General features: G+C 36.7%; 3 protein-coding genes across 3 annotated transcripts; 2 read left to right on the top strand and 1 right to left on the bottom strand.

Annotated features, from left to right (window-relative positions):
• Positions 1-20746: 20746 nt before the first annotated feature.
• On the bottom strand, positions 20747-25747 carry LOC127115432 (cytochrome P450 85A). Its single transcript, XM_051046982.1, has 9 exons — positions 25468-25747; positions 23476-23797; positions 23175-23327; positions 22736-22981; positions 22558-22644; positions 22383-22461; positions 21476-21582; positions 21254-21378; positions 20747-21167 (listed from the first exon to the last, which is right to left on the bottom strand). The coding sequence occupies exons 1-9, from the start codon at positions 25653-25655 to the stop codon at positions 21080-21082; spliced, it is 1395 nt and encodes a 464-aa protein (XP_050902939.1). The 5' UTR covers positions 25656-25747; the 3' UTR covers positions 20747-21079.
• Positions 25748-30155: 4408 nt separating this feature from the next.
• Positions 30156-33363, top strand: LOC127091364 (cycloartenol synthase). The gene is made up of 13 exons (XM_051029990.1): positions 30156-30196; positions 30657-30690; positions 30834-30896; positions 31161-31445; positions 31495-31674; positions 31764-31886; positions 31973-32071; positions 32228-32284; positions 32362-32408; positions 32487-32630; positions 32721-32982; positions 33058-33141; positions 33226-33363. Exons 1-13 carry the CDS (start codon positions 30156-30158, stop codon positions 33361-33363), a joined length of 1557 nt encoding a protein of 518 aa, XP_050885947.1.
• Positions 33364-57849: 24486 nt separating this feature from the next.
• LOC127091356 (inorganic pyrophosphatase 2-like) lies at positions 57850-58227 on the top strand. The gene has a single exon (XM_051029978.1). The coding sequence runs from the start codon at positions 57850-57852 to the stop codon at positions 58225-58227; it is 378 nt and encodes a 125-aa protein (XP_050885935.1).
• Positions 58228-72089: the final 13862 nt, after the last annotated feature.

The raw sequence follows: 72089 nt of genomic DNA, 5'->3' as shown, positions 1-72089 counted from the left end.
ACAATAGTGTTAAATTGGGAATGTTGAAGTTAACGAGTGGTATCCTGGATGAGATTAGAGAGGGTCAGAAATCCGATGTGCTTTTGGTTGATAAGTTGACTCTAGTGAATCAAGGTCAAGGTGGTGAATTCAGAGTTGATGAGAATGGTGTTTTGAAATTTGGTAATCGGGTGTGTATTCCGGATGTTACCGAACTTAAGAAGAGTATTCTTGAGGAAGGACATCGTAGTGGCCTGAGTATTCATCCTGGGGCTACGAAGATGTATCATGATTTGAAAAAGTTATTTTGGTGGCTGGGAATGAAAAGAGAAATTGCGAGTTTTGTTTATTCCTGTTTGACTTGTCAGAAGTCAAAGATTGAGCATCAGAAGCCGTCTGGGCTAATGCAACCGTTGGCTATTCCAGAGTGGAAGTGGGATAGTATCAGTATGGATTTTGTTTCTGGTTTACCGAGGACAATTAAGAATTTTGAAGCTATTTGGGTGATTGTTGACAGATTGACAAAATCGGCTCATTTCATTCCGATCAGAATGGATTATCCGTTAGAGAGATTAGCTGAGTTGTATATTGAGAAAATTGTAAGTTTGCATGGTATTCCGTCGAGTATTGTTTCGGACAGAGATCCTAGATTTACATCGAAGTTCTGGGAAGGTTTGCAGAGGGCTTTGGGAACTAAGCTGAGATTGAGTTCTGCATATCATCCGCAGACTGATGGTCAGACTGAGAGGACGATTCAGTCACTGGAGATTCTTTTGAGGGCTTGTGTTTTGGAAAAGGGAGGTGCTTGGGATTGTTAATTACCTTTGATTGAGTTTACCTACAACAATAGTTTTCATTCGAGCATTGGTATGGCACCGTTTGAAGCTTTGTATGGTAGGAGATGTCGGACACCTTTATGTTGGTATGAGTCCGGTGAGAGTGTTGTGGTTGGACCGGAGATTGTTCAACAAACTACGGAAAAGATTAAGATGATTCAGCAGAAGATGAGGATTGCTCAGAGTCGTCAGAAGAGTTATCACGACAAGAGGAGGAAGTCACTTGAGTTTCAAGAGGGAGATCATGTGTTTCTTCGTGTTACTCCGATAACTGGGGTTGGTCGAGCTTTGAAGTCGAAGAAGTTGACACCTCGATTTATTGGTCCTTATCAGATTTTGGAGAGGATAGGGGAGGTAGCCTATCGTATCGCTTTACCGCCGTCACTTGCGAATTTGCATGAGGTTTTTCATGTGTCTCAGTTGAGGAGGTACATTCCTGATCCGTCGCATGTGGTCCAAGTAGATGATGTATAGGTGAGTGATAACCTGACTGTTGAAACATCACCTATTAGGATCGAGGATCGAGAGTTAAAGCAGTTGCGGGGTAAAGAGATTTCTTTGGTAAAGGTAGCTTGGGGAGGACCAGCAGGTGGCAATGTGACTTGGGAACTTGAGAGTCAGATGAAGGAGTCTTATCCAGAGTTATTCGCTTGAGGTATGTTTTCGAGGACGAAAACTCTTTTAGTGGGGGAGAGTTGTAACACCCCGATAAAATATGATAATTATTTAATTTAAGTTAATAGAATATTTATTAATTTAATTAAATAATTGGAATATTATTTGGAATTATTATTATTATTGGAATAATAAGTTGGAATATATATAAAGAGTTTCCTTTGGTAAAAAGGGTTTTTTCACGTGAGAACCAGAGAAGCGATAGAAAGTGAGAAAAGGGCAAGGAGGAAGAGCAAGAGAACGAGGTTGAAGAAGGGAAAAGCTTGAAGCTAAAGGATTTGCCGGATTAACTCAGGTAAGGGGGTTTATCGTCGTTTAATGGGTATTATGGGTTAACATGTAATGGGTAGTAATAAGTCGTTGAATTGACCCTAATTGGGATGATGAGTGCTGAAAAATTGTGAAGATAAGTTATGTTAAAACTGTGATTGAATCTATATTGGATGAGTTGTGATTTTCCGAACGTGTAGCTTTTTACGGAATTGGAATCGGAGGTCCGGAAGTCCTCCAACGGCGGAAAATGCGGAGAATTCTGCATTCTGCTTCGTGTTAGCGCAGGAACAACAGCTTTCTGTCTTGCGTTAACCGGTTAACCCAGGGTGTTAACCGGTTAACACTGTTATGAATTGTGAAATATTGTTGTCTGTCTTGCGTTAACCGGTTAACCCAGGGTGTTAACCGGTTAACACTGTTGAAATGTGCCAGGAAGCGTGTTCTGTGTTGCGTTAACCGGTTAATCCAGGGCGTTAACCGGTTAACACTGTTGGAAAAGTGGAAATTTGATATTTAAATATTGTGGACATATTTGATGATTGGACTATATTGGTGTATGATATAGTAGGGATCATTTCCCGTTATTTTGAGCAGTATAGGTATTAGTAGAGTGTGCTAATACTGTGATTTATTATTTTGCATGACATGATATGCTTCTGTGATAAATATGCTGATGATGTATGTTGGTATGCATAATGCTGTGAATATATCTATTATGTATGCAATTGTGGATGGACTGTTTATGGCTTAGAGTGTGAGCATATGTCCATTGTGGATTGTTGTTGATGTTGCATGCTAGGTGATTTAGCGTGCATAGTATGGCCTTTATGGTGGTAGCTAATTCCCATGGTGAGGAATTAGTGATGAGTTATTGTGGATTGTTGTTGATGTTTGCATGCTAGGTGATTTAGCGTGCATAGCATAGCCCTTGGGGTGGTAGCTAATTCCCATGGTGAGGAATTAGTGATGTGAGTCACTAGGTCTCAAATGAGTGGGACTAGTGAGCTTGGTAGCCGTATCTGGATTTGATCGGTGAGGTTGAACTATATGTTCACGAATAGTCGGTACCGCATGCATGGAGTCTCATTGCATAATGTATGTATGGCGTATAATATGAATGGATGTATTCCAATATTATACGTGTGTTCTGTGTTGGGTGAGTATGATTATGATTTTGAGTTGATGTTGCCGTTGCTGAATGTGTGATCTAATTTGGGTGATGAAATGTGTTAAATTACTTAGCATTACATGATATTTTATAATGCTTATTATATCGATTGAGGAACTCACCCTTACAACTATGTTTCAGGTAACGAGCAGTGATTGAGTAGAAGCTAGTGCTTGGAGTATAGTGTAGTTCCTTAGTGGGTCATGCTCTGGTAGATGTAACATCGGGATGGGATGTTTTACCTTGTTTCATTTGTTGGTTGTTGAACAGTTTTACATGTAATGTGTTACATGGTTTGCATACTGTTAGATCTTCTATCCGCTGCGAATTGTGCAATGTCTTAATTTGATTTATAAATGAGCATGACAAGCTATTTTGATGAATGGTGTGAAGTGTCAAGTGTGACACCCTTAATTGCATATTTACTCTGATTTATATTTGTTATTTTATTATTATTGGGTATTTTAGAAGGGTGTTTATGGAGTATATGAATAGGATTTTCCATCCGTACCTAGACAAGTTTGTTATGGTGTTTATTGACGATATTTTGGTGTATTCGACATCTGAAGAAGAGCATGCTGAACATTTGAGAGTGGTTTTAGGAGTTCTACGAGAAAAGAAGTTATTTGCTAAACTGTCCAAGTGTGAATTTTGGTTAGAAGAGGTTAGTTTTCTTGGTCATGTGGTTTCAAGAGGTGGTGTTGCTGTTGATCCTTCTAAGATAGAAGCGGTATCTAAGTGGGAAGCTCCGAAGTCAGTTTCTGAGATAAGGAGTTTTCTTGGACTTGCAGATTATTATAGGAAATTCATTGAAGGATTTTCTAAGTTGGCGTTACCGTTGACGATGTTGACTAGAAAGGGGCAAGCGTTTGTTTGGGACTCAAAGTGTGAAGAAGGTTTCCAAGAGTTAAAGAGAAGGTTAACTACTGCTCCTATTCTGATATTACCGAGTCCGTCAGAACCATTTGAGGTTTACTGTGATGCTTCATTGTTGGGTTTGGGTGGTGTTTTGATGCAGAGTAAGCAGGTTGTAGCTTATGCTTCGAGACAACTAAAGGTTCATGAGAGGAACTATCCGACGCACGATTTAGAGTTGGCAGCTGTGGTATTTGTTCTGAAGTTATGGAGGCATTACTTGTACGGGTCAAGATTTGAGGTTTTCAGTGACCATAAGAGTTTAAAGTATTTGTTTGATCAGAAAGAGCTGAATATGAGACAGAGGAGATGGTTAGAGTTTCTGAAGGATTATGACTTTGGTTTGAATTACCATCCGGGTAAAGCAAACATAGTGGCTGATGCATTGAGTCGGAAATCATTGCATATGTCTATGTTAATGGTTAAGGAATTGGATTTAATTGAGCAGTTTAAAGACTTGAGTTTGGTGTGTGAGAGTACTCACAATAGTGTTAAATTGGGAATGTTGAAGTTAACGAGTGGTATCCTGGATGAGATTAGAGAGGGTCAGAAATCCGATGTGCTTTTGGTTGATAAGTTGACTCTAGTGAATCAAGGTCAAGGTGGTGAATTCAGAGTTGATGAGAATGGGTTTTTGAAATTTGGTAATCGGGTGTGTATTCCGGATGTTACCGAACTTAAGAAGAGTATTCTTGAGGAAGGACATCGTAGTGGCCTGAGTATTCATCCTGGGGCTACGAAGATGTATCATGATTTGAAAAAGTTATTATGGTGGCTGGGAATGAAAAGAGAAATTGCGAGTTTTGTTTATTCCTTTTGACTTGTCAGAAGTCAAAGATTGAGCATCAGAAGCCGTCTGGGCTAATGCAACCGTTGGCTATTCCAGAGTGGAAGTGGGATAGTATCAGTATGGATTTTGTTTCTGGTTTACCGAGGACAATTAAGAATTTTGAAGCTATTTGGGTGATTGTTGACAGATTGACAAAATCGGCTCATTTCATTCCGATCAGAATGGATTATCCGTTAGAGAGATTAGCTGAGTTGTATATTGAGAAAATTGTAAGTTTGCATGGTATTCCGTCGAGTATTGTTTCGGACAGAGATCCTAGATTTACATCGAAGTTCTGGGAAGGCTTGCAGAGGGCTTTGGGAACTAAGCTGAGATTGAGTTCTGCATATCATCCGCAGACTGATGGTAAGACTGAGAGGACGATTCAGTCACTGGAGGATCTTTTGAGGGCTTGTGTTTTGGAAAAGGGAGGTGCTTGGGATTGTTATTTACCTTTGATTGAGTTTACCTACAACAATAGTTTTCATTCGAGCATTGGTATGGCACCGTTTGAAGCTTTGTATGGTAGGAGATGTCGGACACCTTTATGTTGGTATGAGTCCGGTGAGAGTGCTGTGGTTGGACCGGAGATTGTTCAACAAACTACGGAAAAGATTAAGATGATTCAGGAGAAGATGAGGATTGCTCAGAGTCGTCAGAAGAGTTATCACGACAAGAGGAGGAAGTCACTTGAGTTTCAAGAGGGAGATCATGTGTTTCTTCGTGTTACTCCGATAACTGGGGTTGGTCAAGCTTTGAAGTCGAAGAAGTTGACACCTCGATTTATTGGTCCTTATCAGATTTTGGAGAGGATAGGGGAGGTAGCCTATCGTATCGCTTTACCTCCGTCACTTGCGAATTTGCATGAGGTTTTTCATGTGTCTCAGTTGAGGAGGTACATTCCTGATCCGTCGCATGTGGTCCAAGTAGATGATGTACAGGTGAGAGATAACCTGACTGTTGAAACATCACCTATGAGGATCGAGGATCGAGAGTTAAAGCAGTTGCGGGGTAAAGAGATTTCTTTGGTAAAGGTAGCTTGGGGAGGACCAGCAGGTGGCAATGTGACTTGGGAACTTGAGAGTCAGATGAAGGAGTCTTATCCAGAGTTATTCGCTTGAGGTATGTTTTCGAGGACGAAAACTCTTTTAGTGGGGGAGAGTTGTAACACCCCGATAAAATATGATAATTATTTAATTTAAGTTAATAGAATATTTATTAATTTAATTAAATAATTGGAATATTATTTGGAATTATTATTATTATTGGAATAATAAGTTGGAATATATATAAAGAGTTCCATTTGGTAAAAAGGATTTTTTCACGTGAGAACCAGAGAAGCGATAGAAAGTGAGAAAAGGGCAAGGAGGAAGAGCAAGAGAACGAGGGTTGAAGAAGGGAAAAGCTTGAAGCTAAAGGATTTGCCGGATTAACTCAGGTAAGGGGGTTTATCGTCGTTTAATGGGTATTATGGGTTAACATGTAATGGGTAGTAATAAGCCGTTGAATTGACCCTAATTGGGATGATGAGTGCTGAAAAATTGTGATGAATAAGTTATGTTAAAACTGTGATTGAATCTATATTTGGATGAGTTGTGATTTTCCGAACGTGTAGCTTTTTACGGAATTGGAATCGGAGGTCCGGAAGTCCTCCAACGGCGGAAAATGCGGAGAATTCTGCATTCTGCTTCGTGTTAGCGCAGGAACAGCTTTCTGTCTTGCGTTAACCGGTTAACCCAGGGTGTTAACCGGTTAACACTGTTATGAATTGTGAAATATTGCTGTCTGTCTTGCGTTAACCGGTTAACCCAGGGTGTTAACCGGTTAACACTGTTGTAATGTGCCAGGAAGCGTGTTCTGTGTTGCGTTAACCGGTTAACCCAGGGCGTTAACCGTTAACACTGTTGGAAAAGTGGAAATTTGATATTTAAATATTGTGGACATATTTGATGATTGGACTATATTGGTGTATGATATAGTAGGGATCATTTCCCGTTATTTTGAGCAGTATAGGTATTAGTAGAGTGTGCTAATACTGTGATTTATTATTTTGCATGACATGATATGCTTCTGTGATAAATATGCTGATGATGTATGTTGGTATGCATAATGCTGTGAATATATCTATTATGTATGCAATTGTGGATGGACTGTTTATGGCTTAGAGTGTGAGCATATGTCCATTGTGGATTGTTGTTGATGTTGCATGCTAGGTGATTTAGCGTGCATAGTATGGCCTTTATGGTGGTAGCTAATTCCCATGGTGAGGAATTAGTGATGAGTTATTGTGGATTGTTGTTGATGTTTGCATGCTAGGTGATTTAGCGTGCATAGCATAGCCCTTGGGGTGGTAGCTAATTCCCATGGTGTGGAATTAGTGATGTGAGTCACTAGGTCTCAAATGAGTGGGACTAGTGAGCTTGGTAGCCGTATCTGGATTTGATCGGTGAGGTTGAACTATATGTTCACGAATAGTCGGTACCGCATGCATGGAGTCTCATTGCATAATGTATGTATGGCGTATAATATGAATGGATGTATTCCAATATTATACGTGTGTTCTGTGTTGGGTGAGTATGATTATGATTTTGAGTTGATGTTGTCGTTGCTGAATGTGTGATCTAATTTGGGTGATGAAATGTGTTAAATTACTTAGCATTACATGATATTTTATAATGCTTATTATATCGATTGAGGAACTCACCCTTCCAACTATGTTTCAGGTAACGAGCAGTGATTGAGTAGAAGCTAGTGCTTGGAGTATAGTGTAGTTCCTTAGTGGGTCATGCTCTGGTAGATGTAACATCGGGATGGGATGTTTTACCTTGTTTCATTTGTTGGTTGTTGAACAGTTTTACATGTAATGTGTTACATGGTTTGCATACTGTTAGATCTTCTATCCGCTGCGAATTGTGCAATGTCTTAATTTGATTTATAAATGAGCATGACAAGCTATTTTGATGAATGGTGTGAAGTGTCAAGTGTGACACCCTTAATTGCATATTTACTCTGATTTATATTTGTTATTTTAATTATTATTGGGGTATTTTAGAAGGGTGTTTATGGAGTATATGAATAGGATTTTCCATCCGTACCTAGACAAGTTTGTTATGGTGTTTATTGACGATATTTTGGTGTATTCGACATCTGAAGAAGAGCATGCTGAACATTTGAGAGTGGTTTTAGGAGTTCTACGAGAAAAGAAGTTATTTGCTAAACTGTCCAAGTGTGAATTTTGGTTAGAAGAGGTTAGTTTTCTTGGTCATGTGGTTTCAAGAGGTGGTGTTGCTGTTGATCCTTCTAAGATAGAAGCGGTATCTAAGTGGGAAGCTCCGAAGTCAGTTTCTGAGATAAGGAGTTTTCTTGGACTTGCAGATTATTATAGGAAATTCATTGAAGGATTTTCTAAGTTGGCGTTACCGTTGACGATGTTGACTAGAAAGGGGCAAGCGTTTGTTTGGGACTCAAAGTGTGAAGAAGGTTTCCAAGAGTTAAAGAGAAGGTTAACTACTGCTCCTATTCTGATATTACCGAGTCCGTCAGAACCATTTGAGGTTTACTGTGATGCTTCATTGTTGGGTTTGGGTGGTGTTTTGATGCAGAGTAAGCAGGTTGTAGCTTATGCTTCGAGACAACTAAAGGTTCATGAGAGGAACTATCCGACGCACGATTTAGAGTTGGCAGCTGTGGTATTTGTTCTGAAGTTATGGAGGCATTACTTGTACGGGTCAAGATTTGAGGTTTTCAGTGACCATAAGAGTTTAAAGTATTTGTTTGATCAGAAAGAGCTGAATATGAGACAGAGGAGATGGTTAGAGTTTCTGAAGGATTATGACTTTGGTTTGAATTACCATCCGGGTAAAGCAAACATAGTGGCTGATGCATTGAGTCGGAAATCATTGCATATGTCTATGTTAATGGTTAAGGAATTGGATTTAATTGAGCAGTTTAAAGACTTGAGTTTGGTGTGTGAGAGTACTCACAATAGTGTTAAATTGGGAATGTTGAAGTTAACGAGTGGTATCCTGGATGAGATTAGAGAGGGTCAGAAATCCGATGTGCTTTTGGTTGATAAGTTGACTCTAGTGAATCAAGGTCAAGGTGGTGAATTCAGAGTTGATGAGAATGGTGTTTTGAAATTTGGTAATCGGGTGTGTATTCCGGATGTTACCGAACTTAAGAAGAGTATTCTTGAGGAAGGACATCGTAGTGGCCTGAGTATTCATCCTGGGGCTACGAAGATGTATCATGATTTGAAAAAGTTATTATGGTGGCTGGGAATGAAAAGAGAAATTGCGAGTTTTGTTTATTCCTGTTTGACTTGTCAGAAGTCAAAGATTGAGCATCAGAAGCCGTCTGGGCTAATGCAACCGTTGGCTATTCCAGAGTGGAAGTGGGATAGTATCAGTATGGATTTTGTTTCTGGTTTACCGAGGACAATTAAGAATTTTGAAGCTATTTGGGTGATTGTTGACAGATTGACAAAATCGGCTCATTTCATTCCGATCAGAATGGATTATCCGTTAGAGAGATTAGCTGAGTTGTATATTGAGAAAATTGTAAGTTTGCATGGTATTCCGTCGAGTATTGTTTCGGACAGAGATCCTAGATTTACATCGAAGTTCTGGGAAGGCTTGCAGAGGGCTTTGGGAACTAAGCTGAGATTGAGTTCTGCATATCATCCGCAGACTGATGGTAAGACTGAGAGGACGATTCAGTCACTGGAGGATCTTTTGAGGGCTTGTGTTTTGGAAAAGGGAGGTGCTTGGGATTGTTATTTACCTTTGATTGAGTTTACCTACAACAATAGTTTTCATTCGAGCATTGGTATGGCACCGTTTGAAGCTTTGTATGGTAGGAGATGTCGGACACCTTTATGTTGGTATGAGTCCGGTGAGAGTGCTGTGGTTGGACCGGAGATTGTTCAACAAACTACGGAAAAGATTAAGATGATTCAGGAGAAGATGAGGATTGCTCAGAGTCGTCAGAAGAGTTATCACGACAAGAGGAGGAAGTCACTTGAGTTTCAAGAGGGAGATCATGTGTTTCTTCGTGTTACTCCGATAACTGGGGTTGGTCAAGCTTTGAAGTCGAAGAAGTTGACACCTCGATTTATTGGTCCTTATCAGATTTTGGAGAGGATAGGGGAGGTAGCCTATCGTATCGCTTTACCTCCGTCACTTGCGAATTTGCATGAGGTTTTCATGTGTCTCAGTTGAGGAGGTACATTCCTGATCCGTCGCATGTGGTCCAAGTAGATGATGTACAGGTGAGAGATAACCTGACTGTTGAAACATCACCTATGAGGATCGAGGATCGAGAGTTAAAGCAGTTGCGGGGTAAAGAGATTTCTTTGGTAAAGGTAGCTTGGGGAGGACCAGCAGGTGGCAATGTGACTTGGGAACTTGAGAGTCAGATGAAGGAGTCTTATCCAGAGTTATTCGCTTGAGGTATGTTTTCGAGGACGAAAACTCTTTTAGTGGGGGAGAGTTGTAACACCCCGATAAAATATGATAATTATTTAATTTAAGTTAATAGAATATTTATTAATTTAATTAAATAATTGGAATATTATTTGGAATTATTATTATTATTGGAATAATAAGTTGGAATATATATAAAGAGTTCCATTTGGTAAAAAGGATTTTTTCACGTGAGAACCAGAGAAGCGATAGAAAGTGAGAAAAGGGCAAGGAGGAAGAGCAAGAGAACGAGGGTTGAAGAAGGGAAAAGCTTGAAGCTAAAGGATTTGCCGGATTAACTCAGGTAAGGGGGTTTATCGTCGTTTAATGGGTATTATGGGTTAACATGTAATGGGTAGTAATAAGCCGTTGAATTGACCCTAATTGGGATGATGAGTGCTGAAAAATTGTGATGAATAAGTTATGTTAAAACTGTGATTGAATCTATATTTGGATGAGTTGTGATTTTCCGAACGTGTAGCTTTTTACGGAATTGGAATCGGAGGTCCGGAAGTCCTCCAACGGCGGAAAATGCGGAGAATTCTGCATTCTGCTTCGTGTTAGCGCAGGAACAGCTTTCTGTCTTGCGTTAACCGGTTAACCCAGGGTGTTAACCGGTTAACACTGTTATGAATTGTGAAATATTGCTGTCTGTCTTGCGTTAACCGGTTAACCCAGGGTGTTAACCGGTTAACACTGTTGTAATGTGCCAGGAAGCGTGTTCTGTGTTGCGTTAACCGGTTAACCCAGGGCGTTAACCGGTTAACACTGTTGGAAAAGTGGAAATTTGATATTTAAATATTGTGGACATATTTGATGATTGGACTATATTGGTGTATGATATAGTAGGGATCATTTCCCGTTATTTTGAGCAGTATAGGTATTAGTAGAGTGTGCTAATACTGTGATTTATTATTTTGCATGACATGATATGCTTCTGTGATAAATATGCTGATGATGTATGTTGGTATGCATAATGCTGTGAATATATCTATTATGTATGCAATTGTGGATGGACTGTTTATGGCTTAGAGTGTGAGCATATGTCCATTGTGGATTGTTGTTGATGTTGCATGCTAGGTGATTTAGCGTGCATAGTATGGCCTTTATGGTGGTAGCTAATTCCCATGGTGAGGAATTAGTGATGAGTTATTGTGGATTGTTGTTGATGTTTGCATGCTAGGTGATTTAGCGTGCATAGCATAGCCCTTGGGGTGGTAGCTAATTCCCATGGTGTGGAATTAGTGATGTGAGTCACTAGGTCTCAAATGAGTGGGACTAGTGAGCTTGGTAGCCGTATCTGGATTTGATCGGTGAGGTTGAACTATATGTTCACGAATAGTCGGTACCGCATGCATGGAGTCTCATTGCATAATGTATGTATGGCGTATAATATGAATGGATGTATTCCAATATTATACGTGTGTTCTGTGTTGGGTGAGTATGATTATGATTTTGAGTTGATGTTGCCGTTGCTGAATGTGTGATCTAATTTGGGTGATGAAATGTGTTAAATTACTTAGCATTACATGATATTTTATAATGCTTATTATATCGATTGAGGAACTCACCCTTACAACTATGTTTCAGGTAACGAGCAGTGATTGAGTAGAAGCTAGTGCTTGGAGTATAGTGTAGTTCCTTAGTGGGTCATGCTCTGGTAGATGTAACATCGGGATGGGATGTTTTACCTTGTTTCATTTGTTGGTTGTTGAACAGTTTTACATGTAATGTGTTACATGGTTTGCATACTGTTAGATCTTCTATCCGCTGCGAATTGTGCAATGTCTTAATTTGATTTATAAATGAGCATGACAAGCTATTTTGATGAATGGTGTGAAGTGTCAAGTGTGACACCCTTAATTGCATATTTACTCTGATTTATATTTGTTATTTTAATTATTATTGGGGTATTTTAGAAGGGTGTTTATGGAGTATATGAATAGGATTTTCCATCCGTACCTAGACAAGTTTGTTATGGTGTTTATTGACGATATTTTGGTGTATTCGACATCTGAAGAAGAGCATGCTGAACATTTGAGAGTGGTTTTAGGAGTTCTACGAGAAAAGAAGTTATTTGCTAAACTGTCCAAGTGTGAATTTTGGTTAGAAGAGGTTAGTTTTCTTGGTCATGTGGTTTCAAGAGGTGGTGTTGCTGTTGATCCTTCTAAGATAGAAGCGGTATCTAAGTGGGAAGCTCCGAAGTCAGTTTCTGAGATAAGGAGTTTTCTTGGACTTGCAGATTATTATAGGAAATTCATTGAAGGATTTTCTAAGTTGGCGTTACCGTTGACGATGTTGACTAGAAAGGGGCAAGCGTTTGTTTGGGACTCAAAGTGTGAAGAAGGTTTCCAAGAGTTAAAGAGAAGGTTAACTACTGCTCCTATTCTGATATTACCGAGTCCGTCAGAACCATTTGAGGTTTACTGTGATGCTTCATTTTTGGGTTTGGGTGGTGTTTTGATGCAGAGTAAGCAGGTTGTAGCTTATGCTTCGAGACAACTAAAGGTTCATGAGAGGAACTATCCGACGCACGATTTAGAGTTGGCAGCTGTGGTATTTGTTCTGAAGTTATGGAGGCATTACTTGTACGGGTCAAGATTTGAGGTTTTCAGTGACCATAAGAGTTTAAAGTATTTGTTTGATCAGAAAGAGCTGAATATGAGACAGAGGAGATGGTTAGAGTTTCTGAAGGATTATGACTTTGGTTTGAATTACCATCCGGGTAAAACAAACATAGTGGCTGATGCATTGAGTCGGAAATCATTGCATATGTCTATGTTAATGGTTAAGGAATTGGATTTAATTGAGCAGTTTAGAGACTTGAGTTTGGTGTGTGAGAGTACTCACAATAGTGTTAAATTGGGAATGTTGAAGTTAACGAGTGGTATCCTGGATGAGATTAGAGAGGGTCAGAAATCCGATGTGCTTTTGGTTGATAAGTTGACTCTAGTGAAAGAAGGTCAAGGTGGTGAATTCAGAGTTGATGAGAATGGTGTTTTGAAATTTGGTAATCGGGTGTGTATTCCGGATGTTACCGAACTTAAGAAGAGTATTCTTGAGGAAGGACATCGTAGTGGCCTGAGTATTCATCCTGGGGCTACGAAGATGTATCATGATTTGAAAAAGTTATTTTGGTGGCTGGGAATGAAAAGAGAAATTGCGAGTTTTGTTTATTCCTGTTTGACTTGTCAGAAGTCAAAGATTGAGCATCAGAAGCCGTCTGGGCTAATGCAACCGTTGGCTATTCCAGAGTGGAAGTGGGATAGTATCAGTATGGATTTTGTTTCTGGTTTATCGAGGACAATTAAGAATTTTGAAGCTATTTGGGTGATTGTTGACAGATTGACAAAATCGGCTTATTTCATTCCGATCAGAATGGATTATCCGTTAGAGAGATTAGCTGAGTTGTATATTGAGAAAATTGTAAGTTTGCATGGTATTCCGTCGAGTATTGTTTCGGACAGAGATCCTAGATTTACATCGAAGTTCTGGGAAGGTTTGCAGAGGGCTTTGGGAACTAAGCTGAGATTGAGTTCTGCATATCATCCGCAGACTGATGGTCAGACTGAGAGAACGATTCAGTCACTGGAGGATCTTTTGAAGGCTTGTGTTTTGGAAAAGGGAGGTGCTTGGGATTGTTATTTACCTTTGATTGAGTTTACCTACAACAATAGTTTTCATTCGAGCATTGGTATGGCACCGTTTGAAGCTTTGTATGGTAGGAGATGTCGGACACCTTTATGTTGGTATGAGTCCGGTGAGAGTGATGTGGTTGGACCAGAGATTGTTCAACAAACTACGGAAAAGATTAAGATGATTCAGGAGAAGATGAGGATTGCTCAGAGTCGTCAGAAGAGTTATCACGACAAGAGGAGGAAGTCACTTGAGTTTCAAGAGGGAGATCATGTGTTTCTTCGTGTTACTCCGATAACTGGGGTTGGTCAAGCTTTGAAGTCGAAGAAGTTGACACCTCGATTTATTGGTCCTTATCAGATTTTGGAGAGGATAAGGGAGGTAGCCTATCGTATCGCTTTACCGCCGTCACTTGCGAATTTGCATGAGGTTTTTCATGTGTCTCAGTTGAGGAGGTACATTCCTGATCCGTCGTATGTGGTCCAAGTAGATGATGTACAGGTGAGAGATAACCTGACTGTTGAAACATCACCTATGAGGATCGAGGATCGAGAGTTAAAGCAGTTGCGGGGTAAAGAGATTTCTTTGGTAAAGGTAGCTTGGGGAGGACCAGCAGGTGGCAATGTGACTTGGGAACTTGAGAGTCAGATGAAGGAGTCTTATCCAGAGTTATTCGCTTGAGGTATGTTTTCGAGGACGAAAACTCTTTTAGTGGGGGAGAGTTGTAACACCCCGATAAATATATGATAATTATTTAATTTAAGTTAATAGAATATTTATTAATTTAATTAAATAATTGGAATATTATTTGGAATTATTATTATTATTGGAATAATAAGTTGGAATATATATAAAGAGTTCCATTTGGTAAAAAGGGTTTTTTCATGTGAGAACCAGAGAAGCGACAGAAAGTGAGAAAAGGGCAAGGAGGAAGAGCAAGAGAACGAGGGTTGAAGAAGGGAAAAGCTTGAAGCTAAAGGATTTGCCGGATTAACTCGGGTAAGGGGGTTTATCGTCGTTTAATGGGTATTATGGGTTAACATGTAATGGATAGTAATAAGCCGTTGAATTGACCCTAATTGGGATGATGAGTGCTGAAAAATTGTGATGAATAAGTTATGTTAAAACTGTGATTGAATCTATATTTGGATGAGTTGTGATTTTCCGAACGTGTAGCTTTTTACGGAATTGGAATCGGAGGTCCGGAAGTCCTCCAACGGCGGAAAATGCGGAGAATTCTGCATTCTGCTTCGTGTTAGCGCAGGAACAGCTTTCTGTCTTGCGTTAACCGGTTAACCCAGGGTGTTAACCGGTTAACACTGTTATGAATTGTGAAATATTGTTGTCTGTCTTGCGTTAACCGGTTAACCCAGGGTGTTAACCGGTTAACACTGTTGAAATGTGCCAGGAAGCGTGTTCTGTGTTGCGTTAACCGGTTAACCCAGGGCGTTAACCGGTTAACACTGTTGGAAAAGTGGAAATTTGATATTTAAATATTGTGGACATATTTGATGATTGGACTATATTGGTGTATGATATAGTAGGGATCATTTCCCGTTATTTTGAGCAGTATAGGTATTAGTAGAGTGTGCTAATACTGTGATTTATTATTTGGCATGACATGATATGCTTCTGTGATAAATATGCTGATGATGTATGTTGGTATGCATAATGCTGTGAATATATCTATTATGTATGCAATTGTGGATGGACTGTTTATGGCTTAGAGTGTGAGCATATGTCCATTGTGGATTGTTGTTGATGTTGCATGCTAGGTGATTTAGCGTGCATAGTATGGCCTTTATGGTGGTAGCTAATTCCCATGGTGAGGAATTAGTGATGAGTTATTGTGGATTGTTGTTGATGTTTGCATGCTAGGTGATTTAGCGTGCATAGCATAGCCCTTGGGGTGGTAGCTAATTCCCATGGTGAGGAATTAGTGATGTGAGTCCCTAGGTCTCAAATGAGTGGAACTAGTGAGCTTGGTAGCCGTATCTGGATTTGATCGGTGAGGTTGAACTATATGTTCACGAATAGTCGGTACCGCATGCATGGAGTCTCATTGCATAATGTATGTATGGCGTATAATATGAATGGATGTATTCCAATATTATATGTGTGTTCTGTGTTGGGTGAGTATGATTATGATTTTGAGTTGATGTTGCCGTTGCTGAATGTGTGATCTGATTTGGGTGATGAAATGTGTTAAATTACTTAGCATTACATGATATTTTATAATGCTTATTATATCGATTGAGGAACTCACCCTTACAACTATGTTTCAGGTAACGAGCAGTGATTGAGTAGAAGCTAGTGCTTGGAGTATAGTGTAGTTCCTTAGTGGGTCATGCTCTGGTAGATGTAACATCGGGATGGGATGTTTTACCTTGTTTCATTTGTTGGTTGTTGAACAGTTTTACATGTAATGTGTTACATGGTTTGCATACTGTTAGATCTTCTATCCGCTGCGAATTGTGCAATGTCTTAATTTGATTTATAAATGAGCATGACAAGGTATTTTGATGAATGGTGTGAAGTGTCAAGTGTGACACCCTTAATTGCATATTTACTCTGATTTGTATTTGTTGTTTTAATTATTATTGGGGTATTTTAGAAGGGTGTTACAGGTTAACTGTTGCCTACTTGTATGATGATTGAGGCATATATTCTTTTTGATTGTTAACTGTTGCCTACTTGTATGATGATTGAGGCCTATATTCTTATTGTTTGGGTTTCCATGAACCATCCCCATTCATAACAAATGTACCCCTATCCCATAAAGTGTATAACATTTATTCTTTCATTCTTTATTCATCTGTTAATACAAGAATTAAAACGAACATCCGATAATCATTTCAAACCTTTGTGCATTAATCATTATTAATTTATATTCAAACCATTTTCATAACTAAAATCTGAAGAAAAATATTATCCTGGATGGAATATCCAGTCATAGTCCCGAATATTAGGCTCAAGCTGTAAGAGCTTGCAAGCCATAAATATTCGTCTTCTCTTCAAAACACTCCAATATTTAAATCATTTTCATAAGTAAGAAAAAGATTACCTGGATGGAATATCCAGTCGTAATCCCGAATGCTAGGCCCAAGTTGTAAGAGTTTGTAAGCCCTATGTATTTGTCTTCTCTCCAAAACACTTGTAAATATTCAAACCATTTCCTTAAGTAAATTTGGAAGAAAAAGATTACCTGGGTGAAATATCCAAACGTAGTCCCGAGTATTAGACCCAACCTGTAAGAGCTTGCAAGTCATAAGTACTCGTCTTTCAAACTCCAAAATACTTAATTCCTATCTTAACCCCTTTCAATAAAGATGGAAATGGAACGTGGTGGATACCACGCACTCCTGAGACTAGGATTCGAGATGGATATCTCGCTCATCCAAGTTCTCGCCATCACTCAAAATACATCCAACCAATCAAACTCCTTTTTTTCGCCGTCGTGCGATTGATCAGAAAACCCTTTTCATAAACGAAAGATATCTTGTCTTAAGGTGATGCAAAGCAATGTTTCGGCCACGATTGTTGAGTTGAGATAAGTGACGTTTTTCCGAATGTTGATTTGTAAATCCATTCGATGTGTGGTATACGTCCGCTCCTCATCTGTTTTGGATAAAACAATGTTTTCGTCGATTAATACAATATAGCTTTCGCTAAAATCGACCAACAAACAAACATTTTTCTACCCAGAACTACGTAAGCCTTGATTTCTCTGTTGAGATACGTAGGAGCAGGATTTGTAAATCTTGTCAGGCCCACTAATAAAAAACTTAGATTTAGTCCCTTTCGTTAAAAATCCAAAAACATTCTTCTCTCTTATATTTATTCTTTCCCTCATAATAACTTGAGAAGCCTAACATTTCAAACTAACACTAACGCACACAACTAACCTAATGGTTCCCGTTGAGTACAACGGACGTGAGGGGTGCTAATACCTTCCCCTTGCGTAATCGACTCCCGAACCCTGATATTGATTGCGACGATCATAATCATTGTCGTTCTTTCTTGGATTTTATCGATATTTCCCCTTTCCTTTTTAGGAATAAATAAAGTTCGGTGGCGACTCTGTTTAGTCCATCATGCGAGCGTGCGATTGCGCTTCGCTTAAGTCGTGTTCTCATTTTTTCGAGGTGCGACAGATGGCGACTCTGCTGGGTAACTCTGATGTCTCCCTAAGTGAGTCAAGCCTAGTTAGGTCGTTTGTGTACCTTTGTTTGTTAACTTGTGTGGATTTTCTTTCTTGCTTTTGCTATCTTTATTGTCATATTGATATAAATCTGTTGTGTTGGTTCCATTATGCTTTGGTACTTGGATACTCTGATTGCAAACCTTGTGGGAAAGACTTTTTACCCGAGTCTCGAGTAAAAACATAAGATAGGACGAGGTTGAGTAGTGCGGGTCCGCGAGATGAATTTCTCGTTGGGTCGGTGCGAGAACCTTACTTAGAGTAGATTCTTGAGAGGATGTTGTCGCTCGGCAAGTAAGTTGCCGTAAGCTTCGATATTTTCTTTAGGATCCATGACTCTGAGGACCATTTGTAGAACCTTAATTCTTTGTCCAACTAAGAAAGATGGTTGCGTAGCATGGGTCTGCGAGTTGAATTTCTCGTTGGATCGATGCGAAAACCTCACTTAGAGTAGATTCTTTAGATGGAGTTGATGCCTGACAAGGAAGTTGCCGCAGGTAGCAAACAGTCTAATGGATCCATGACTCTAGGAACTTTTTTTAATCCTAGATCATACCCGGTGAGAACCTATTCTTGGAAAGTAATCAGATTCATCAATACCTCAGACTTTTGAACCCGTGTATTGAGGAAAAAACAAATATGCATGGCTTGCATTGCATTTATTCACATCCCATTGCATATGCGTCTCATCATAATGCATGTCATTTTCCTACGTATCTCAACAATATAGGAGACAGGATGTAAGGATTGTGTAGCTCCCATGAGTTCTGTAATGAGCAATGTTAAATTGTCTTTATTTATATCTCAAACATGCCTCTCCATACCCAAGTCCCATTTCATGGTAAATCTGAACTTGTTTGGAGAGAAAAGTTAAAATAGACATATATCATGTTAATTTTATAGAACTTTTTTGAAACAGTAAAGCATGGTTAATCTGAATGCAATTCTAAATCAATGGTTTGATCCAAATCAGGTCTCCGAGCATGCAGTGTTATCAAATAGCGGTGTCATGGCCGCTATGGCGGATATACATGGCGGTTTTGGGCTCGCCACAATGGTAAATATCGGCTGATATTGCTGGTTTTTCGCCAAAATCCGCTATAACGGCGCCGCAAAGTAGCCGGTATGGCAGAATATTGGCTCTCCATCAACAACACTATGAGCATGTCCTTATCCTTAGTGTGTCATTGCCTGCAAAATTATGCAGCTGTATTGCTGCTGCTTCTTATGAGGTTTACTGATAGCTTTGCCAATCATATACTCAATTTATGAATAATTGGCCTTCCCATTCCATTAAGCCGTGTTACTATTTTGGAGGGAAAACAAATTTCAAAAAAACCAAATACTCTCATCCAAGTAAACCAGACCACTGAATAAAGAGATAGAAGAAAGCTCAAAATCACTATTCAACATTTCATTTTCGTCAAATCCATTCAACATGTAAGTTAACTATTTCCCCATTTTATTTGTGAAAAGCTAAAATCACAACTTGTTTCTTTCTCATTCATACTGATTTTCTCTTCCAAAACCGTGATTTCCAGACACCATTTTCAGCTTCCTTACTTCCATAACTTTCGAAATGACAAATGGCCTTAAACATATGACAAATGCTTGCTACTTGCTTTGTTTCTTTGCAACTTCCTTTATTTATTTGCAAGTTCATTTCTAAATCAGCGATAAGTTTCTCTGGTTCTTGCTAACTTTGGTCTAATGCTTTTTCATAAACTCTCCATTCATACTTTATAAAACTTTTTTTGTTGTTGCAGAGAAATGAAGAAACTTTGTTGTTCCAATATGAAGAAATTTGTTGTTCCAAAATGAAGAAACTTTTTATTTCAGTTCTTACAATGTTGTTGCTTCCAATATGAAGAAACTTTCCGTTCATACTTTATACTGGTTTATAAATGTTCCTACTGATTTTGATTATAAAAGTTCTATTTCCAATATGAACAATGGCACTGTGTTTTGATATTTCAAAGCTTTTGAAACTTTTGTTAATACATGTTTGGATATTTCAAAGCTAATGTTTCTTGGTAATATCTCATGTAATCTAATACATGTTTGGATTTTTTTTCTGCATTTCACTTCCTTATGTTCATGATTAAGACGGAAAGAAGTATGGGAAGAAATGGAAAGGCAATAATCACAATGGAAGTTGGTCTACTTAACATATGCCCTACCAAAATATTGAAGCACAAGGCACCTGAGGAGTGTTGGAGTGGCAAGAAACCTTTGGTTGGTCATCTATAAAATATTGAAGCACAATTACACCAGAAGAATATGCAGCATGTCAAATGTTGTGGATAGACTATTTTTATTTTGAAGTGCAGAAACCATTGCAACTGCATATTGATAACAAATCAACTATTCACTTAACTAATAATCCAGTCTCTCGTGTATAAGTAAACATATTGAGATTAGATTCCCCTTTCTATGCGATCAAGCGACTAGAGACAAATTAGAAGTAATTCATTGCCCAGCTGAAGCTCAAGTGGCTGACAGTTTTACAAAGGCAATCAAAATTGACATTATTGAGAAATTAAGATTTGAATTTGGAGGAACATTGTTGAAGAAACAATTGATTGAATTAAGAGAAAATGTTGGGAATAATTCAAACTATTGTAAAACGGAATAGTTGGTTAGTTAAAATTGTATGTAACTAACTCAGTGGCACCATAAAAATGCAACAATCTAAGAGTTTCAAAACAAGCTTAAAACCGTTTTTGTTAAAACCAAGGATTTTGGAAAGGTTTAAAGGGCGGGGAAAAGAAGTTATCATGCAATTATATCCAATATCAATGAGCAATATGTGTGTTTTGTTCCTCGGCCATAAAATCATTGGACCAACTACTGTTTGTTTGTCCTTTGTCGAAGGTTGTATGAGACAAGGTTTTGTTGTGGCTAAGTTCATCTTATAATAATAAATGAAAGTGTAGTTATAAAAGGAGTATAGAAAAACATTCTTTCCTACCCTCCATATTCCAATACTAAGCATGGGGCTCCAAGTCTCAACCCAATTTGTTTAATACATTTTATTTTAATTTCTGAAACAACAACATCATTCTAAATGCTTTATTGATTTGAGTTCATCGTATCCCAATACAGTTAGTACGATGAAAATCTCATGTGCATTCCATTTGGTGCTTGAACTCTAGGAAATTTCTCTAGTTTAGTTTCTCCTACTTCTTCCCACCTACAATTAACATTAAGTGCATAATAATAAAATATTAGAATCATCATAAATTTTAAGCTTTAGATTTTAGATTAGAAATTAATCACCTGTATCTAGTTAGAATGTAGTGCAAAAAAGTTGAAATTTCTGTGATTCCCAACTCTTTTGCTGGACAAAGTCTAGTGCCACCTCCAAATAGGAAGAAATAATTGTGTGATTCCAAATTCTTCTCCTGTATATTGATTTGTAATGATATCAATAATACTTTATCCAATGGTATATAAATTATTTTTATGCATTAGAAAAAAAGAATGTTTTTTTTTACTAACCATCCATCTCCATGGATTGAATGATAATGGATCAGGATATTGAGAAGTATCATAATTTATCTCTCTTGTAAAAACATATATTCTCCATCCTTTAGGAATTAAATAGCCTGAAAAAATCATATTAGTAATAATTTCTTTTAGAAACTGATATCATCCCATCTAAATATTCTTGATTAGAATCAATAATATGCTTAATTAATTAAAGCTCCTAATAATAATAATAATAATAATAATAATAATAATAATAATAATAATAATAATAATAATAATATAATAATAATAATAATAATAATAATAATAATAATAATAATAATAATAATATAATAATAATAATAATAATAATAATAATAATAATAATAATAATAATAATAATAATAATAATATAATAATAATAATAATAATATAATAATAATAATAATAATAATAATAATAATAATAATATAATAATAATAATAATAATAATAATAATAATAATAATAATAATAATAATATAATAATAATAATAATAATAATAATAATAATATAATAATAATAATAATAATAATAATAATAATAATAATAATAATAATAATAATAATAATAATAATAATAATAATAATAATAATAATAATAATAATATAATAATAATAATAATATAATAATAATAATAATAATAATAATAATAATAATAATAATATAATAATAATAATAATATAATAATAATAATAATAATATAATAATAATAATATAATAATAATAATAATATAATAATAATAATAATATAATAATAATAATATATAATAATAATAATAATAATAATAATAATAATAATAATAATAATAATAATAATAATAATAATAATAATAATAATAATAATAATAATAATAATAATAATAATAATAATAATAATAATAATAATAAAGCATACCATTTAGTTCCACATCATGAGTGGTTTTTCTTAGAACTCCATTAACTACTGTGGCCAATCTAGATGTCTCCAAAATCACCTAAAAATTCAAATAGAAAATTGGGAAAAAAATATTATTAGCAATTATTAAAATAATTAAACTTAATTAATTAATTGAAAATGCATATAATCTTACCGCACGTGTAAACTTCATTGATTTGAGTTCATCAAAATTAATTGGTTCATTTGGCTTTTTCCTCTCTCTTATGGCCAAATGCTCTTTCTGCATCATAATCCATACAAAATTCCTCACATTAATTTTAATCGAAAATGTTTATATTATAATTAAGGAAATAATAGAATTTTGTACTCACTCTAATTTCTTCAAGAGCTTTGGGATTGTCATGGAGAAACTTGAGAGCCATCATAGATGTGGTTGAAACAGTTTCATAACCAGAATACATAAGTGTGAGTTCTAGGTCAAGGATTTCATCATCATTTAGTTTGTACTTATTTTCATCTGTTTTCATTAAACAACTAAGCATGTCTTTATAACTTTCATTCGATGCTTTTCTTTCCTCTAGTATTTGTCTCAACATGCTAAGTAAATTCTTCCTTGCCTGCAAGACATAGTAAAATTTACCTATATTAAAGAAACAACACTAAATACATGTGGTTAATGTCAATTACTTTCACTTTTCATATTATTAGTAGTGTTAAATTTAAATTTAAATTCAATGCTTCATAAAATATATTAGCATGCATCTTCATATCAAGTAGCATTAAAATGTGAAAAAAGAACAATGATGAAACCTGAACTCCATTGCGGTAATTTGTTCCAGGAAGGTTAATAGGTAGAGAAAGTGTTCCCAAAACAAGCTTAAAAAAATGTGTCTTGAAATAATCAGCCCTTTTTGACCTTGGGTCTATACTTGCAATTTGATCCATAATTGAAAGGAATATCACCTGTTTAAATGTTCAAATATTTTTATCAATTAGTCATAATTTTAAAAAACCGAACCAAAAAAAGACAACATTAAATTATGGTTCAACTACTTCAAATCAATTTAACCCGGACAAAAAATAAGATAAAATTTAATATAAAAGTACAAACCTCTTTAGTATGATCTTGAAGGTTGATAATTTTTCCATCCCAATCAGTTAAGTGAGAACTCATAAACCTATCAATTCTTGGCAAAACTATATCTCTTAACATTTGTGGGCTAACAAGTGATAACAGTGCACCTCTCAAGAACTTATGAGCAGGACCATGAACAGCAGCAATATTAGAATTTCCTAAGATATCTAACATAGATTGAGGATATCCAGCAACAAGACCTTTCGATTCATTCATCAATATGTATCTATTAAGTTCTGCATCCATACAAATAACTGTAGGACAACCAAATATGTGTGATTTGAAAAAACTTCCATACCTGCCATTTGCATAAAGTTAAAAAAGAAAATTAAGGATGATTATTATTTAGGTAAACGTACATGCATCGAAAGTGCTACTACCAAGTTTGAGTAATTTAAGAAACATTAATATGAAATATGTCTCTGATATAGGGGACGAATCTACATGGTTTAGAATGGGGACAGCTTACCCCACTTCATTTATATTTTCTTAACTAGTACTATATTTTAACACATTGACCCCACTATAAATATATTAACATGCAACACACAAATATATATATATATAACATTTGTCTGAAATTTTTTCAAACAATTTTTTTTAATTAATCAATATAAAAATTATCATTTTAATTGAAATTTATAATATATGTGATTTTTTAATTGTGGATTGGTAGAACTAAAGATATATCATTTTTAATTATAAACTTTTTTATAAATTTAACAAAAATATATATTTTTATCAAATTATTATTTAATGGATTAGCATGATCTTGAACATTAACTTATAATAAAATTCTTTTAACTTCATATTAGTACTAAAAATTGGATTACCACATAAAAAAATTTATTTCTCATCTCTAAATTAATTTACCATATAAAATATTTATTTTTTATTTCTAAAACCATCTTAAAAAGTTATAATATTAAACAAATTTTTTATTTGTTCTCTTCTTAAAAGACTTTTTAAACACAATTTTATAAAATTTAAAAAATTTAAACATTGATTTAAAAATATTGATAATGTTTATCTAATAATGTATTTTAAATTGTTGTCTTGTTAGTGATATATTTAACAAAATGTAGAAACTAAATATAACTCTTAAATAGTAATGTATCTTCAACTTTTCTGAAATACTTTCTTTAATCTCAAATATTTTTTGGAAAAAGTAATCTTTTAACTTTTTGTTTAATATTGACGATGTTATCATCTTATTATTTTGTACTTTATCTATTTTTAACTATAAAATTATTTATCCTTTTTATTGGTTACTTAATATAAAGTATTTTTTTTAAATGTGATAAATTAATAATTTCTTTACAAAAATATTTTTTCAATTTTTCATTGAATAATGCAAATACCTTTTTCTTATGATATTAATAATTGTCTAAATGGAAACTTAAAAGTTACCTACCTTTGAAAATTTTATTATTATAACTATTTTTTAATACACGATAATTTTGATAAAACCTTATAAAAAGAGAAGAAAATCATATTTTTTTATAAATATTTATAATAAACTATTTTAGTTCCATTTATTGAAATTTCTAGATCCGTATAGATATAGGCATCCTATCGTATGCATGTTATTAGTTTTTTTCTTTTAACATTTTTTTACCAAAATGAAAAAAATAAAACCCCATCAAGATTTTTCTTCTTCTGATTTTATGCCTAATAATCATAATTTTTTATCTCCAAACACATTAAATTTCAAAAAATACGTCCATTTTAAGTCCCACCTATCATACAATTCAACAACATATTACATTAAGAGTGGCAATGAAACGGTGCATGTCCAAACACATGCAATGCAATTTTGTCCAATTTTGCAATCATTAAAAAAAATTCTAATCTCCAAAAGCATAACCTAATGAAATGAATCAAAATGACATATTTTTTCCAACTTGTGCAAGGGAAAAAGGAAGAGTTAATGAAACACATAAAATCTAAAGATATGGAGATTTTTACCTTGCTGCTTGTTTTTTCATGAAATCTGGACCTTGCTCAAGAAACTTACTTGTCTCTCCAAAAACTGGCCACCCCATTGTGCCAGGTGGCAAACCTTTCTTCCTATACCTTATTTCGTTCCATCTCAAGAGTGCATAGCAAAAATAGAGAACCAAGAATACACCAGCGATTGCCATCAAAAAGGCCATTGTTGTTGTTGTTGCTCTCACTTACAAAGGTACAGTTTTTTATTTAAAAGTGCCCATAAATACACACATATGTATATAGGCCCTTGGAACTATCTCGGACAAAAAAATCTCCCTTTAATTGATTGAGACCATTTAAATCAATGGTCAAAGTTTAGTCTTTGACTCTTTGTATATATAAGTTCTAATCCAATAGTAAAATCCCTTTTGTTTTGCTTTTTTTTTTTTAAATGATTTTTATAGTGTTACAAATTTTAATGTAAAAAAATTTTACAAAGAAACTTTTCATAAAAGTTTCAAATGAAAATTTGGTTTGAATAGTTATTTTAGGTATTTCATCATTTTAACAAAACATTTTTTGGATATCAAATTTTTAATTTGAGTATGTTTTGATCTTCAATAATGTATATTTATGTTATAGAATGAACAATTCAATCTTTTAATTTATAGAAAATAAATTTAGAAAAACTTATAATATTTTGAAAAACATTTCTGTAGAAATCATTTTAAAAAATACAAAGAAAAAATCCATTTTTTAAAGCTAAAACAAATTGGTTCTATATCACTCTTTTTGTGCATGCGCTTATATAGAATAAAATCTGATTATTATTTTGATATATGATTATATAAAATAAAATCTGAACAATTATTATTAAAAAGTTATATTATTAATAATTTTATTTATTGGTGCTTTAAACATCAAATGTCAATTTTCTCCCGCATCTAGAATTATTTAAGATAATTTGTGTGTTTCTAATTATAATTGTATTAAATACAATAATATATGTTTCTTAGAGATAGATTCAACATATCCAACAATTTATTTTGATAACTTTTTACAAGTTAGATTTTATAAATTTCATCTTTTTTATTTTTTATTTTTTATTTTTTATTTTTTATTCAATAAATTGTCCTTAAAAAACATTTTATTTATTTGCTGTATGAATTATTGAATAAAAATTTCAAAGACATTTATATTTCTATTTTTCAATTTTCATGAGTATTAGTATACTAATTTTCGGTTAAAATTTATGAACTCTATTATTTTGACTAAAATTCGATATATTATTATGTATGAAATTATAATTACTCTTTTCATATATTATAATTTGATTAAAATCTATAAATTACTATTAAAAGGTAGTATTATTAATCATTTTCTTTATTTGTTGTATGAACTATTGTCTAAAAGTTTAATGATATTACATATTTAAGGAATATATAAATTGTTCAATGAAATAGGATAAGATCGTCTTTATTTATTTTTTTAATTGAGTAGTCTAGTGAATGAAATTCAATCTTTAAGTGGAATATCGTATTTATGTATCTAATGTTCATGCACAATTACAAAATGAACGGATTTAATGTAGTTTATTTTCTTATTTTTTAATTATGAAAGTTTTGGAATTATAAATGTAAAATGTGGTATTTAGTGAATTTATTATTATTAAACATATGAAATTTTTTCAAAAATATACAAAGAGAAAAGAGAGAGAATTACAACTCAATAAAATGCAAATAAAAAAAATTGTCATCTAATTCAGAATCCGTATGTATAAGTTTGTTAGAACATAAAGACTTAAATTGAAGGTTTGACAATGGTGGAAGATAAGAAATTGGGGAAGATGAATTTGAGAGAGAATTAGAGAGAACATAATGATATTTGATGAATAGTAAATTTGGCATTAATTGGAATTGGAATATTACAAGAGTATTTATACATTGAGAGAATAACAAAAACTACAACTCAAAATACAACTAAAGTGATCCAACAATTAAATTCTGTTATTTTTGGAAAACTAGCAGGTAATAACAGAAATTTAATTGCATTTAACACACCACCTCACTTTAGTTGCTCCAAGTCCACCATGCTCAAGCACTTCTTCAGCCTCTTGAACACATCATTTGTCACACACTTTGTCAACAAATCTTCGACTTGGTCTTCGCTTCGGCAATAGCTCAATCTAAGTTTTCCATCACCGACCAATTCTCTCAAATAATGAAACCGCATCTCAATATGCTTGCTCCTTCTGTGTGCAATCGGATTCTTCGCAAGATTTATTGCGGAAATATTGTCTACAAACAGTGTGGTGGCAGCATCGTCACCACATCCCAATTCCTTCAATAGATTCATAAGCCACATAGCTTGGCACACACCTAACAACGTTGCAATGTACTCGGCCTCACAAGAAGAGAGTGCTACAACCGGTTCCTTTTTCGAACACCAAGAGATTGGTGTACTACCAAACATAAAGATGTACACCGCCGTCGATTTTCGGTCATATTTATCTCCGCACCAATTAGAATCGGTGTAGCCAAGTAAATTACACTTACGCCCCGTGTCCGATGCGGGAAAGAGAATTCCACAGCCAAGAATACCTTTCACATATCTAAGGATCCTCTTGATTGCCGCCAAGTGAGACACCTTAGGTCTTTCCATGAATCTACTCGCAATACCGACACTAAAAGCCAAATCCGACCATGTATTGCACAAATACCGTAACGATCCAATCAAGCTTCGGTAAAGCGTTGGATCGACATCCTCCTCCTCATCACTTTTAGACAGCTTCACTCTAGCCTCACAAGGTGTAATAGAAGCATTACAATGCTCCATATCACACTTTTTCAAAATATCTAGAGCCTACCTCCTTTGGTGCATAAGCAACCCCACTTTTGACTTGTGAAACTCTATGCCAAGGAAGTAATTCATGACACCAAGGTCCGTCATCTCAAACTCTCTCATGAGCTCACTTTTGAACCTTGAAATACTCTTGTCATGGCTGCCCGTAATCAAGAGATCATCAACATACAAGCAAAGTATAATAACACCATCATTCGTATCCGATCTCACATAAACTGCATGTTCGGATACACACCGTTTGAAACCAATGTCAATAAGAAAGCCGCCAATATGTTTGTTCCAAGCTCTTGGAGCTTGTTTCAAACCATACAACGCCTTGTGTAGCTTGTAATACTTCATCTCTTGATTTTTTATCATGAAACCGAGTGGCTGCCCCACATAGACTTTCTCAACAAGAGGACATTCAAAAACACAGATTTGACATCCATTTGGTAAACCATCCAATTGTTGTTATGCGCAATACCAACAACCAAACGAATAGTCTCTAATCTAGCCACCGGTGTGAATACCTCCTCATAGTCTATACCTTCTCGTTGCAAGAACCCCTTCGCCACTAATCGAGTTTTGTGCTTGATTACTTCATCTTTGGGATTTGCTTTAACCTTATAGACCCATCGCACACCTATTGGTTTCTTTTCAAATGGTAAATCAACCAACTCCCAAATACCGTTTTTCTCAATAGATTCCAGCTCCCCTTTCATTGCACATATCCACTTAGGATCACTTAAGGCTTTTTCCTCATTTACCGGTTCGGATTCGGCCATAAGCGCGAAATGAACAAAATCACCATCGTTATTCACTTTGTTATCTTGGAATCCTTCGTAATCTCGGAGTCTATGAGGCAAGGCTCTTTGCCTAACTGGTCTACCATTATTAACAACATCATTTTGCGCTACTGTAGGTGCTGGTATAGCGGTGTCGGAAGCCTCCGGATCAGCGATTTCAAAAAACTAATGCTGCTGTTTTTCTATGAGTAACCGGTTACTGCTAGTAGGGTAACCGGTTACTACTGCATTTTCTGCACTTTTGACTTCATCAAAACTCACATCCCGGGTTATGACGATATTCTGATTTTTTCCATCGAACAACTTGTACCCTCCAGTAGAGTGATATCCTACAAATATCATCTTCTCACCCTTATCATCCAATTTCTTCCCACTACGCCAAAAAGGTTTTTTAACAGCGCATCTTAGACAGCGCTTTTAAAAGAAAGCGCTGTCTAAGGTTAAAATAAAAATAAAACACGGAAAATGTTCTAAAAAAATAATGAAAGCGCTGTCTAAGGGGGGGTCTTAGACAGCGCTTTTAGAAAGCACTGTCTAAGACCCCCCCTTAGACAGCGTTTTTAGAAAGCGCTTTTAAATATAGACCTTAGTCAGCGCTTTTGAGAAAGCGCTGTTTAAAGTCTTTCAATTAAAAAAACTAAAGAGTGGATGGTCTGAAATCTCTTCCCTCCCTCAAATTTTTTAAAACACACTCTAAAGTAGCCCTCTCCCGCTCCGCCGCGCCGGAGCTCATCGCCGCCAGCAGTAGAGCTCAAAGACAACCTAAACCTTACACCAAACTCTTCGTCTCACCTTGCTAAAAACGAATACCCAAACCAAACAACATAATTCATAAGCACCGGGCTGAATCGAAGAGAGGAACTCAAGAACACTAGATTGGAAAACAAAAATTAAATGATGATGGGTGCAAATCAGAGTCTCAAACAAGGGGGGTTTGAATCCCCATGCAAAACTCTACCTCGTGGTAACTTTGTCTGAGGAAATGGAGGGGTTTGAGGTATTGCTTCGCCGGATAAGAAGACCGGAGCACCACGACGATAACAAAGGTTAGGTCAATTCACTTTGTATCTTTTCTTTATGTATTTTGTTTCTTCTTCTTCTTCGGTTTCTGAGAGAAAGTGAGTGAGTGTTGAGAGATTTGAGAGAGGTTTGGGTTAGAATTTCTGATGCTGATAACTTGAATTATTTTTGGGGTTTAAGGGTAATGGTGGCTTGCCTTAATTGTTTAGGGTTGCTCCACCTCCTTCTTGCTCTGAGTGTGCTTCTTTTTATAGTGAAAATATTAGGGTTTGGTTTGATTTCTGATAAGGCAAAGCAAAGGGGATAAAAGAGGGTAATGAAATTGTTGTTGCCAAACAATGTTTTCTCCAATGTGTGTTGGCTTCTGAAAAGCAATTGCCGTTGTACTTTGAATGTTTTTCTTGTCTTGTTTTTGACTGATGTGGATTTACTGCGGTGAAAAAGTAAATAGGTGAATTTATGGTTTTTTGTGTTTTTGTGAATTGTGCTTTGAACATTGCTAATGTGGAACGTTAGGGATTGATATTGTTGCATTGATTTTGCTGTGAACTGATGCAGGTTGGCTCATGTTTTTATGTTGAAAGATGGAATTGTTTGTTGTAGCTTTGTTCTTTGACTCATCTCATGGTGCATTGACCTTGCTTGTTGCAACTTTGATGATGGAATGATATTGTTTTGATGGGCTGCTTTCCCATAGCTTATGGTCCATAGTGTGAGGGAATGAACCTGTTGCAGATGATATTGCAGTTGATATGGCCAGGCGACTATGGTGGTCCATTGTTTCTTTTGCCTTCTTTGGTATGTAATAATAATTATACCATTTCTCTCTATTTTTGAAATGAAATATGTTAGTTAGTTGTAGAAGTAGTTAAATCTGTTACTTGTAGGCTAAGGAATGCTATACTATAGTTGGTCCATCGTAACTTATGCTGCAAGTAACATAGTTTGTATATAAGTGAAGCTTGTATTCGTTTCTTCTTCAATGAGAATTCACCATTCTCTCAATAAATATCTCTTTTGGAGCATTATAATCTGAATTATTTGATTAATTATGTGATATAGGTGATAGGATTATGGGTGACTGGGGCCTTAAATGCAGTGCTAACGTCAGGACATCAAACTGAAATGCGACGCTATCTCTTTAATCACCAGAACAAAGATGGAGGGTGGGGACTGCATATAGAAGGTCCCAGCACAATGTTTGGCACAGCTATGAGCTATGTAGCATTGAGATTACTCGGAGAAGACATCGACGGTGGAGATGGATCCATCGAAATAGCAAGAAAATGGATTCTTAATCGTGGCGGTGCCACTTCTATTCCTTCATGGGGAAAAATATGGCTTTCAGTAATGCTCTATCATTATTCATTAATCAAATGCTACCTGCATCCACCTTATGAATTACAATGAATCAAAATATCTATGGCTGGCTGAGGATGGAATGAAAATGCAGGGATATAATGGTTCTCAATGTTGGGATGTTGCTTTATCTGTTCAAGCTATTTTGGCTACTAAACTTGATGATGAATACGGTTCGATGCTTAAGAAAGCTAATAATTTTATAACACACTCACAGGTAATATTGTTGTATTTTCAGTAAAAGTTCTTAACCTTAAGAAAGTAACTAAGATAAACATATGAAAATAAAGTATTTTGTTTTTGAAGGTGACAATGAACAGGTCCGGCGATAGTAATAGCTGGTATCGCCACATTTCGAAAGGTGGTTGGCCTTTCTCAACTCAAGACAATGGTTGGTCTGTATCAGATTGTACTGCAGAAGGCTTGAAGGTCACACAAACCTATATTTCAATCACCTAAACTCTTTTGATTTAAATTTGAGAGAACCACATATCTTTTCTCTATGGTATTTTCAGGCAGCCATTTTGTTGTCAAACCTGTCATTTGAGACTGTTGGGAATGCAATGGAAACCGAACAATTCTGCGATGCGGTCAATTTTATTTTATCCCTGCAGGTATATGTTTGGATTAGGATGGAGTAATTAAAAACTCTAAACAATTTAAATACTTTCAGGAATAAAAAGAATGGTTTTGTTAAAATTTAATTAGAACTTCAACAGTTCAACCACATGGCTTAATCATTTTGGTCCTCCACATTAAATATATTCCAGAATAGAAATGGTGGATTTGCATCCTATGAGCTCACAAGATCATATGCATGGCTGGAGGTACAGTTGATTACTTTCTCTAGTTACTTTAGATTCAATTCTTAAATGATTTGACACTTTATTCGTTTCTGTCACAGAAACTAAATCCAACTGAAACATTTGAAGATATCGCCATTGATTATCAGTATGTACCTCACATTGACACATTTTCTTGTAATGTTTTCTATGTCGTTTGAATTTGTAAAAAATGAGTCTGTTATAGGTATGTAGAATGCACATCAGCAGCGATTCAAAGTCTCACCTTATTCGCTCAACGATATCCGCGGCACAGGAAGGTGGAAATAGAGACCTGCATTGCCAAGGCTGCAGACTTCATTGAAAGCATACAGCTAGCCGATGGCTCATGGTTTGGTTTGGTTTGCTTTACTAGTCCAAGAACTTAATTACTCGACAAAAACGATTTCGAAATGATTTTAGTTAATGAACAAAATTATAGGTATGGATCATGGGGAGTATGCTTTACATATGGGACATGGTTTGGAATAAGTGGGCTTATAGGTGCAGGTAAGAGGTACAAAGACAGCAAAAGCATTAGAAAGGCGTGCGAGTTTTTGCTTTCGAAACAACACAAGATTTCTGGTGGATGGGGTGAGAGCTATCTTTCATGCCAATACAAGGTATACACAAACCTGGAAGGAGATAAGTCTCATGTAGTGAACACTGCTTGGGCTATGTTGGCACTAATTGAAGCAGGCCAGGTAACATGAAACTAATTGAGCTAAATGCTGAGATTTGTTTACAACTAAGAGCGTTATCGATATTTTATGGTATAGGCGGAAAGAGATCCCGCTCCGTTGCATCGTGCGGCCAAGGTTTTGATCAATTCACAAATGGAAAACGGGGAGTTTCCTCAACAGGTAACAATGAACATCTGTTGCTATGCAGTAGACATGTAGTGCATACTGATGAGAGATAGCTGATAAGATACATGTTTTGTGCAGGAAATAATGGGAAACTTCAACAAGAATTGTACTATAAATTACTCAGCATACAGAAACATTTTTCCTATATGGGCTCTTGGTGAATATCGAAGTCGGGTACTGCTTTGTCTCGACAAAAAGTCGAGAGCAACTGGATAATAGAAATAAGGTAAAGAAACAAATGTCTATATTGCTTTACTTGTTATTCACTTGCATGGTCTCTTATGTTTAACTAATCTCTACCCTTTCAGCTACACAAGTGCCAGCAAAACAAAAGGACAGTAAGAGCTGCGAAGTTTATGTTGAATAAAACACTATTGTGAAATGTAAATTTCAATTTAATTGATGTGATACAAATTAGTAAGCTTTACCCAGAGCAACATTGGTTATCATGCTTCAAGCAGGGACAAAGTGGTTCAAGGTGAAAATATAACAAATATAACAAATTATAACAAAAGAAACAATGGACCATAAGCTATGGACCCTGCTGGATGTTTGAAGGTATCAGTTGATATTGCAGTTGAGCCGAATGCAGCATTACCATATCCTAGCGATGATTCGGATGCAACAACGGTGCACGAAGCAGTAGGTTCGTTTGTTGCATGGCCGACAAACCTCATATGCGTAGGATATGAGGTATGCTTAAAACTTATGTTAACTTTAATGTGTATATTCAAAGTTTAAAATTTATGCTTAAAATTTAAAATTTACTGTACATATGGAGGTAGGGATTTTCGGCTTTGATTACGACCAAATGATTGGTAATGAAGACTTCATGCAAGTTTTTAGTCATGAAGAAATCGGCATCACCGTTGTCAATACATATATTAGGTAAATCCGGTCTACTTTGTTTTATTAATTAAACAACTTATGTTAATGATGTTTACTTTATGTTAATCCGGTTTACTTTATGTTTCAAAAGAGGTGTTAATGATGTTTTTATATTAGGTTTTTGTATGACAAATTGATGCGCCCCAATGGTTTGGACGTGTCATTCGGATTCTTAGCACCCGCGACCGTCAACTTAGGTTTAATCTTAAGTAGACCGGATACCGTGACGGAGTACGTTCTTCGGATCCTCATGGACAATAAAGATGCGGAGAAGTTGTTTTTTATACCGTTTAATACCGGGTTCCCACCGATGTATGTATTTCTAACTTATGAGTTATTTTTATATTTACACATATCTCATATAATTAAATAGTTGGAATTAATTCAAAATATGTTATATTATTATGTAGTACTTTGATGAATTCAAGTGTGCATTTTATACAAAGGATCAAGTGGACGAAATCAAAGAGGAGTGGTGTCAATTCATGATAAAGCTCAATGTTTGTTCATAAATTTGTGTAATTAATGTGTACATTTGTAGTATATGTTATGACTTGTAAATGTGTACATAAATTTGTATATATTTTGATACATTTAAGGCAAAATTGGTTTGAATTGGTATATATATATATTTGTTAGCCAAAAATTGGTAGAAAAAAAGGCCAAAATGGCATATATAAAATGTGATAATTGTCTGTCAAAATCTGGTTGAAAACAGGTAGAAATTCTGGTTTATAAACCTGGAAAAAATGTGGTTTAAAACAAAAGCTTCAAAAATTTTCGTATACCTTAGACAGCGCTTTTAAAAAGCGCTGTCTAAGGGGGGGATTAGAAAGCGCTTTAGGCAAAAGCGCTGTCTAAGGGGGGGGCTTAGACAACGCTTTTTGAAAAGCGCTGTCTAAGGTATACCTAAAAAAATTAAAATAGGAGGGTCTTAGAAAGCGCTTTTGGCCAAAGCGCTGTCTAAGGGGGTGGGGCTTAGACAGCGCTTTTCAAAAGCGCTGTCTAAGGTATACCTAAAAAATTTAAAATAAGAGGGTCTTATAAAGCGCTTTTGGCTAAAGCGCTGTCTAGGGGGGGGGGGGCTTAGACAGCGCTTTTAAGATTTAAAAAAGCGCTGTCTAAACCTTTAGCAGCGGAGGTTTAGACAGCGCTTTAAAGCGCTGTCTAAGGCTAAAAAAAGCGCTGTCTAAGGTCTTGTTTGTTGTAGTGTCCGAAGTTGGTTCGGTACATGACGATATGCAATCGATCCAAAAACACGCAAATGATTCAAATTCGGTTTGAAGCCACTCCAAGCCTCTTCCGGTGTGAGTTTCTCCAGCTTCTTAGTGGGACACCTATTCAAAAAGTAGGTGGCTGTAGACACGGCCTCACCCCACAATTCCTTAGGTAAATTTTTCCCACAAAGCATACTACGCACCATGTTCATTATTGTACGATTTTTCCTCTCGGCAACCCCGTTTTGTTGAGGCGTATACGGAGGCACCACCTCACATACAATTCCCTCAAGATCATAAAACTTCCCAAACTCACTAGAGGTATACTCACCTCCACCATCCATTTTGAGAATTTTGAGCTTCCGACCGCTTTGGCGCTCCACCATGGATTTGGAATTCTTGAAAACTCCAAATACCTCATCTTTTCTCTTGATAAGATATGTCCAAAGCTTCCTACTAAAATCGTCAATGAACGTAACAAAATATCGATTGCCACCATAAGTCTCTACTTGCATCAGTCTGCAAACGTCGGAACATACCACCTTAAGTAAGCCTTTGGTTCTTCGACCCACATCTTTGCTAAACACATTCTTGTGTTGTTTAGCCTTCACACATTCCTCACACAATTCAGTTGGAATACTAATGTGTGGCAGCCCTGTCATACCCCGATTTTGATCCTGAAAATTTTTCATTTTTCATTTGGCACTTGGCCTAAAGTTCATTTGCATCTAAGATCCATGGAACCTTAGTCCATTATTGCATTCAAATGTATCAATACATGAAGAAAAAAACTACAATTTTGCCATGTTGACAAAAGTCAACTATATGACCATTGACACTTTCCAAGTTCTAACTCATGTTCATGTTCACTTTTAACCATGCTCATTATAAAGTCCATTTCTTTATTTTGTTCATTTTCATTTTATACCCTATTCTTCTTTCACCTTCTAATCCATTCCTATACCATACATAAACCAATTGAATTTCAGTATGTGTAATCGACCACTCAATTTCTCTTCAAACCATACAATGTTGTATTAAACCATTAGTTCAAATTACAACATAAGATTATGATCAGTTAGAGAGAAGATGCAAAATGGTTTGATTAATCTTGGGGGATGGGGGCATATCTTATTACCATATATGAACTTGTGGTTGCGGCAGATAGCAATTTCTGAGATGTTATTCCTTGAGTCAACCTGCCAGTTTAAACCACGAGTCGGCATTGCATAGCAGGCCAGCAACTGCAAAACATCATAACAGAGAAACAATACACAAAAAACAAGTAGCAGATGAGCATTTAATCCACAACATTAACCTGCACCAAATCAAGCAAAAACGACACAATTCACATTACCTGCATCTTACAAACATAACAGTGCAAATGGAAGTTTTAGTCCTCATCACATCATTATCAAGTCCAAATAGCAGCTTCTGTCCCGACAACACGGTTACCGCTGCCAATGAAGAGATTCAAGATTTGTCATTCAGATTTGTTCTCTCTTGACCTTGATGGAAAGATCCTGAACAAGCATTATGATGTAACCAAACATGTTGCATCATCGTGCCGAAACAGAAGCATAGACGAAGTGAAGCCTTGTAGCACCAGGTTTTGGAGCTCGCACCAATTCGTGCCGCTTACAGCAGAGTACATCTTATCCTTGTCAACCGTGAATGGATGCAGACTTGTTGCTGCAACATTAAAGCCATCATACCGTTAAAAAATTGTAAATGGAATAGAAAACCTTTAGGGGACGTTAACTTGGATTTCTGAATAACGGAAACTTATGGATGGAATAGAAAGCACCAGCTATTAAAATCAACCAGCGGCCAATGCAATTTCGTGCAGAATTCCAAACTTGACAAACCTGCAGCGGAGAGAAATGAAGGTTAAGCATGTCAATCTAACAGAATTCCACAATCAACATAACCTGTAGGAAGCCTAATTCCGCAAAAATCTTCAATAAGACATCAAACCACTCATGAATTTTCACCAAGTTTTCACTGTAGTAAAACACAAGTAATTAGCAAAGCGTTAAAATTCAAAAAGTAACCCAAAAGGGATTGAGACGAAATCAAAGCAAGAAAACGTAGGTTCACATTACCGTTTTCAGATCGAGTACCAAATAAGGCAGACCAAAATCTGAGCACCCTAAAGGGATTTCGCAGAGACGCCCTTTTGATCTCCATGGGCCAATCTGAAACCCTAGTTGTTGAGTATAAAAGGTGAGAGGGGAGAGGACGAAAGGAGGAAAGGAAAAACCCTAAATCTTGGAGGCGGAAAAAACCCTAAATGTTTCCAAACGAAAAACCCTAATCTTGGAGACGGCGAAAAATCCAGAAGAGAAGAGGGAGCTGTAGCGAAAAACCAACATTCTCCACTGAAAAGCTGTCGTGGGAGTTCTTGGAAACCACCGCCGAAGGTGAGAATTATTATTTGCTTTTCTTTGAGAACCATGGATTTGTGCATTTTAGGGTGAGAGTAGGGTATTGTGAGGTTGGTGCAAGCGAGTGAGAGATGACGGGAGATTGAGAGTTCGAATGATGTCGAGAGTGAGAGAGATTGAACTAGGGCGAGTGAGATTGAGGGAGTGAGGACGACGAATGATTTCTAGGTTCGGCAATGCGTTATCACTATCTTTTTCTTCTTTTATTTATTCTTTTTTTAAAACAGACAATTAAATCCCACCAAGTGACCGTTTAATTTTTTCAATTTGTCATTAACTGTGGTCTGTTGGTATTAGTGTTCATTAATGTATGGTTATCCCCACCCAACAGCCAGGCGGCTAGGGTTACCCTTTGGGATTCCTCCATTGTTTTAATTAGTTGTCCATTAATAGTAGCCCACCTCTTTTAATTAGTTTTTATTCTAAACTATCTTCAGCTATTCCTATTCATATATTCAATTTATTATTAAGATAACAAATGACCATAAGTGGCCTAGTGGAGAGAGAGCAGTTTCATTTTCTATAGTGAGATGGGTTTGATACTTGGGAGTAGCATATCTCCATATTTTTATTTTTTATGCTTACTATTTCATTTAAATTATTATAATTTCTTACTCTTTATTTTACTTTTATATTTTTTATTAATTTAATTTAATCGTTATTTAGTTGTTTAGATTTTTAAATGTTTACTTTTTAGATTTAATTAATGGTTGACTTTCCTGTATTGGGTATTATTCGATTAGTCGATTTTTGTGTGTTAGTTAATTTAATTAGGTTATTGGTATCCATGTTCATACCTTTACATATATAAATAATCGCATTCAAATTCGCTAAATTTTCGATTTAAATTTCACTAACTTTCCATAGTTTAGACATTTAATTTCATTTCCTCCCATTAGAATCTAGCATTCTGGTGGGAACCCGATTATATATAAAATTAATTCGATATATGTATAAAATAGTAAAATTAATTTTATCCCTATAATTTTATTTTATTTTTAAACTATCTTTACAACCCGATTAAATTCCTTTTTTTAAACACGAAAGAAGAGGACCATTCGAATCTTGCATTCTGGTGGGAACCCTCGAATAATCCGTTCTGAGCCACGCGTTTTGGGTTAACCATTCATTCTTTTCCTTCATTCTTAAAACACTTAATAATTAACTTGGACAAAATAAGGGCCGTTGGGATCAAGCATTCTGGCGTAACCCTTTGAACATTTGATTCTTATCAAGTGTTCGTTGTCCATTAAATAACTTTCTTAAACTCAAAAGAAAAGGACCATTGGAATCTAGCATCCCGGTGGAACCCTGACTTAACGATCTCGGGGCTTATGTCTCGTTTTTATAAATATCCGTCTTTCAAACTCAAAAAATACTTAATTCCTACCTTAACACTTTTTCAATAAAAGATGGAAATGGAACATGGTGTATACCGTGCACTCCTGAGATTAAGATTCAAGGTGGATGCTTTGCCTATCTTAGCTCCCGCCATTGTCTAGAATTGTCAATACGGTTTCTTCAAAGCCCTTTCTCAATCAAACCTAAAAATACTTAATTATTATTAAACATTTTTCAAATAAGATGGAAATGGAACGTGGTGGATACCGCGCACTCCTGAGACAAGGATTCGAGATGGATATCTCGCTCATCCAAGTTCTCGCCATCACTCAAAATACATCCAACCAATTAAACTCTTTTCTCGCCGTCGTGCGACTAATCAAGAAAACCTTTTTCATAAACGAAAGATATATTGTCTTAAGGTGATGCAAAACAATGTTTCGGCCACGATTGTTGAGTCGAGATAAGTGACGTTTTTCCGAATGTAGATTTATAAATCCATTTGATGTGTGGTATACGTCCACTCCTCATCTGTTTTGGGTAAAACAATGTTTTCGTCGATTAACACAATATAGCTTTCGCTAAAATCGACCAACAAACAAATATTTTTCTACCCAGAACTACGTAAGCCTTGACTTCTCTATTGAGATACGTAGGAGCAGGATTTGTAAATCTTGCCAGGCCCACTAATAAAAAACTTAGGTTTAGTCTCCTTTGTTGCAAAAATCCAAAAACATTTCTTCCCTCTTCTATTCTTTCTCTCCCTCATTATAACTTGAGAAGACTAACATAAGCTAACATTCAAAACGAAACTAACTAAACGGTTCCCGTTGAATACAACGGACGTGAGGGGTGCTAATAACCCTGATTTGGTTGCGACGACCAATAATCATTGTTGTTTTATCTTGGGTTTTATCGATATTTCCCCTTTCCTTTTTAGGAATAAATAAAGTTCGGTGGCGACTCTGTTCAGTCCATCATTGCGAGCGTGCGATTACGCTTCGCTTAAAGTCGTATCCCCATTTTTCGAGGTGCGACAGATGGCGACTCTGCTGGGGAATAAGAACATCCCTAAGTGAGTCAACCCTAGTTCAGTTGAGTTTTCGTATGTGTGTTAGCTTTGTCTGTTTATTTTTCTTCCTTTGTTATATGCTTTCTTTATCTTCTGTTTTATCGCATTTTTATATTTGTATATATATCTATGTGTGGGTGTTGGGATTTTGATATCATGAATAAAGCTCTACACCCAAGCTCTGGAAAAAGAAGAGAGAACATATAAGTTTAGAATTTGAAGTTGTGTAGTGTTAGTCCCCAAGGGCCACTCCTTGCGTGTCTAGCATGAAGACTCCCCTAGAGTAGACCTGTTTGTAGATCTCGTTATAAGACAGCTAGCCTGTTGCATGACGTTGATTCATGAAGGGTCCATGACTCTAGGACCCCCTCTTAGAACCAGTTATTACTTTGGTGGTTGCATAATGATGGACTCCAAGGGCCTCTCCTTTTTGCACCCAATATGAAAACCTCGCTCAGAAGAGACCTTTCGTCACTCTTGTCATAAAGCGGCTAGCCTGTTTTCTGATGTTAATACGATTATGGTCCATGACTCTGAGAACCTTATCAAAAATGTAGAAACTATCCCGTGAGTGGGTTTATGGGTAGAAATCCTAGAACTATCTGTTAAGGAGCTTACCTAGTAAGATGTTCTAAGTTACTCACATTATCCCAGATCTTAACTACTTGGGTTGTATTTTATTTGCATACCAAAACATAAAAAAAATACATTGCATCCATTCATATACCATTGCATCTGCATTCGTTATCATGCATTGCATATCATTTTCCAAAAATACAAAAAAAACTCATCCATCCTTTGTCCATGAAGAGCAAAATGATTCCTGACACGCGTTTAGAAAAAAGAACCATGTCTAAGGAAAATTCAAGAAGCATTGGAGGAGGAAGACTCAAGTACATATATCTTGATTTCTGGGCCAAGTAATGTGAAAGGGAAAGGACCCCTGAAACCCCTCAAGGTTTTGTACCACAAGGAAGAGGTCAAGGATGTGGCTAGTGAGATATCATCATTTCCTGTCTCTCAAGCCGGTTCCACAACCTTACTCACCCGGGTATGACCCAAATGTGCAATGTGGATATCATACTGGATCAGAAGGGCATTCAACCGAAGACTCTAACGCTTTCAAAGCCAAAGTATGACAGTTGATTGACAACGGGTACATAGCCTTTCAAGAAGGAAGCTTGGTGGTAAACATTAATGTGATACGGTGAACTGACTTTGTGTTTTTGCTTTGAAAAACAATGTTGCGGATAGCAAGAATCGCCACCGGCTTTTCTTTTATCCAATAAGGAAAGGCGGAAAAGAACAGGAAAGACCTTGATTAGATTTTGAGTTCGGGAGGTACATTATACAAAGGGAAGGTGTTAGCATCATTTGTATCCATGGTTATCCATGGGCTCTTAATTGCTTAACTCACTTATGTTTTCCTTGTTTGAGAAAGTGTTTGAGAAATGTGGTGTGTTTAGAAAATATTTTGAAAGGAGAGTTTAACTTTGTAATGATTCTTGTACGAATGTATACAAAGTATTTATCTCGTTTGATTTTGAAAGATGTTTAGAAAAATATAACTCGGCGATGATTTTGGTGCGAATGTATACCAAGTGGTGATTTTCTAAAAGATGTTATGAAAAGTGTGAGGTGTGAAAAGTATTTTAAGCTGTGAGCAAGCATTTAAGAGTTATACCTAACCAAGGTCTTTATAGGTATTTCCTATCCTTAGGAGGGTAAAATTGTCCTTACTATTGAGAAGTAAGTAGTCTTATCCTTTGGATGTAAAGGGACATTGTGGGGTCGTCGATTGGTCATTGAAGGCAACATTTGTAAGGATACCTTAGTATTCGAAGGGACGATCATCATTTAATCGTAGGCTACCACGAAGGGTCATCGAGGGACAAAGTCATATATTTGAAGGCAACGTTCGAGGGACAAGGTCATATATTCGAAGGCAACATTCGAGGGACTATGATTTATCTTGTAGGGACATTGACCTTTTGATCGAAGGGACTATGACTTATCTGTTTAGGGATGATGATGATTTAATCGAAAGGGTCTTTGCTAAGGGTATCCCCACATTCGCGGGACATGACCGTAATATCGTAAGGCAATAAAGAGAGGGTTACCCTAAAGGTGCAAGTGTGGAAATGATTGGATTCAGATATATTATCTTGAATTAATTTATCTAAGTTCGATTATTTATCTTTCCATGCAATAAAAAATAGGTCCTGGGGGCCCGAACCTATGACCTCTAGGTTGGAGTGATGGAGGAGCTACCAACGAGCCATGTTGGTCCATTCGTTATTTATTCGACTTCATTAAAATATATATTAATTCTACATGGATTTTTCCATTTTGACACAACACCACCATGCATGTTACAGCTTTCTCTCTTACGGCAAGCTACTTTATTTTTTCTCATGCTGTTTCTTTCATGTGAATACAACAAACCTGTAACTTCATCTTATATCAAACCACACACATAAAATAAGATCATAGGTAATCATCATGCAATAATAAAAATAGCCATGCACAAATCAAGAAGCTTATATTATTTTACTCATGTATTAGTTCTCTTTATTGCAAGTGATAATGATAAAACAAACCTTACACATACATGTTAAAGACAACCAAGGATTTATATTATCACCATTATATCATCATCATCATTATTATGTAATAACAGCATGTGAAATAAACATAATCATGCTAGAAACAACACTCATATAATAATAATTAAATGGCAGATATAATTCTTTAATCATGCAAACAGAATTTCTCCAACATGTTATGACATATCAAGAACAGATGCATACTTGAATAAAGCAATATCAACATCCACCAAACCATGAATACATCATCTCAATATATATATTAAACCAATATTATTCATGCATGAATTAAGGAGTATTGCAAGGTAATCATACTGGATGCAAATTCCATAATGAACACTTACTGGGGATTTGATTCTTCTAGCTTGCTCATTGTATGTGTGTTGTTCTTATTCAGGCTATGAGTGCTTTATGGTTGCTTCTCTTTTCCCTGTCCGTGAATCTTCTTGTTTCTGCCTTGCCTTGTGTATCTTCTTCTGCTGTATCTCTCCTCTTTTTCCCCTTTTCTTTTCTCTCGCTGCAGCCATATGAAGTATTTATAATGGTGTGGATTAGGGTTTAACCTTGCTAAATATTTGGATCCCTTCCTATAATTTAGGAGAGTTAGCTATAATGGTGTGGATTAGGGTTTAACATTGCTATCTATTTGGATCCCTTCCTATAATTTAGGAGAGTTAGCTATAATGGTGTGGATTAGGGTTTAACCTTGCTATCTATTATTATAAATAAATATTTATTAAACACAAATATTATTATAAATAATGAATAATTTAAATGACTTTTAACAAATAAAAATTAATTTAAATTTTAGTTACATAATTGAATTAAAATTTAAACCTATCTCTATTTTTACTTTCATCATTTAAAAAAAATCAAAATTATTCTTACTTATATCAACCAAAATTATTTTATAATTTATGGGCTTTTAAAAAAATGTTACTCTTATAAATAAATTTTATTAAGTAAAAAACATGAATTACTAAATAAATACTATTTATAAATAATGAATAAATGGAACACGAGTCACTAAATTATAAAAAATAGTTATTATAATTTAATGAGCTTTAACAAATAAAATTAATTTAAAATTTTAATTATACAATTAAAATTCAAATCTATTTTTATTTATCATTAAATTAAAACTATTTTATTTATATATATAAAATTTATTTATATCATACACATAACCAAAATCATTATTATTTTTTATATCTGTATCACATAATAAATAAATTAAAATTTATAATTTATATGAGAATGTATGCTAATGAATGAATGCAAATGTGAAATGAATGCCATGCATGAATCAATTTATCATAAAAATTAACAGGCAAATTTTGGGGTATGACAGCTGCCCCTGTTCAATATTCTTAAACCGAGAGAATTAGAATGGTATGTACGCCATTCGTGATCTGGAGGTGGTAAATTATTGAACACTTAGAATGCCCCAAAAATTTGCACTTGTTAATTAAAAGATAGTCTTGATGGAGATGGGCTTAAAGATACCATCCAGAAAGTTTGATGATGAGAGCTTCAGAGTGTGTCGTACATTAGACCATATCTGAAGACATGGGTGTCACACAGGGTCGTACGCTAGACCGTATCATGAGTCATCCATTAGGTGATATTAGGGTGAGCTGAACCTGATGAGATAAGGATCATAATGGGTCATACGCTAGACCGTATCTGAGTAGCAGAGTGAGCCGTCCGTTAGGCTGTATCTGGAGAAATAAAGATCAGAATGGATCGTACGCTAGATCGTATCTGAGTAGTAGAATGAGCCGTCCGTTAGGCTGTATCTGGCGATAAAAAGTAGTCGTACGCTATACTACATTTCAGAATGTACTGTACGCTAGGTAGTATCTGATGAGAAGAGCCAGACTGGGTCATACACTAGACCGTATCTGAGTTGCAGAATGAGTCGTCCATTAGGCTGTATCTGAGGATAAAAGATCAGAATGGATCATACGCTAGATCGTATCTGAGTAGCTGAATGAGCCGTCCATTAGGCTGTATCTGATGATAAAAGGGGTAGTCATACGCTAGACTACATTTCAGAATGTACCGTACGCTAGGTAGTATCTGAGGGGATGAATATCCAAATGGGTCGTACGCTAGACCGTACTGGAACAGTTGAAGGAACCATACGTTAGGCTGAATCAGAATGAGCCGTACGTTAGGCTATATCTGATAATATTTGTATATGTTGTATTTGCAATAAATGTCTGGGATGGGCTTAAAGATGCCATCATTAGGAGGATATCAGAATGCTTGTCAGAATGAATATTCATATGGATTATATCTGAAAGATGTATCTGAATCTTGAATGTAATCGATAAAGATATCCGTCTCAATGAATCTGTATTTTGACTGTATCAGGAGGATAATTAACCTGGAAAAAAAAGAGTTAGCCTCATGCCATGTCATGATGCATGAGATGTTTTATGCTCTTGAAAATAAATGCGAACATTGCATGCATGTATATGCTGTGAAATGATGCATGAATGAATTATGCGTCTGAATTTTTTTGCCATGGGAAGATAAATCCCGATATTCTGGTTGGAGATATTTGTATTGATGACCCTTTCTTAGCTGGGGATATTTGATTTCTGTCTGATGGTAGAAATATTCAACAGAACCTGACTGGGGATAAAAGAGATGACCAGTCTGTTTAGTAGTGCCAATTTCTTCTGGGAATAACTGGTTTTGCTGGGGAATAGGATTTGCAACCGGATTTGTTAGAACGCATGGTTAAACCTTATCCTTGATCCTAAAGTCTTTTAGTAATTGTTATTTCTATTTTATGCATGTATTTTCGGTAAACATCAATCATATTCAAATACATATATTAATTCGAATTAAATCAATGGACGTTTTGAAGGAGAATTGCGATCCAAAACGCAGCGGAAATTAAAATTTTCTCCTTTAGAGATCCTTACGAATGGTCATGATCAGTGATAGAATATTTACCTCTTGTGACGATTGAAACCTTTGGTGCAGATCTCTTGTGACGATCAAAACCTTTGATGCAGATCCATGGAGCGATCACGAACGTTGAACGATGACAACGTCTCTACTCAGTCCACACGAACGGATTCCTTCAATCTCAGTGCTAGCTAGTACGAATGAAGGCTTTGAGTGAGAGAGAGAGAGAGAGAGAGAAAACGAAAATAATGCAACCGCAATGAATGCTTCTGCACAAGGGTTCTATTTATTGAACCACTTGTGTGGGCTTCAAGCTAAAAAGCCCACTTAAGTGTATTTTGGCCCATATCTTATAATATGCCCAAAATCACTTAAGCTCATGGTACCTTACCATATTTCATATTCTACTTAAGTACACCGTACCTTTACGATGTTCTACAATTCACTTAAGGGCACCATACCTTACGGTGTTCCTTAGTTACTCTATCTCTCATCAATCCGTCCTTTGTGTGTGACCCTGTAGGTTTTCGCGGCATTGGGAATTATATTAAATCATGTATTTAACATAATAAACAGTGAGCGGTATCTAGCAACACATCACTGCTACCCAAGACACGAAAATGTCATGTGATCTGACAATTCCTTCTGTGATAATACTTATGTGTATAATTACCCTTTTGCCCTTATGTCTATATTGAACACAAGGCATAGACCGTGTCATCCTTGTCCAGTTCAATATTGGGCCCATAGACATTTATCCTGTTATGTAGGATGGGCAAATTCCATCTAGGTCACTCATGTCCCTCAGCATGCTTCGTGGAGTACCCATCAACTGTCTTTATGGTTATCCAGTTACGGACAACGTTGGATCAACAATAAAGTACTCGACTCCACATCTAGGGTCCATAGTGGTTTCAGGTCGAAGAGTGGTATACACCATTATCACCATGAGAATAACTTATGACACTTTGCATAGCTTTCTATATAGTATTCTCATAGCGGGTCAATCCGGTATAAATATTACTCTTAATATTCATACCTATGTTTAAGACTTGATAACTCTTTATCCATGATCCATGAGATGTGATCATCAGTCTACAAACATAATAGTCTTAATGCTTTAATGTTATCCCATTTCACACTAAAGCTCGACTACGGATACTTTAAGAATAGTGTCCTTATGTTTAATGTGATCTCATGATTAAGTCATACTTGATACATTAAACAGACTAGATATTCTAGGGACTTTATTAAACAAACGTAATAAAGAAAAAGCCTTTTATTATTAATAAATAATTCGATACAAGTACCAAAAGTATTGGCCTCTAGGGCTTACACCAACACGTTTATGCAAACAAAACGGAGAAAGTAAAACAAAAGTATCTTTTTGGAAATAAAATTGTATTGATTTTGAAAGAGGGCCTATAAACAAGCAATTTTAATACAAGGAGACAGAAATCCTAGTAAGAGGAAATTGTCAAGAAAGCAAAGAAAAAACAGCTATGAAAAAAAAGTCCTATTGATTTTAATTCTACTACTGCTATTATGTCTTCAAGCATCTCATCTCTTGCTGTCGGATAGAAGTGATTGGCTTGTTCAGTCTCTTTGACTTTGGTGAAGCTGACCGAGAACGGGACATAGTCATATGCTTTAATCCCTAATTTTTGCCTGGACCGCCTTTTCAGGTTTTCAGTCCACTAGGATACCCTTTTTTGCCCAAGCCGCCTTTTCAGGTTTTCGACTTACCGGGTGTACATTTTTATATGTTTATCCCTAATTTTTGCCCGAACCCTTTTGGTTCGCCGGGATGCCCTTACTTTTGCCTAGATATGTCGACCTAGCGGGTCTCTTTTATGCGTAGTATTTTTTAACTATGTCCGCGTTCACGGGATGCGGGAAATCTTCGCCATCCATTGTAGCAAGCATCATGGCTCCACCAGAGAATACCTTATTAACTACAAATGGCCCTTCGTATGTGGGAGTCCATTTTCCTCTAGGATCACCTTGTGGTAGAATGATACGCTTTATCACCAAGTCGCCAATTTGATACTGTAGGAGAATGGCCATCCAAGGCGCAGCGGGATTTAAAAATTTCTCCATTTAGTGATCCTTACGAATGGGCATGATCAGTAATAGAATCGTTACCTCTTGTGGCGATTCAAACCTTTGGTGCAGATCTCTGATAATGATCAAAAACTTTGATACAGATCCACGGGGCGATCACGGACGTTGAACGATGACAACGTCTCTACTCAGTCCACACGAACGGATTCCTTCAATCGCAGTGCTAGCTGTTATGAATGAAGGCTTTGAGTGAGAGAAAGAGGGAAACAAAATTCCAAGTCTCTACTTGAATTTCTGTCTGAGTGGAGTGGAGAGACAATGCTTCTACCCAAGGGGTTCTATTTATAGAACCACTTGTGTGGGCTTCAAGCTAAAAAGCCCACTTAAGTGTATTTTGGCCCATATCTTATATGCCCAAAATCACTTAAGTATTTAGTACCTTACCATATTTCGTCTCCCACTTAAGTGCACCGTACCTTACGGTGTTCCTTAGTTACTCTATCTTTCATCAATCCGTCCTTTGTGTGTGACCCTATAGGTTTTCGCGGCGTTGGCAATTATATTAAATCACGCATTTAACATAATAAACAGTGAGCGGTATCTAGCAACACATCACTGCTACCCAAGTCACGAAAATGTCATGTGATCTGACAAAACCTCCTGTGATAATAATTATGTGTATAATTACCCCTTTGCCCTTATGTCTATATTGAACACAAGGTATAGACCGTGTCACCCTTGTCCAGTTCAATATTGAGCCCATAGACATTTATCCTGTTACGCAGGATTGGCAAATTCCATCTAGGACACTCATGTCCCTCAGCATGCTTTGTGGAGTACTCATTAACTGTCTTTATGGTTATCCAGTTACGGACAATGTTGGATCAGCAATAAAGCACTCGACTCTACATCTAGGATCCATAGTGGTTTCAGGTCGAAGAGTGGTATACACTATTATCACCATGAGAATAACTTATGACACTTTGCATAACTTTCTATATAGTATTCTCATAGCGGGTCAATCCGGTATAAATATTACTCCTAATATTCATATCTATGTTTAAGACTTGATAACTCCTTATCCATGATCCATGAGATGTGATCATCAGTCTACAAACATAATAGTCTTAATGCTTTAATGTTATCCCACTTCACACTAAAGCTCGACTACGGATACTTTAAGAATAGTGTCCTTATGTTTAATGTGTTCTCATGATTAAGTCACACTTAATACATTAAACGGACTATCTATTCTAGGGACTTTATTAATCAACCATAATAAAGAAAATGCCTTTTATTATTAAGAAATAATTCGATACAAGTACCAAAAGTATTGGCCTCTAGGGCTTACACCAACAGATACACCTGTCTCTTGAATTTTTTATTAAATGCCTGGGGCATGCGCTTCTGATATATTTGTCCATGACAAACAACCGCAAGTCTCTTTTCATCAATCAAATTTATCTGATCGAGTCGAGTCTGAATCCATTCATCTTCATCTAAGCCTGCATCTTTCATAATTCTTAGAGAGGGAATCTGAACTTCCACTGGTAAAACGGCTTCCATTCCGTAGACTAAAGAGAAAGGAGTTGCCCCTGTCGAAGTGCGTACTGAAGTGCGATAACCATGAAGAGCAAATGGTAACATCTCATGCCAGTCTTTGTATGTTACTGTCATCTTTTGTATAATCTTCTTAATATTCTTATTAGCAGCTTCTACGGCGCCATTCATCTTTGGCTGGTACGGAGAAGAGTTATGGTGTTTTATTTTGAACTGCGTGCAGAGTTCAGTAATCATCTTGTTGTTCAAATTGGTACCATTATCAGTGATAACTCTTTCAGGGATGCCATACCGACAAATAAGACTATTCTTGATGAACCGTGCCACCACATTCTTGGTGACAGAAGCAAATGAGGCTGCCTCTACCCACTTCGTAAAGTAATCAATAGCAACAAGAATGAAACGATGTCCATTAGAAGCAATAGGTTTAATCTCTCCAATCATATCAATGCCCCACATTGCAAAGGGCCAAGGGGATGTCAACACGTTCAATGGAGCTGGAGGTACATGTACTTTGTCCGCATAGATCTGGCACTTGTGACAAGTTCTGGAGTGCTGGTGGCAATAAACTTCCATGGTAGATCAATAATACCCTGATCTCAGAATCTTCTTGGCCATCATATATCCACTAGAATGAGTCCCAAAAATACAGTCATGCATGTCTTCCATAATCTTTTCTGCTTCCTTTTTATCCACACAGCGAAGCAAAGTCGAATCACGATTACGTTTGTATAATACTCCATTAATCAAAAAGAATTTAGCGGAGAACTTCCTCAGAAATTTTGTGTCATTGATGGATGCCCCTTCAGGGTATTCCTGAGTTTCTAAATATCTTTTTACTTCGTGGAACCAAGGTTTCTCTTCTACTTCATCAACATTAAGTTCATAACAATATGCTGGTTCATCTAATCGTTCAATGGTGATCATGGGAGCTTCATTGTCCCATCTGACTCTGAACATAAATGACATGGTAGCCAATGCGTCTGCCAACTGATTCTCTTCTCGTGGAATATGTTCGAATGTAATCTCTTCAAAGTATGGGATTAATGTCAACACCCGCTCTCGATAAGGGATGGGATTCGGATGTTTAGTGTCTCATTCTCCTTTGATCTGACTGATTACTAAGGCTGAGTCTCCGTACACACTCAAAAACTTGATTCTCAGGTCTATAGCAGCTCTGAGTCCCAAAATATATGCTTCATACTCAGCCATATTATTGGTACAATCAAAACATAGTCTAGCAGTGAAAGGCGTATGGCAACCCTTGGGAGAAATAATTATAACACCAACACCATTGCCCAATGCATTAGAAGATCCATCAAAAACCATAGTCCATCGGGATCCCAGTTCTGGTCCTTCATCCGGTCCAGGTTCTTCATAATCAGTAACAAGCATAACATCCTCATCAGGGAACTCAAAATTCATAGATTGGTAATCATCAACTGCTTGATGAGCCAAATGATCAGCTAACACGCTTCCTTTGATTGCTTTCTGGGTAGTATACTGGATATCATACTCTGTTAAAATCATCTGCCATCTTGCTATTCTTCCGGAGAGAGCAGGTTTCTCAAATATATATTTGATAGGATCCATCTTAGAAATCAATAAAGTGGTATGATTCAACATATACTGTCTTAGTCGGCGAGCAGCCCAAGCCAAAGCACATCAAGTTTTCTCAAGCAGTGAGTATCTTGTTTCACAGTCGGTAAACTTTTTGCTAAGGTAGTATATTGCATGCTCTTTTCGACCAGACTCGTCATGTTGCCCCAGCACACACTCCATTGAATTTTCTAACACGGTCAAATACATGATTAAAGGTCTTCCTTCAACTGGTGGCATTGAAATTGGAGGTTCTTGGAGATACTTCTTGATTTTGTCAAAAGCTTCTTGACATTCATCATTCCATATTATCTCTTGATTTTTCCTCGGTAATTTGAAGATGGGTTTGCAAGTAGCAGTCAAATGGGAGATAAATCGGGCAATGTAATTCAAGCGTCCCAAGAAACCTCTGACTTCTTTATCTGTACGGGGAACTGGCATTTCTTGAATAGCTCTCATCTTAGCCGGGTCAACCTCAATTCCTTTACCACTGACAATAAAGCCCAAGAGTTTACCGGATCTTACTCCAAAGGTGCATTTGTTCGGGTTCAATCTCAATTTTTATTTCTTCAACCTCTCAAACAGTTTGTATAAATGATTGAGATGTTCTTCTTCAGTATGAGATCTGGCTATCATGTCATCCACATATACCTCTATTTCATGATGGATCATATCATGGAACAAAACCACCATAGCACGCTGGTATGTTGCCCCTGCATTCTTTAAACCAAATGGCATTACTTTGTAACAGAAAGTGCCCCATTGCGTCACAAACGTAGTTTTCTCCATGTCTTCAGGTGCCATCTTAATCTGGCTATAACCTGAGAATCCATCCATGAATGAGAATACCTTGTGTTGAGCGGTGTTATCTACCAGAACATCAATGTGCGGAAGTGGAAAGTCATCTTCGGGACTTGCTTTATTCAAATCTCTGTAATCTACACACATTCTCACCTTACCATCCTTCTTTGGCACTGGTACCACATTAGCAACCCATTGAGGATAAGAAGTAACAGCTAGAAAACCTGCATTAAATTGTTTCATAACCTCGGCTTTGATTTTCTCAGACATTTCAGGACGCATGCGACGAACCTTTTGCTTAACAGGATGACAATCTTCCTTCATTGGAAAACGATGTACTACTATATTAGTATCCAGTCCTGGCATGTCTTCATAAGACCAAGCAAAAATCTCTACATAGTCATGTAACATCTGAATCAATCTTTCTTTGACACTGTTTTCCAAGCTTGCTCCTATTTTGACTTCTTTCTTGTCTACTTCAGTACCTAGATTTACAATTTCAATTGATTCCTCATGCGGCTGTATAATCTTTTCTTCTTGCAGTAACAGTCTGGCAAGCTCTCCAGGCACTTCGCAATCTTCCTCACTTCCATCCTCGGCTTGGTAGATCGGATTTTTAAAGCCATAATTAACAGTAGCAGAATTATTATCAACAGGATCCATAGTGGATATGGATCTGCAATTTGTTACGTGAGTGTGTGTAAGAAAGCATAGCTTATTTGAAAGATGACAGGAAAGATAAAGAGCGCAATATTTGAATGCAAAAAATCCATTGATTTATTGAATGTGAATATGCTTATGAAAATGACAAAACCCTTAACAAATTAGCTATTGTGCCCCAGGCATAGACACAATTCTTTAAGAAGTTCAATTGTTCATAATAAAAATTACAAAATTTGAAACACTAAAATAAGCAATAACAATTACTCCTGACTAAAGGAAATTGGGATAATGTCTTCAGTCTTCCAATTATTGAGTCTGTCACCAATTGTTGGGAAAATCCAGCTATCCAACTTGCAATCTCTATCAGCATCTTCTACAGCATTAATCTGATCTTTGACTATCTTTTCAGAGCTAAACCCCAGGCCAAATTTATCAGACTTGTACGGTACATCGATCAGTTGACCCCAGCCAGTACGACCACCATCTTCAACCACGGCTTGAGCATCTTTCAGAGAAATCATAGCAGGAGGAGCACGAATAACCTTGGGCACACGGGAAGTTGGCTTAAGGGCAGGACTGGTCGGAGGAACTACTTCAAATGACTGAGAAGGAGTCTCAAAGAATTCACCCTCCATCTCGACGTATCTGAAGGTATGCACACTACTGACAATATACTCTTCTTCTCCATACACAGTGACAATCTTGCCCTCTATTGGATACCTCAGCTTTTGATGGAGAGACGAAGCTACAACACTTGCCCCATGGATCCAAGGGCGTCCCAGCAAGCAGGAATAGGCAGGACGAATGTTCATTACGTAACAGGTAGTGTTGAAGACTTGAGGTCCTATCTTGATAGGGAGAACCACTTCACCATGGACAACACTCTTCGCACCATCGTAAGCACGCACCACAACGTCACTAGGTTTCAGTTTAATGCTTTTACAGTCAAGCTTATCGAGCACAACTTTCGGTAGCACATTCAAAGAAGAGCCATTGTCGATCAACACATGAGACAAGGTGATCCCCTTATACTCAATGGAGATATGCAGAGCTTTATTGTGATTCTTTCCTGCTGGTGTCAGGTCAGCATCAGAAAAGCCTATGCCATTATCAACAACCAAGTTAGCAACATAATTTTCTAACTGATCGACAAATGTCTCCTAAGGTACATGAGCGGTCTTCAAGAATTTTATCAACGCATTGGCATGAGATTCAGAAGATAACAACAAGGATAACATCAAAATTTTAGACGGAGTATGCCCCAGCTGTTCTACCACATCAAAATCACTCTTACGGATGATTTTCAGCATTTCTTCCATTTCCTGCTTGGCAACATCTTCGGTAGTAACTTCGACTGGTGTCTTTGACTGAGAATGATTGATTACTGGTCCCTTTCCTCGAGCTTCAGGGGCGGGAGGTGAGATTTCTAGAGAGAAGATCCTTCCACTTCGAGTAATTTTACTAGTCCCAACAATGTCAACGTCATTAGGATTAGCAGAATCATCATCTTGCTTTATGTCGTGGATGTAAACATCACCTCCATAATTCCACGGAATGGCTTTGCTTGAGGAATACGATACTGGGCCAGGTGCAGTAATAATTAGGGGAGCTACCTTGGGCTCAGTAGTAACCTTCACTGGAACTTTGGACCTAGCAATCACAAATATTTCTTCAATAGGGTTTTCCACCTTAGGAATATTTTCAAAGAGAATTGTACGATCATCCATCAGCCGTTGAATACCATTCCTCAACTTCAAGCAATCATTGGGTCGGAGTATACAGAGATCGCAATTTTCAGCACAACCGGGAAATAAACCAGCTTGCAATAAATTCTTCTTGATGATCAGGAGAGGAGATGCTAAGTAGCTACATTAGTAATGTGAGAATTGTCATCCACAGTGTCATACCCCGATTTTGGTCCTGAATTTTTCCATTTTTTATTTTTTCATTTGGCACTTGGCCTAAAGTTCATTTGCATACATTCATGACCAAAGGCAACCGTCCATTCCCAAATCCATTCAAAAATCCAAATCCTTTTCATTTTATGAACCAAATTTTCAATTATCCATATTTTATATTCATTTACATATCCATAAAAAAGGCAATGTAAAAAGCATGGTACATAATGCTACATTCTCATACACTTCATTCCATTAATATTTATATATCATGAGCACATTTTTACATGTTAAAGCCAAGCATGTTTCCATGAGCATAGTGTCGACATATATGTTACATAGCTTATATACTAACCTTTTATTACAAGCATTTCACCATTGTATACATATATCACAAAGAGGGCCAGTTACAATCAGAATGAAAAAGAGGGAGAGTCTTGGTATGCCTCATGATTCTATACTCCACGCTTCCACTTGCCGTGCATTTTCTAACCAAAAAGCTGCTACCAAACAAATACCACGGCAATCACAGTATAAACCAACTGCAGCATGAAACATAAGCCACGCTGGAACCAACGGCAACGCCGACAACAGACCGCAGCAGCAACTGAACATAACAGTCTCACAAATGCATACCAACTGCAAGCCACAATGATGTAGTGAGAGCCAACGGCAACGCCGACAACAAAACTCAATCAAAAGCTATAAGTCACCATCGGCTGCAACAGAACCGCAAATGGTAAGTCCAAAACAACAAGCTGATATCTAACCTTCCGCAGAGCTCAAACGCAGTTCATCCGAAACGCCAAAAATGCAAAACAACACAGCATCATGCATCAGGCCAGCAGATCAGTACACAGAACAAGACCCGTAAGGCAAAACAAGTCAAGAAGCCGACAACCACAATCCTTCAGCAGTCCAAGGCAAAATATGTTGCACGAATTGTATCAAAACTGTATGACACTTGCAGCAGACAACATTACATAGAGAAATGGCAGCAGACCTAACCATGTGACAATAGTCATGCTGCAGAACAATCATGCTACAAACCTGCACCACAACCAAATTAATTGACAAAAATAACTGGCCACCATATCCTCCTGCATTGTCAAATTCCAGAGTTCAAACAATTGCTCGTCCTAGTTCAGTGCCTCTATCAGCCACTGTATCAGGACCGTCGGGCAGTCTCTCTCCAATTGGATGCACGCCTCTCTTGCAGACAGTTGTGACGACAGGTGTCCGACGGCTTGTTATCATTGAAGTCGAGAGCAGGCGTGTAGAATTTGTCAGTTTGGGTTGGTGACTGAACAAGTCAGTTAGTGCTGCAGCGGTCAATCTTCTGTGAATCTCATTTTACCAGTACAGCGCATCAAATCGGTTCTCCTCAGGATGCTTATTTGGTCACTTGAACATATCTTCTGAACATGTTGCACTCAAGATCGCCAACCACGTTGAGGCTGCATTTTGTGTATGGCGTCAAAGAGCTCACCAGAATGTGCCATGATCTAAGTTCTGCATAAGCCTCATTGTCATACCCCAAAATTTGCCCGTTCATATTACAAAGCATTTTTCAAGGCACTCCAACTTATTTTTCAAGGCATTGACCTTAAAGGAACAGGAGCCCAGCTCACAACAGGCCCAATCCAGAAAAAAGCCCAAACTAGCTTGCTCGCTAGGCGAGCAACTCCTTCGCCTAGCGAAGCTTGCGAATACCAGAATTTTTGGGCTTCATTCTGAGCCCATTAGGTCACAGATGGCCTGCTCGCTAGGCGAGCAAATCCTTCGCCTAGCGAACCCTTCGCTACAACGCTCGCCTAGCGAAGCTTGCGAATATCAGAATTTTTGGGCTTCATTCTGAGCCCATTAGGTCATCACAATCACTATAAATACAGACACTTCAGTCACGAAAATGAAGAGAGGAGGAGGGAAGGAAACCCTGGCATAGAAACCCTGCCGGCCCAGAGAATTCAGAGTAAAGGAACCCTGAAGGCAACTCATCTGCTTCGAAGCGACCGCCGCCCAACTCAATCCGATACCTAGAGTGATCAGTCCCTTTCGACATTGCAACTGCAAACAGGTTTGCGCATCATTACTGTTTTATGCTTCCAACCGGTAATCTTTACATACATAATGCATCATGATTAAATTTTTGGATATGTATTTTGATTTCACATGTGAATTTAAATATGCCTGAATATCCTGAATGTTTGTCCATGCTATTCCTGTAATTAAATGCCATAAGGTTCAAGGTTCCGGAGATGGTGCTGTTGTCAAACTCAAAACCCGTAGCCGCTCGCTAGCACATCGCTAAGCGAGCCTGTAGCGAGTACTCGCTAAGCCTTCGCTAGGCGAAGCAGGAGCGAACGAGACAGTGGCTGTTTTGTTTCTTTTCTGTTCTGCCTTATGTTTGTCTAATCAAGCTTCATTATAATTCTGCATTATTTGGCCTGACTTTATGACTGTTGTGTTTATTTCGTGGTGCAATCTCCAATTGTACTTTGCCTCGGTGCTCTAACTCGTGTGTTGAATTGTGTAAAGGTTTACATATTCCCGAGGAAATGGCCAGCTAGGTATTCTACCTTATGTGTGGGATATCCCTATGGAGATGGATTCTGAATTACTTAATTTTAATGTGGAGATTCATCCTAAATTCTCTAGTTGATTTTAATGTATTGATTTCATCGATGTTAATGTGGACCTAATTACCTAATTGATTACGGCTACCTAATTAATTGTAAAACTTTGCCTTTAAATAAGTGATCTTGGACCTCTCTTTGTTACCCTACGACTACGGTATTACGGTCATGTCCCGCGAATGTGGGGATACACTTAGTAAAGACCCTTCGATTAAATCATCATGTCCCTCTAAAATAAATCATAGTCCCTCGGATGTTGCCTTCGAATGTATGATTTTGTCCCTCGATGACCCTTCGGTGTAGCCTACGGTTAAATGATGATCGTCCCTCCGAATGCTAAGGTATCCTTACAAATGTTGCCTTCAATGACCTAACGATGACCCTACGATGGCCCTTAAATCCAAAAGGACAAGACTACTTACTTCTCAATAGTAAGGACAGTTTTACCCTCACAAGGATAGGAAATGCCCATAAAGACCTTGGGTAGGTATAACTCCTAAATGCTTGCTCACAACTAAAACTACTTTTCGCACATCACACTTTTCAAAACCTCCATAGAAAATCACCACTTGGCATACATTCGTACTAGAATCATTGTCAAGTTATATTTTTCTAAATAACTTTCAAAACTAAACGAGATAACCACTTTGTATACATTCATACAAGAATCATTACAAAGTTAAATTCTCTTTTCAAAACATTTTCTAAACAATTCACGAACACTCTTTCAGACAAGAAAAATAATATAGGTGATCAAGCAATTAAGAGCCCATGGATAACCATGGATACAAAGGGTGCTAACACCTTCCCTTTGTATAATGTACCTCCCGAACCCAAAATCTAAATTAAGGTCTTTCCTGTTCTTTTCCACCTTTCCTTATTGGATAAAAGAAAAGTCGGTGGCGACTCTTGCTATCCGCGACATTGCGATTAAAAGCAAAACACACAAAGTCAGTTCACCGTATGACACTCATATACGGTAACTATGCATAAATTCGGCAATGCTGCAATATACATGAAAGGCAGGGTTAGAAACCAAGAAGTTTACCATTTTTCAATGCCTTGGAATTCAGTCATGGACATGATGATGATGGAGTTTCATTCACATGGTATAACCATTCAAGAGATTGAAAATGTTCTTCACAGGCTTCCAATTCATCACAGAATCATACCTGCAATCAAATCAGCGCATGCTTTAGGGTGTGATTTGAGGATTGTGAATGACGCAAATATGTTTTACGTTGAAACTATTTTGAAGCATTTGGGAATAATCGAATGCTTCACGGAGATTAACACTAATCCAGGTTATGTTAATCAACAAGGAAGGGTTAGAATTTCGCCTTATCACAACATTCAACAGTAAAATTCACATCCTGCAGCTACAAATCCAAATAGAACCGAGTGTTACTCATGCTTTCTCCGAATTCACTGCAGTAAAACACGAGTAACTAGTCAAAACAGTAAGAGTTCAAAAATCCCAAAATGGAATGGAGACAAAATTCGAAGAAAAAGCACAGGTTCAGATTACCTTTTCCAGAACAAGCATCAAAGAGGCAATCCGTTTCTGAGCATCAAAAGGAGTTTGCAGAGACACCTGTTTTGATATGCATAAGCCAATCCCAAACCCTAAATTTGTTGGACATAAAAGGAGAGAAGAGAATCAGAAGAGAGGACGAAAAAAATTGAGAGGCGGACAAAACTCCACAAAGAACCCTAATCCCCAAATCAAAAGAAACCGGTATTTGAAGAGGCGAAGGAAGAGGATTTAAGCATCACCTGAGCCGTCGTCACCGTCGAAGGTGAGATTTTCACTCGACTCTCTTTTGAAACCATAGATTCGTATATTTCTTGGGTAGTATTGTGAGCGATTGTGAGAGAGACGCGAGGTTGAGAGCGATTTTGGGAGAGCGATTGAGAGTGATGAGTGAAGTTTAAGAGAGACGTGAGGTTGAGAAACCGATTTTGAGAGAAGCGAAAGCGTGAAGACGTTGTGAGAGTGAGGACGATGAGGGAGTGACGATGGAGAGTCTGTTACTGTTGCTCCTATTTTTTTTTCTTTTTTATTTTATTTTGAAAAAAAACAAACATTTAAGCCACACAAAAAATCCATTAAAAAAAATTAATGCTTTAGTTTTCCTTTGCACATTTTATTAATTAGTTTTTATGTTTCCAATCCATCAGCATGGAACCCAACAGCCAGGCGGCTGGTTTTTTTTGGGTAATCCAACAGATCATTTTTTTTATTTTAGTTTTTATTTTTAATTTTTTTTATTCCAATCTATTCTGGTTTATATACCCAAGTTGTTATTGTAAATAATAACTAATCATAAATGGTCTAGTGGAGAGAGGGTGGTTTCATGGTCTTTAGTGGAGTGAGTTCGATACTTGGGGATAGCCAATTTTTGTGTTTATATTTGTTATGTTTATTATTTTATCTAATTTCTTTTTCTATATAGTACCTTGCTATTTATTTTAATTTTAGGTTATTGATATTCATTTCCATACCCTTGTAAGTCGATTGCTTTTAAGCATCGCCATCAACCTCACATAGCTTACTCTTGGGCTTTCTTACAATGAGCCAGTTCTCTTGCACTTACACTCATACATTGCATTATTTGTTGTTTGGGCCCGATTTGATTATTTCATGATTTTGAATCCCCATTTGACAAAATGTACCCCACTTCCCCGATGTGTAATAATTTTGTACTGTTTTATTTCTTTATTTGTTTGACTGTTTATTATATACTAACACAAGAATAAAATCAACTATTTCCAAAAGATCAAAAATAATGACTCGATCCAACGTCGAGTATTTTCTCAATAGACAAATCAATTCATTTCTCCCTCCTATTCTATTCCATTTCTTTCAAACTTTCATCAAACGCTTGATTCAATGTCAAGCCATTTTTTCTAATAAAAACTCAAAAAATATTAATTCATAGTTAAGACCTTTTCAATAAAGATGGGAGTGGAACGTGGTGTATACCGTGCACTCCTGAGACTAGGATTCGAGACGGATGTCTCGCCAATCCTAGCTCTCGCCATCATCCAAATTTATCCACTTTTTTCTCTCTCAAACACTCATTCAAATTTCTCTTAAACGTCCATCAATACTTGAACTAGGGTCAAGTCATTTTCACAACAAAAGTCAAAATACCTAATTCTTATTTAACACTTGTTCAATAAAGGTGGAAATGGAACATGGTGTATACCGTGCACTCCTGAGATTAAGATTCGAGACGTATGCCTCGCCTATCTTGGCTCTCGCCGTCGTCTAAAATTGTCAATGCAGTTTCTTCAAACCCTTTCTCAATCAAATTCAAAACACTTAATTCTTATCAAACATTTTTTGCAAATAAGATGGAAATGGAACGTGGTGTATACCACGCACTCCTGAGACTAGGATTCGAGATGTATATCTCTCTCATCCAAGTTCTCGCCATCACTCAAAATACATCCAACCAATCAAACTCTTTTCTCGCCGCCGTGCGATTAATCAAAAACCCTTTTTCATAAACGAAAGATATATTGTCTTAAGGTGATGCAAAACAATGTTTCGGCCACGATTGTTGAGTCGAGATAAGTGACGCTTTTCTGAATGTAGATTTGTAAATCCGTTCGATGTGTGGTATGCGTCCACTCCTCATCTGTTTTGGGTAAAACAATGTTTTCGTCGATTAATACAATATAGCTTTCGCTAAAATCGACCAACAAACAAACATTTTTCTACCCAGAACTACGTAAGCCTTGATTTCTCTTTTGAGATACGTAGGAGCAGGATTTTTAAATCTTGTCAGGCCCACTAATAAAAAACTTAGGTTTAGTCCTTCGTCAAAAATCCAAAAACATTCTCTTCTCATCCTTCCTTTCTTTCCCACCTAATAATTTGAAAAGCCTAATATTTCAACTAACACTAATGCACACAACTAACCTAATGGTTCCCGTTGAGTACAACGGACGTGAGGGGTGCTAATACCTTCCCCTTGCGTAATCGACTCCCGAACCCTGATATTGGTTGCGATGACCATATCTTATCCTTTCTTTTATGGGTTTTATCGATATTTTCCCTTTCCTTTTTAGGAATAAATAAAGTTCGGTGGCGACTCTGTTCAGTCCATCATTGCGAGCGTGCGATCGCGCTTCGCTTTGAAGTCGTATCCCCATTTTTCGAGGTGCGACAGATGGCGACTCTGCTGGGGAGTACATCCCTAAGTGAGTCAAGCCTAGTTAGGTCGTTTGTGTGCCTTTATTTGTTTACCTATGTGGCTTTTCTTTATTATTTTTACTATCTCTATTATCATATTGATATGAATCTGTTGTATTGGTTCGATTATGGTTTGGTACTTGGATACTCTGATTGCAAACCTTGTGGGAAAGATTTTTTACCCGAGTCTCGAGTAAAAACATAAGATAGGACGAGGTTGAGTAGTGCGGGTCCGCGAGATGTATTTCTCGTTGGGTCGGTACGAGAACCTTACTTAGAGTAGATTCTTGAGAGAATGTTGTCGCTCGGCAAGTAAGTTGCTGTAAGCTTCGATATTTTCTTTAGGATCCATGACTCTGAGAACCATTTGTAGAACCTTAGTTCTTTGTCCAACTAGGAAAGATGGCTGCGTAGTGTGGGTCTGCGAGATGAATTTCTCGTTGGATCGATGCGAGAACCTCACTTATAGTAGATTCTTTAGATGGAAATGATGCCCGGCAAGTAAGTTGCCGCAGGTAGCAAACAGTCTAATGGATCCATGACTCTAGGAACTTTTTTTAAAAACCTTAAATCATACCTGGTGAGAACCATGTTCTATATAAAGCAATCAGACTTATCCATGCCTTAAGCCTATTGAACCTATACAAAAAAAATGCATTGCATCCATTCATATACCGTTGCATATGCATTCGTCATCATGCATTTTTCATATCATTTCTCGAAAATACCAAAACAACTCATCTATCCTTTGTCCATGATCAGCAAAGTGATTCCTGACACACGTTTAGAACAAAGAACCATGTCTCAAGAGATGATGAACGAGCTACGGAAAAGTCAAGAAGCATTGAAGGAGGGACTCAATCTTTTGAAGAGCCAAATGGGATGGGTCGTGGAAACCCTGCAAGCCTTATTGAGGAAAGAGGGTTATCCTATACCCATTGCTACAACAAAGAGAGCTACTACTCCACATCCATCTAGTGTTACCTCAAGTCAAGGGAAATTCCATGTGGAAACTCCTCATCTACCGGCATATGGCCCTCCCTCAAGACGTCATCATCAATATCCTCTGGCTATTCCTTCTCAAAATCACCGAAGTCAGGTTCAGAACAAAAATCAGAATCAGAACAAGAGGAACAAGAATCACAATGACCCAATTCCGGTGCCATATAGCAAGCTCTACCCACAACTGATCCAGAATGCTTTGGTGACCCCTCGAGCTCTCACACCTGTGTCACCATACCTGCCATGGTACAATCCAAATGCAACATGTGAATTCCATAAAGGGGCATTGGGACATGACCTAGATTCTTGCTTAGCGCTGAAAGCCTTGGTACGAGAACTGATTAACAAAAAGAGCTTAGTCTTTGAAGAAGATCAAGTGTGAATACCACACTGGAACAATGGGGCACTCCATCGAGGAATGCAAGAGTTTTAAGCTCAAGCTGCAAAGATTGATTGACATAAGGTCACCAACACTCAAGGAGGAAGGCTTAGGTACATATACCTTGATTTTTGGGCCAGGTAATGAGAAAGGGAAAGGACCCTTGAAACCCCTCAAGGTTGTGTTCCACAAGGAAGATGTCAGGGATGTGGCTAATGAGCTATCATTGTTTCCTGGTAAGAGCATTGAGATACCGCCTTGGATTTCCAATGTCACGACCCATACCAATGAAAGAAAGGGAGAAGTGAGAAGTGGATCCAAGAAGGTTGCGTTCAACGATGAGATTGAAGGAAAAGAATTTGAAGATCATCATGCCAATGTCAAAAAACTTGTTGATCCCAACCTTCAAGTTTGAAGAAGTCAATTCCCTAAAGCTGGCAAGCATTTGTTTGTTTCAGCATTCTTTTTGTAGTTTCCTTGCATGTTGATTGTTAATTGCTTTTAAGCATTGTTGTTTTCTTTGAATTGGTAAGATTAATGAAATATTTATGCATCTTTTGAATTAATCCATTCGTATTCACTCATTTTCCTTTATGTTAAAAACCAAAATACTCCTCTCATTCACTTTTGTTTATCAAACCGTTGTGTTAACAAAGATTGGAAGGAGGATGATGAAAATAAAACACCTGAAATTGTTGTGGTGTGCTTTTGAGTAAAACCTTGTCGGTGATGTAAGGCATTGTTTCAAATCCCCAAACACTGAAGAGATAAGGAGTTAATCCCTAGTCAACCACTTTGAGCCTAGAAGTTGGTGTTTATTTCAGATCTAAAACCTTTAATCTTAACCTGGGGCAGGGTAGTTATGTTCAGATAGTTTGATCGTGCATTCGTTCTTTCAAAAAAAAACCGTCCATATGTACGCCCTCCAAATAGGTTCAACCACATGTTATCTTTCACGCACATGTTGAAGTGTCAAAGAAGCTAAGAAAAGCTAAAATTAGTGTTAGTTGATCCTTATCCACCAATAATATGGTAGTCAACACCTAAAAAAAAAGATTGAAAAAAGCTCGCTAAGTGAAATACCACAAAATGACTTAGGCAAAAGTCAGGGCATCCCGATGGACCGAAAGCTTCAAAGAAGCGGTCCAGGAAAAATTAGGGATAAAGAAAATCAATCAAAAGAGGTCATTAAATCCTCAACAAAAACAAAATAAGGTGACTGCCATTTCAAGAAAATCTCGCCTTGAATCCCTCATTTCCACTTTCGCACCTTCGAGATCGAATGCGTGTATTGAATTAACTGAACATAGGAACTGGAGATCATCAAGAAGAAGGGGTGGGTAAAAATAATTTTTGAGCCTTATATCCTTTTGTTTCAAAAAAAAACCGTGAGCCAGACCACGTTACAACCCTTAAAAGACCTAATTGAGGCAGGGTTTATTTTGAAAGCATACTATAACAAGGTTGTGTTAACTTGACTCCAAACAATTTTTGTTAATCATTTGATGGCACCAACATGCATACTGTGAATGACTTGATCACCATTGTGTTCTTATCAACGACTCGTTCACTGTATTTCACCCATTCATATCAATAAACTTTGAGTTTAAATTTTTGCATAAACATTGCATAAAAATTACCATTTTTTGAATGCACAATCTTATTTGCGAGTCAACACTTAGCATCAAAGAAATTCCAACAATATGCAGTTGAGGAAATTGATAAAGTGAAAGAAGTCCAAACAGGGGAAATCGCTTTGAGCATCAGTTAATTCGAGCTAATCACCCTAAGGGTCATCTCGCCAAGAGTAATTTGCTTCAAGACTTAGAGTGGGGCAAGCCATCTCAGAGCTCAATGAGTCCAACTATCCAAAGGACAGTCAATCAAGAGTCTACCATTCCAACATTTGGTTAGTCAAGTTCGGACCACTGCAAGTCTTGAACAGTTGGGGCAAGCCATCTTGAGATCGTCTCATGTCAAGCTGTTTCAAACTCACTTTCAAGGTGAACATTTTCAAAGACCCAACAAACTGGGGCAAGATGAGCCACAGAGGGGCAGACCCCCTTCATGCTTTCAAATTGATCAAACAAATTCTGCCATATGTCAACAACTATTGGTTTTGATACGAGTGCCCAAAAACTATGCTAGCATGGTTCATTAATCCTCCAAAAGGATCCCATTGGCTAAGTTGTGGTGTCAAGCTTGATAGAATTCTCCTTTGATAATATCTATCATAAAATATTTGGTTGAGTTCTCGGTGTTGAGGAATCATGATCTCCATAAATAGTCCCTACAAACTCCCAGTCTGCCTATTGTCAGCATTGCATATCATGATCATTCATATATCATGCATAAAAAAATCCAAATCATGCATAACCGAAATGTACTTCGTGCTCATTTTGCGATGACCATATCTTATCCTTTCTTTTATGGGTTTTATCGATATTTTCCCTTTCCTTTTTAGGAATAAATAAAGTTCGGTGGCGACTCTGTTCAGTCCATCATTGCGAGCGTGTGATCGCGCTTCGCTTTGAAGTCATATCCCCATTTTTCGAGGTGCGACACACAACATTAACAGTCTTGTCATGATTAGGCATAGGAGCAGTGATGACATTAGGAGTCTCTGGAGGATCAAATTCAATTTCTCCAGCGTCGATCATATTCTGAATCTTATTCTTCAACAACCAACAATCGTTTGTATCATGCCCGGGGCTATCAGAGTGATATGCACACCTGGCATTGGGATTATAACGAGGAGAAGTAGTGTTGGGATTTGCAGGAGGATCTCTGAGGGTAATTAAATTTGCTTTTAGCATACCCTGTAGTGCTTGTGCTAAAGTCATATTGATCTTGGTAAACTGCCTTCTTGGCCTGTCTTGTCTGTGTTGGATGTTTTGAGATGGCGGTGCTGCAATCGTAACTGCTCCAACAATATGGTCACGATTTTTCTTGTTATGACCCCTTTGACCGTACACAACATTTGATTCATTCTTCCCCTGATAGGACTTTTTGGTGCTTGCAGAGGTAGCTGCCTGTATCTTTCCACTTCGAATGCCGCTTTCAACACGTTCACCCGTCAATATAAGTTCAGTGAAACCCGATGAGGAACTTCCCAATAGATGGCTGTAGAATGGGCCAGTTAGTGTACCCATGAACATGTCCACTAATTCTCGATCAGTCATAGGGGGTTTAACTCTGCCAGCCAAGTCTCTCCATTTTTGAGCATATTCTTTGAAGCTTTCTTTAGAGCCCATAGTCATATTCTGGAGCTGTAGCCGAGTAGGCGCTAATTCAGAATTATACTGGTAGTGCTTGTAGAAAGTTGTCGCTAAATCAGTCCAGGTGCGGATGTTAGAGCTCTCGAGCTGATAATACCACTCTAACTGTGTGCCAGACAGACTCTCTTGGAAGAAATGGATCCATAGCTTCCTATTAGTGGTATACGGCTGGATCTTTCTCACATAAGCTCTCAGATGCATCTGAGGACAAGACGCACCATCATACTTAGTGAAAGCGGGGACCTTGAATTTGCGAGGAATGACCACATCAGAGACCAGACCTAAGCTTTCGAAATCCAGACCGGGCGCCTTCTGACCCTCCATAGCTAGCATACGTTCTTCCAGCAACTTATACTTATCATCTTTCGAAGAGTATTGTTCATTTTCATAATTTTCATAGTCGTCCTCAGGGTTGAAGGGATCAGCATTCTCATCTTCCGAATCATTTTCTGTCTCATCTTCTTTATCCTTCGGAATTCCAATCTTGACTCCTGGAGCCTGTCCTTTAAGCCTTCTTCCCGGGTTAATGTAACTCACAGGTTTCTTGTCTTTCTTCTTCTCGAGCAATAGAGTCTTCAGTTCCTCCTGCCCCTTGGATAAGTTCAAGATCATCTCCTGGAATTAAGCATTCTGAGCCTGGAGATCCTTGACAGTTTGTTCGAGGGCCATTTTTCTGTTTGAGAGGAAGACCGTGATAACATTGATCCTTTAGAGTGCCTGTTATGCAATGTTATGTTATGCTATGCAATGTATGAAATGTTTTCAAGGACTTTTGGAATTTAACTTTGCGTAAACCACCAAAAAGGGGAACTTTTATTAATAATTTCTTTAATCAATGTTCATTACAAGAAAAAATGAAAGCTCAAGTCTCCCAGGGACGGCTTCTTTTTGGGCGGAGATATGCATTGAGACTTCGTTCCTCATTAAGCTGGCTGGTGAGCTCTAATACTTTCTTCCTTTCAGCACAAAACTGAGCTTCAAAAGTATCCCTTTCCTCTCTCAACTGGATCCAAGATTTCTTCAATTCTTCAACATTGGTAGGCATATCTGGATAAGGAATGATCTGAGGGGTACCTGCTTCAACTTTTGGTTCAACAATCAGAGGTCCGATTGCAAGATATGGCATGATAAGCTCACGAGCTCTGGTGCGTACCCATCTGAGATAAGGTTCCATAGGAATAGAGTTTTTCTGTCCTAAAGTACTTCTTTTCACCATGCCCCAAGCTCGTATAAACCTTTGACGGAGACCTTGAGAATCGTTGTCATAGTCAAACACAGTGCCTTGGATAATTATTTCATGTGGACCATCTCTTCGAGCATAACCAAACTGACGTAGGGCTAAAGCAGGATTATAAGTAATACCTCCTCTTATCCCCAGGAGTGGTACGTTAGAGAATTCTCCACAACGGTCAATGATGATAACATTTTCTTTGGGTTGGGGACACCAATGGATGTCTGAATGGGAGAGCGACATTATCCTTTGAGACCATTTCAAATTTTGCTCATTCTTCAAGACTGATTGAGAAAGGTGCGAAATAAACCACCTAGACAATAAAGGTACGTAGCACATGAGAGTTCCTTGCCTTTTCATAGTACGAGTGTGAAGGGAATGCAAAATGTCTCCAAGCAAGGTGGGCACAGGGTTATGAGTGAGAAATATCTTAACAGCATTCATGTCTATGAATTGATCCGGATTATGAATTAGCACCAAACCATAGATTAGTAATGCTAGAACATCTTCGAAAGCATGGACACTCATAGCTTTAAGGAATTCTCGGGCCTTATTTATCAAAAATTTGGCAAGTAAACCCTTAACTTCACTTCTTGTTACCCAATTAGTTTCAATGTCGGACTTTGTCATGTGTAAAACCGCGACAACCTCTTCAGACCTCGGAATCTTTTCTAAACCACTGAAAGGTGTTTGATCAAGGATAGGTATCCCAAGCAACCTGGAAAATTCTTCTAATGTGGGTACCAACTGATAATCTGGGAAGGTGAAGCAATGATGTTTAGGATCGAAGAACTGGAATAGAACTCTCATCATATCTTCCTTGAAACCGGTGGTAACTAAAATGAGGAGATAACCATGTTTCTTGATGAACTGAGCATGATCAGGAAGTTCCGACACTAAATCCTTGAGTTGAGGAGAGGTAGCTACAAAATTGATCCGGATGGTCTTCCTGGAAGCCATAGCCCTACAAAACAGAGCAAAGTTAAATCCCTAAGTCCTCGAAATGGTTAGTACAATGCCATGATGTCATGATGTTATGATGTTATGATGTCAAGTAGGTAACAAGCACAAACAAGTCACACCACAATCATTCCTAGGTTTTAAGGCTTGCATGAGTTCCATAGGTAAGTACCCTCCCCACTGAAGTTTGGTTGGTTCAACCTGTCCTAGAATAGTAACCGGGTTCTAGAAGGATCTCAAATCATTGACCTTTCCTTAAGTCCACTTCAGTGCAACACCAAGCGGTTGACCAAAATTTCCCTAAAGTCCAATCTCAAAAAGTGTAGTATCGAGTATCAACCAACCCTAGTCGGAACCGAAGTCAGTTATCTCACTACTTTCTAATGGCTAGGATGAGTCAATTAGAGTTCTAAAGGTCTGGTTAATGCTTTGATGACACCACGCAGACGCCAAATTTTTCCTCAAGTAAACATGAGGAACTTCAGGACATCCAAAGTGTCACATTAACCGTAGCCATCATTTTAACCATTCCAGTATACGCCGGACAGTTGTGATGATCTTTTGCTACTTACCTAAGGTACACTAGATCCAGGTGTAGGATCTTTCACTCAAGCATAGAATACCCAAACAATCCCTTAAAAGTAAATCAGACAAAGAAACAATTCGAAAACATAAGTGATCTTATCTTTAAGGTAACCTCTCTTTTTAAGAGTCCCCAGCAGAGTCGCCAGTTCTGTGATACGGTGAACTGACTTTGTGTTTTTGCTTTGAAAAGCATTGTTGCAGATAGCAAGAGTCGCCACCGACTTTTCTTTTATCCAATAAGGAAAGGCGGAAAAGAATAGGAAAGACCTTGATTAGATTTTGAGTTCGGGAGGTACATTATACAAAGGGAAGGTGTTAGCACCCTTTGTATCCATGGTTATCCATGGGCTCTTAATTGCTTAACTCACTTATGTTTTCCTTGTTTGAGAAAGTGTTTGAGAAATGTGGTGTGTTTAGAAAATATTTTGAAAGGAGAGTTTAACTTTGTAATGATTCTTGTACTAATGTATACAAAGTGTTTATCTCGTTTGATTTTGAAAGATGTTTAGAAAAATATAACTCGGCGATGATTCTGGTGCGAATGTATACCAAGTGGTGATTTTCTAAAAGATGTTATGAAAAGTGTGAGGTGTGAAAAGTATTTTAAGTTGTGAGCAAGCATTTAAGAGTTATACCTAACTAAGGTCTTTATAGGTATTTCCTATCCTTAGGAGGGTAAAACTGTCCTTACTATTGAGAAGTAAGTAGTCTTATCCTTTGGATGTAAAGGGACATTGTGGGGTCGTCGATTGGTCATTGAAGGCAACATTTGTAAGAATACCTTAGCATTCGAAGGGACGATCATCATTTAATCGTAGGCTACCACGAAGGGTCATCGAGGGACAAAGTCATATATTCGAAGGCAACGTTCGAGGGACAAGGTCATATATTCGAAGGCAACGTTCGAGGGACTATGATTTATCTTGTAGGGACATTGACCTTTTGATCGAAGGGACTATGACTTATCTGTTTAGGGATGATGATGATTTAATCGAAAGGGTCTTTGCTAAGGGTATCCCCATATTCGCGGGACATGACCGTAATATCGTAAGGCAACAAAGAGAGGGTTACCCTAGAGTTGCAAGTGTGGAAATGATTGGATTCAAATATATTATCTTGAATTAATTTATCTAAGTTCGATTATTTATCTTTCCATGCAATCCTATTAGCATACATGCAGACAATTATATTCACAGTACGGAAAAAAATTAAAGTGCGAAAAATAAGACTACGTTATTACATGGCTTCGGGATGGGGTACATAATTTAAAAGGGGATATAAAATATCTAAATCTTAATTAACGAGTACAAAAGTAAAAGGGCATACAAAATAATAAAACCTAATTAAACTAAAAAGAAAGAAAAAAAATCCTAATTAAATTTATTACATAGAAAGTTCATGACAAATGAAATAAATAAACTAAATTTAAGAATGAATTAAGAATATTTTTAGTCTATAATAATAGAAACTTTTTTATGAAAAAAATATAATTAGATTTTTATTATTCAAAATAGCCCATTTTAATTAATTAAGTGATATATGAAAATTTAATTAATAAACTAGATTAAATTATATCCTAGTTTAAATAACTAATATAATATATTAATTAGAAAATTAATTAATGAGTTTTATTTTAATAATAGAAAAATAGTGGTGAATTAATTATAGTGGAAAGAGAGTAAACATAGTAAAAACACTGAAAAGCTAAAAAATAGGTCCTCTACGTTGCAGTGAGGGGGGAGCTACCAACGAGCCATGTTGGTCCATTCGTTATTTATTCGACTTCATTAAAATATATATTAATTCTACATGGATTTTTCCATTTTGACACAACACCACCATGCATGTTACAACTTTCTCTCTTACGGCAAGCTACTTTATTTTTTCTCATGCTGTTTCTTTCATGTGAATACAACAAATCTGTAACTTCATCTTATATCAAACCACACACATAAAATAAGATCATAGGTAATCATCATGCAATAATAAAAATAGCCATGCACAAATCAAGAAGCTTATATTATTTTACTCATGTATTAGTTCTCTTTACTGCAAGTGATAATGATAAAACAAACCTTACACATACATGTTAAAGACAACCAAGGATTTATATTATCACCATTATATCATCATCATTATTATGTAATAACAGCGTGTAAAATAAACATAATCATGCTAGAAACAACACGCATATAATAATAATTAAATGGCAGATATAATTCTTTAATCATGCAAATAGAATTTCTCCAACATGCTATGACATATCAAGAACAAATGCATACTTGAATAAAGCAATATCAACATCCACCAAACCATGAATACATCATCTCAATATATATATTAAACCAATATTATTCATGCATGAATTAAGGAGTATTGCAAGGTAATCATACTGGATGCAAATTCCATAATGAACACTTATTGGGGATTTGATTCTTCTAGCTTGCTCACTGTATGTGTGTTGTTCTTATTCAGGCTAAGAGTGCTTTATGGTTGCTTCTCGTTTCCCTACCCGTGAATCTTCTTGCTTCTGCCTTGCCTTGTGTATCTTCTTCTGCTGTATCTCTCATCTTTTGCCCCTTTTCTTTTCTCTCGCTGCAGCCATATGAAGTATTTATAATGGTGTGGATTAGGGTTTAACCTTGCTAAATATTTGGATCCCTTCCTATAATTTAAGAGAGTTAGCTATAATGGTGTGAATTAGGGTTTAACCTTGCTATCTATTTGGATCCCTTCCTATAATTTAGGAGAGTTAGCTATAATGGTGTGAATTAGGGTTTAACCTTGCTATCTATTATTATAAATAAATATTTATTAAATACAAATATTATTATAAATAATGAATAATTTAAATGACTTTTAACAAATAAAAATTAATTTAAATTTTAGTTACATAATTGAATTAAAATTTAAACCTATTTCTATTTTTAATTTCATCATTTAAAAAAAATCAAAATTATTCTTACTTATATCAACCAAAATTATTTTATAATTTATGGGCTTTTAGAAAAATGTTACTCTTATAAATAAATTTTATTAAGTAAAAAACGTGAATTACTAAATAAATACTATTTATAAATAATGAATAAATGGAACATGAGTCACTAAATTATAAAAAATAGTTATTATAATTTAATGAGCTTTAACAAATAAAATTAATTTAAAATTTTAATTATACAATTAAAATTCAAATCTATTTTTATTTATCATTAAATTAAAACTATTTTATTTATATATATATAATTTATTTATATCATACAGATAACCAAAATCATTATTATTTTTTATATCTGTATCACATAATAAATAAATTAAAATTTATAATTTATATGAGAATGTATGCTAATGAATGAATGCAAATGTGAAATGAATGCCATGCATGAATCAATTTATCATAAAAATTAACAAGCAAATTTTGGGGTATGACAGCTAACCTATCAAGAGCGAAGATCTCAAGGGGTGTCCCCCGAAGTTAACGGATCAAGTTTGAAGAAGTCATTCCCTGAAGATGGCAATCATTTGGTTGTTTCAGCATCTCTTTTGGAGTTTCCTCGCATGTTGATTGTTAATTGCTTTTAAGCATTGT

The sequence above is a fragment of the Lathyrus oleraceus genome, chromosome 1, assembly GCF_024323335.1.
Source record: "Lathyrus oleraceus cultivar Zhongwan6 chromosome 1, CAAS_Psat_ZW6_1.0, whole genome shotgun sequence".
Lineage (NCBI taxonomy): Eukaryota > Viridiplantae > Streptophyta > Magnoliopsida > Fabales > Fabaceae > Lathyrus > Lathyrus oleraceus.
The sequence above is the reverse complement of the archived record's forward strand: the minus strand, read 5'-3'. Positions and strand labels throughout refer to the sequence as shown.

What these genes read in the sequence shown, in the direction of transcription:
- LOC127115432 (XM_051046982.1), bottom strand. Translation starts at nt 25,655, where the DNA reads ATGGCCTTTTTGATGGCAATCGCTGGTGTATTCTTGGTTCTCTATTTT. An exon ending in ATTACCGCAATGGAGTTCAG is followed by an intron (nt 22,982 to 23,174) that starts GTTTCATCATTG and finishes TATGTCTTGCAG; the next exon opens with GCAAGGAAGAATTTACTTAG. An exon ending in AAGCTCTTGAAGAAATTAGA is followed by an intron (nt 22,645 to 22,735) that starts GTGAGTACAAAA and finishes ATTATGATGCAG; the next exon opens with AAAGAGCATTTGGCCATAAG.
- LOC127091364 (XM_051029990.1), top strand. Translation starts at nt 30,156, where the DNA reads ATGTATTTTGTTTCTTCTTCTTCTTCGGTTTCTGAGAGAAA. An exon ending in TTATGTTGAAAGATGGAATT is followed by an intron (nt 30,691 to 30,833) that starts GTTTGTTGTAGC and finishes AACCTGTTGCAG; the next exon opens with ATGATATTGCAGTTGATATG. An exon ending in TGTTTCTTTTGCCTTCTTTG is followed by an intron (nt 30,897 to 31,160) that starts GTATGTAATAAT and finishes TATGTGATATAG; the next exon opens with GTGATAGGATTATGGGTGAC.
- LOC127091356 (XM_051029978.1), top strand. Translation starts at nt 57,850, where the DNA reads ATGCATAAATTCGGCAATGCTGCAATATACATGAAAGGCAGGGTTAGA.